This window comes from Uranotaenia lowii, chromosome 2 (assembly GCF_029784155.1).
Source record: "Uranotaenia lowii strain MFRU-FL chromosome 2, ASM2978415v1, whole genome shotgun sequence".
NCBI classification, from domain to species: Eukaryota; Metazoa; Arthropoda; class Insecta; order Diptera; family Culicidae; genus Uranotaenia; species Uranotaenia lowii.
In genome coordinates, this window is record NC_073692.1 from 351,602,329 (window position 1) to 351,671,516 (window position 69,188).

The 69,188-nt window shown below is 36.0% G+C and overlaps 3 protein-coding genes and 2 long non-coding RNA genes across 9 annotated transcripts in view; 3 read left to right on the top strand and 2 right to left on the bottom strand.

The window, feature by feature from the left end:
* Nucleotides 1-4,979: 4,979 nt before the first annotated feature.
* On the top strand, nt 4,980-5,761 carry LOC129743575 (cytochrome b-c1 complex subunit 7). Its single transcript, XM_055735631.1, has 3 exons — nt 4,980-5,120; nt 5,269-5,316; nt 5,415-5,761. Exons 1-3 carry the CDS (start codon nt 5,084-5,086, stop codon nt 5,660-5,662), a joined length of 333 nt encoding a protein of 110 aa, XP_055591606.1. The 5' UTR covers nt 4,980-5,083; the 3' UTR covers nt 5,663-5,761.
* Nucleotides 5,762-6,625: 864 nt separating this feature from the next.
* Nucleotides 6,626-41,439, top strand: LOC129743572 (lysophosphatidylserine lipase ABHD12). 4 transcript variants are annotated; one of them, XM_055735626.1, is made up of 8 exons: nt 6,626-6,784; nt 14,259-15,181; nt 15,315-15,990; nt 29,500-29,618; nt 29,680-29,858; nt 39,790-40,335; nt 40,395-40,556; nt 40,618-41,439. In XM_055735626.1, the coding sequence occupies exons 3-8, from the start codon at nt 15,896-15,898 to the stop codon at nt 40,780-40,782; spliced, it is 1,266 nt and encodes a 421-aa protein (XP_055591601.1). In that variant the 5' UTR covers nt 6,626-6,784; nt 14,259-15,181; nt 15,315-15,895; the 3' UTR covers nt 40,783-41,439. The 4 variants fall into 4 exon arrangements, with proteins under 4 accessions (XP_055591601.1, XP_055591603.1, XP_055591602.1 ...); XM_055735628.1 differs by lacking the exon at nt 15,315-15,990; XM_055735627.1 differs by lacking the exons at nt 6,626-6,784; nt 14,259-15,181; nt 15,315-15,990 and adding an exon at nt 28,890-29,388 and having other exon boundaries at nt 29,473-29,618.
* A 7,464-nt stretch (nt 41,440-48,903) lies between these two features.
* Nucleotides 48,904-50,910, bottom strand: LOC129748234 (uncharacterized). Its single transcript, XR_008737690.1, has 3 exons — nt 50,521-50,910; nt 49,844-50,434; nt 48,904-49,789 (listed from the first exon to the last, which is right to left on the bottom strand). It is a non-coding gene; the product is annotated as an uncharacterized LOC129748234 (long non-coding RNA).
* A 10,139-nt stretch (nt 50,911-61,049) lies between these two features.
* The window catches only part of LOC129746555 (uncharacterized), a 102,829-nt gene continuing 94,690 nt past the window's right edge, over nt 61,050-69,188 (top strand). For both annotated transcript variants that reach the window (XR_008737316.1, XR_008737317.1), the window contains exons 1-3: nt 61,050-61,138; nt 61,415-61,777; nt 62,091-62,463. This is a non-coding gene — a long non-coding RNA (uncharacterized LOC129746555). The remainder of the gene's footprint in view (nt 61,139-61,414; nt 61,778-62,090; nt 62,464-69,188) is intronic.
* LOC129746554 (tyrosine-protein kinase-like otk) overlaps nt 62,837-69,188 on the bottom strand; it is a 215,391-nt gene continuing 209,039 nt past the window's right edge. Inside the window, exon 12 of the mRNA XM_055740249.1 lies at nt 62,837-65,052. Coding sequence (XP_055596224.1) covers nt 64,933-65,052 — 120 coding nt within the window. The 3' untranslated portion in view covers nt 62,837-64,932. The remainder of the gene's footprint in view (nt 65,053-69,188) is intronic.

Consider the following 69,188-nt stretch of genomic DNA (forward strand, 5'->3'; position numbering starts at 1 on the left):
TTCAATATTCCAATACCATGGTTTCTTGTTAAAATTCGATTGGAATTCATAAAATTTGATTCCTTTTTTGTCTTTATTTGCGATGTTTTTGTACCAAGTGTTTGTGTTTTGCAGCGATTCAGATTTAAATTGTCTGTATGCGTCATCAAGTCGTAGTTTATTCTCTATTATGATTGGTCCATCTAATCCTTGCCTAGCTAGAGTATCTGCGTGTTCATTACCATCAATTCCAACGTGTGATGGGATCCATTGAATTGTGGCGTTTTTCGTTGTCGCTATTGTGCATATATCATGGGTGATTTTATCAAATTTCTTATTTTTCAGGTCTCTAGTGAGGATTTTACAGGCTGTTTGGGAGTCGGTAAATATCACCACACCAGTGATTGTGTTGTCTGCTTGTTCTAGGGCTTCTCTAATTGCTATAAGTTCTGCAGTCGCTATACTTACTTCATTAGCTAGACTCATGCTTATCTTGGTGCCGGAAGTTGCGTCATAAATTCCTATTCCACATTTATTTGTTCTAATTGAAGCATCTGTGTACCATTGATCGAGGTGGCTGTAGTGATTATTAATCATTTCTTGGGCAAGCTTTTTCAGAACAATAGGGGACGTTTGTTTCTTTTTCATTCCCGATCCTATCATTTGTTCTTCAATTTTTACTTTAATCTCTATTGTAGGTTTTGTTTCTGTGTAAATCTTCTGGTATTTTTCAGCATTTTTTATGTAAATTTTTTCTATGAATGTGTATTGGGCTTCGTTTTTTATATTTAACAAGTCTATTGAATGAAGTTGTTGCGCGATTAAATCGTTTCGGTGTATGTGAAGGGCAATTCTTTTTTTGGCTAAGTAGTTTCGTTTGATTGTCAGTGGTTCTTCTCCAGCTATAGCAGCTAAGGTATTTATGGGTGTAGTTTTCGTGCATCCTGTAGCAATACGTAGACATTGTCTATTCGTAATTTCCAGCATATCACAATATTTTTTTGGTGTTGATCCATAGATAACAGCTCCGTAGTTTAAAAAGTTTCCATATAAAGCTTTATGGTATAGCATTAATACTCTTGGAGTGCCGCCGTACTTGATACCACTTATTATTTTCAGCATGTTTTGTTTGTCCAGTATACTTTGCTTTAGTGTTTTGATGTGTATGCCGTATTTTAATGTCTGGTCAAGTGTTATTCCTAGATATTTGTAATTTCTGACTGTTTCCAATGTTTCACCTCCCATCGTCAAATGGAGTTGTTTATCACTATCTTTAAATAGCATTGCTTTTGTTTTTGAGCTATTAAGATGTAACCCCAACTCTGTAGCTTTAGTCACAAATTTGTCTATTTCGTATTGCATTTTTTTAGTTGCTTGATAACACAGGTGACATGACATCTCCTTGTGGTACTCCAGAGCAAATTTGTTGACTTACAATTCCTTGCTCTGTGTAGACTAGAGTTTTACGGTATATCAAAAAATTATAAATCCATGTGCAAGTATCCTGTTTGAAACCATTGTACAGCATTATTCTGTAAAGTTGTTCAACATTAACTGTGTTAAAAGCGTTTGAAAAATCAAAAAAGACACCAATTGTTGTGTAGTTTTCTCTTCTTGCTGCTTTTATCGTATTTGTAGCGAACGTCACACAATGTTCTGTGGACATTCCCTTTCTAAATCCAAAAGAGAGGTCTGGAAGAATATTGTTTCTGTTGCACGTTTCTTGGATATCTTCTAGGACTGCTGCATTTAAAATTTTTACTAATGTTGGTAGTAGTGCAATAGGTCGGCTAGAGCGTACGTCATTGGGAGGTTTATTAGGTTTAAGAATGGGTATAATTTTTATTTCTTTTAAATGATTATCTAACGTGGACTTTCTCCACATTTCATTTAAAAGATCAATTATTTTTGTTACCGAGTGGAAATCTAGATTTTTTAGAGCACCGTAATTGAGATTATCAGTGCCTGGTGATGATGATGGTGATTTGTTTTTAAGAAAATTTTTCCAGTTTTGAAATTTTAATATAGTTGGTCTTGTGTTATTTTCAGGTGGTAGTGGTTCTAAGGAATTGGATGGTCCAAAGTTCAGCAATAGGAATTCCGTTGCCATTTCTTTACTATTAACTATCAGGTTATTTTTAGGGTTAACTACCGGTCGTAGTTTCAATCTTTTTACAAGCTTCCAGTTTTCTTGCGTGTTTCTCGGATCAATAGAACCAGAGAGTTCTTCCATTTTGTTTTTAATGTGTTGAAGTTTGGATTTTTGAAATATTGCAGAAGATTTTTTCCACCGTATCAAATTTTCACTGCTACTGTATATGTTGTATTCTCTAAGGGCGTTTTGTTTTTGTTCATATAGTTTTGATAGATCTGAGCTCCAGTAATATTTTGGAGTATGTGTGCTTATTTTTTTGTGTTTTTTGCTAATGTTTTGAGTAAGTTTGGATATATCTTTCAGATTGTCAAATTCCCAATGTTTTATTTGTGCTATTTCTTCGATTATTTTTTTTTTTATCGTAGAAGTATTTTTGTTTGGTTTTGATTCGCAGATCTAAGTTTGTTTCGATCATCAAATGTCCACTTCCACCAAAAGCTTTCTCTATCACATTCCATTGAACTATGTCGAAGAGGTTTGTTGAACATAGTGTCAGATCTATCGCACTTGATCTCTGATTAGCTACTGGAGGTATATAAGTGGAGACTCCAGTGTTGAGTAGCATGAGATTAGAACCTACTATAGCATCATGGACTATTTTTCCTTTGGTATTGGTGTCATTACAACCCCATATCACATTGTGACTGTTGAAATCTCCTCCTACTAAGATTTTTTCAAATTTAGAAAGTTCGTTGAAAAAGATTGTTATTGCTGCTTCTAAATTGTTCGTTGATATTCTTGGATTTACGTAAGTAACCACCAAAGCTAATTTTATCGTAGGTATGTATAATCCTAATGTTTCAAAATCTTCTGATTTTGAAAGATTAATTTCTTCAAATTTCAAATCTTCATTTAAAAATATTCCTACTCCTCCAAATCCGTCTTTACGGGGAGCAAGAATACGATGGTAACCTTGAATGTTCCATCTACCGGTAGATATTTGTTCTGGTTTAACCCAAATTTCAGATAGTAAAGCCGCATCGAATTTTTGTGTATACAACTCATGGCTAAGCTCGTTTTTGTTTCTATATAAACTTTGAATATTCGCTTGTAGAACCTTGAATTTGATAATACAAGACTAACTGTCTCCCGACAGTCCCACCAATTTACTCAATTCACCAATAATGCATGCTGATATATCTCCTCCAGCTTTGCCGTGTGTTTTTGTTATAATTTCTAATTTCGTGTTTACTGTAGCTATTAGTTTTTTCCACTCTTCTTGTGATTGTTTTTTAACCGATTCTTCTATTTCTTTTCTCAACCTTTCTAACTCTTCAGTTTTGTGATTATTATTTAAACCCATTCCTCTAGGTTCCTCTTCCATTTTTCTTTTTTTGGCGAATTCTTGTTGATTCATTCCCAACACGCTTGCCACTCCTGGTACTATTTCTTCATTTTTATTTTCTCTTCTAGACCTATTTCTCTTATCATTATGATTCCAATTATTATTTTTTTGTTGTGTTTGTTGGTTAAATCTTGGGCTCTTTGCTGCTACTCTAGAAAAGGATTCTGCTGGCGTAGGAAATTCTTCGGAAACTCTTAGTACATCGAATATATTTTCTGTAGGTATCTCGTAGTATTGTTTTGCTTCTTGATAAGTCATGCTCTTTTTTGCCATAATTGCCTGTATATTTATTTCTTTTTTCCATCGGGGACATGTTTTATCAGTTGTCTTATGATTACTACTTCCACAATACAAACATTTTAAAATATTACAAGAATTATCAGTAGGATGCTCCGTCTCACAGTTTAAACATTTTTCATTGGACGCTTTACAGTTTTTGGACAAGTGGTTGTAACGTAAACATTTAAAACAAATCACAGGTTTTCGGACAAACGGTTGAACTCGGTGAATTACGGAACAAATACTGATGTCAGAAGGTAAAATATTGCTACGAAAAACTACACCCATTTTGTAAGTTGGTTCTTTTTTCTTATCTTTAAAACGATGCATTCTAAAAACTGATTCCACTTCTACTTTTGCCTTAATGTAATCTTTAATTTCTTCATCTTTCAATTCCAAGGGTATCCCTGAGATCACACCTGTTACTGTAACGAATTGCTTAGGAATATATGCTTTATAGCCCTTTAAGTTTAAATTTTTACAGTTTGCCAATCTGTTTGCGTCTTTTATATTCCCAACATACACCGTTACCTTATTTCTGCCTGTTTTATTTATATCCTCTATCGATTTGTCAAACCCATTTTGGTGTAAAAGAATTCCGACTTGTAGCCTATTTACGACTTTCTGTTTTTCCGTGCTCTCTACTACTACTCGATACGGTCGACAATCACCTGTCTTGTAGTTATAATTTATGTATACTTTTTCAGATTCTGCTTTGTCCTTGTTTACTCCTCCGTTGTTGACCGGTGTTGCTGTGTTGTCATCTTCCATCCGTTCTAAAGATCCGGAACTCTCCAGCGGTTGATTGAGGTTATTGGTTGATGCTACTCCATCTGGAGCAGCATCTTTCTCACTCATTTCGGGACGAATAATAATAATTCGTCACTCCACTTGCGCTCTATCACAGGAAATATCACAGATCTTTATTTCGAATATATCACAGAATCTCTAAGGCTAATAACAATACGACAATTTAAAATTTGGTTTTATAAATAATCCACGTTAAAAAAACACATGTACACCCTATCGATGTAAACACCGCAATCGAGGGGCGCTTTTTTTTTCCTTTGGGGTTGTCTACTTTAGACTGGCTCGAACCAAGTTTGGTCCATCTGGCCACGAGGGGCGCTTAATGATTCCAATTTTCAACTATCAAAGCCAGTCTATTTGAAATTCAAGTTCATTGATGGAAAATCGCGATTCGTGCTGTCAAAAATGTTGACATTTTTGTTGTTGTTCCTTTGTAGAATTTTCTTCCATCCGAAAGTGTGCGGAGCTCGCATCGGTGTAATTCTAATATATTTCGGTGAAAAACCCAAATTAAAATGTCTTACATTGCCCGGAAAGGACCCCAGGTTGCTTGTGAGTATTCCTTTCCCTGCTTTTATATTTAAATTCAAGTATGATACTGTTATAAAGTTTCGTGTATGCAATGCAAAAATTACATAATGCGAGGCGTAATATTCCTACTTGTGGATTTCCAAACAGCTCACATTTTGCTTTATTTTAGCTGCTCTCGGCAAGTGGGCCTACAATCTGTCCGGATTCAATCAGTACGGTAAGAACAATCCTAAATCTGCGATGCCGAATGGCATTGTAAACAAAAAAAATTGAATCAAGTTAACCTCACCTTAACAACATTCTTTCTCCTCCCAGGACTGCACCGTGACGATTGCCTGTACGAGGATGACGACGTAAAGGAAGCGATCCGTCGGCTGCCGGAGAAGCTGAAGGACGATCGTAACTTCCGGATCACCCGGGCCCTGCATCTGTCGATGACCAAGACCATCCTGCCGAAGGAACAGTGGACCAAGTACGAAGAGGATACCAAATATCTGGAACCGTACCTGGAGGAGGTCAAGCGCGAACGGGACGAGCAAACCAAGTGGGAAGCCAACAAGTAAACGATGTAAAATTTTCTATGATAAGGAGAAAGTTTACATTGTTCTGATCAAGAGTTCTATTCGAAATCTAGGAAAAGAAAGTGAAATCGGTTAAGTATACATTTTTTATCTTTTATATTGGTGAAATATCACATACATTTGAAGACAAAAAATCATCCTTCAGGGAATTGTTCGAATTATGTTTAGTTTATTTCAGTCAATCGATTCGAAAACTAATTTTCTTAATTATTTTAATCACATTTTTTACGAATCAGGGGGTTTTCAACGATAAATGTCAAGTGATTTACCTATATTACAAAGAATTAGATTTTCAAATTTACAACTAGCTAAGTTGAATGGTTGAAGTTCCTTCATTCGCATCACGAATGAAAGTAACTTCGATTCAGCTTGCCTGTTTTCAGGAAAAAAAAATTTAAAAATCTACCATTAATTTGGATTGAATGTTCAAATATCATTCAATAAAGTATTTTGTCTGTTTTAATGCTTTAAATCGATTGAATGCATTTTATGCTTGATGCTTGATGATTTAAGCTAAGTTGTAGGTACCTGTGGAGACGAATAAATCCTAAATCGTTGTTTAATGTTGAGTTTTGTTCAATGGTTATGAGAAAAGTTACAATGACAGTACTTGAATGCTCATGTTTTACACTCTGAAATATTGCAAATTATGAATAGATATTAAGGAAATTTTAAAATTTCATTTACAAATATGAACCGAGTTTATTACGTTATGTTATTTTCTAAATTTCTCTAATAATTAAATCAAATTTTGTTGAAAGTTAAAAAAATGTTAAGCAACAAAATCTGTAACTGTTCCGGTCACAATTTCTAGTTCGATCTCTCAAAATCAAATTTGTTCTGCTCGATTTTGTGACCTGGAGCAACTAGAGTCACAATTTAAACTTTCAAAGTCCGATCGTGTACGCTGAATGTCACCGCCTGAAATTTTCCGCCGTATCAAAACAGCTGTGTTTTGTTTTGACGAAGGCGGCTCGTTTGCAACAACGATAGTACAGGTGTTTTTCACGTTTTTCATGCAAAAATAACTTTATAATATAAGTTTTTCTGGTTCGTACGGCTTCTGATTTGTAGGAAAATACAGTTGTATACCTTCCGGGTCTGGTAAGTAAATCAGATAACATAATTTATATCGAACCATTCTAGTTACTGCCATTATGAGCACTCAAAACTTTTATTGATTTTTTTTCAAGGAACCGCTCAACGTGGATAAATTATGCAAAGATAGTGTCTTTAACGATTTGTTAAGAAACAAGCATTTTATTGTTATAAGTAGATATCGAAAAAAATAGAATTAATTTTTTTAATATTCAGGTACTTGCGTCTATATTACATGGAGTTGCAACAGATCATCAAAAATCAAACTGCCTGAAGAAATTGCAATTTTAAACGAGCTTGAACTAAGATTTACTTTCAAGCTTGAGCCTTCGAAATGTAACATTTTACATTTAACGGATAGATTTGATTATGAAGCATTAAAGGTGTTGAAAATGAATCAAGAGCGTGCCATGAAAAAACTTCTTGCCGTACAAGACCATTCGTTCCGCACCGTTTTATTGTCTAGAAAAAGCAAAGTCAATAGGTCGATTTTGCATTGATCTACACAATGATATGGATGGATCGAAGCACGTGTTTTCGTACCCCGATCGGACAAAAGGAAATGTACGGCAGGCCCAAGTGAAGTTTTCTATTGCGAGTACTGGTTCGATCGATGTGTGAACTGTTTTCGGGTTTTCTTTGTTTGCACGGCAGCGCTACTACTGTATCGTAGAACTTTATTGCAGAATCCTTCACAACCATTTCGTTAGTGCCTCAAGGGAGCCATTTAGGACGAATACTATTCTTGATTTATTTTAACCAGTGTTCCGAAAATCAATCAAAATAAACAATCAGGATACGTTTCTTATTTGAAACATTCTGACTGTATAATAGGAAAGCGCCTCTCGCAACTGCTTCACCCGACTGGTATGCAATCTCGATCAGCGCTCTACTGTATTCCGAAGAAAAATCCTTAAAGCTTTAAGTTTAGTGTAGACCATTGTATTTGTAGTGTCTTTAATTTTAATTGTTGATGTACAATAAATTAATATCGTTGAATACTATTTCACGCTGATAAATGTTGTCTTCCATCGCACCCATCTTTGCAAAGAAATCTGCCCTCTCATTGCCTAATATCGAGCAATGTGAAGGGACCCAGACAAAGGTAATGTAAAAGCAACGTATTGATAAAATACTCATCATATCGTGTATCTTCTAGAGAAAGTACGGCGTGTGCAATTTTTTAAGATCTTCCGGATGGGCTCCCCACCAGGTGCCAGTTATTGATCAGAAAAAATTGATTCTTTGTTGGCATTTTTTTTCAGATACTCAATATGGGCTCTCCAGGTAGATTTGGAATCAAATCAAACCCTAAGATACTTAAAACACCTCGATTGAGTGATCGTTCTACCAGGAGTAGAAGCTTTGGTTGAGCTGGTCTATGCTTCTTAGAAAAAAAACACCATCTCAGTTTTCTCTGGACAGAAGTCGATCCCAAGCTCCAAAGCCACTGAGATTCATGTTGTAATTAAGTTTTGTAACGTAACATCTCCTCGCACTAAGTAACTATATTATTAAAGTTCTCAGCATGAGTAAATTTTGGTTCGCGTTTGTGTTTTTCCTTTTGCTGTCAGACATGCTGAGAACAGTTAGCGTCCATTACCAGGGAACTCATATGAGCTTCTTGGTGTGGGGGAGTGTGGCGGGCCGCTAAGAAAAAAAGAAAAAAAAACCCAGGGTGACAGTCTTTTTTTTAATTAGTTGATCACCCAGGTGGTAAATCCTTTTTACGGATTGCTATCCAAGGCACGGCGAGCCACCGCGTCCTCCCAGTTTGCTACTCTGGGTCCATGGGTGCAATTGGTGACTCATGGGCACAGAAGGCTATTTGAAACCTAATTTGTAACTTTTATACTAGATGCATGCGATTGACATGTCAAAAAAGGCTTGCTGAGGAACTTCTTGGCGCTTCAAGTCCACAGAAGGCTATTTGAGACAGAATTTGTAACTTTTCTACTGAATGGATGCGATTGACATGTTACAAAAAAGGCTATTTGAGGAACTTCATGGAACTTCAAGTCCATAGAAGGCTATTTGAGACCCAATTTGTAACTTTTATACTGAATAGATGGGATTAATATGTCACAAAAAGGCTATTTGAGGAACTTTTTGGAACTTCAAGTCCACAGAAGGCTATTTGAGGAACCTTTTGTAACTTTCATGCTCACACCCGAAAAAAATCGGTACCAATTTTCTTTGGAACCTTTGCTCAGCGAAATTCGAACTTTTTAGGCATGAGTTCAAGTAGATATGGGACTTTTGGTTGCTTGGGTTATTGATGGCTTCCATTCAAACTTCTACCCAAATTAATTTCTAATAACAATATAGTGGATAGAATTACGAATTGATGATTCATTGGGAGTCATCATTTTCGAATCAATAATGCCGAACCCTTCATAACTTAATCTTTATCTGTTGAAAATCAAAAACAACAAAAATGGAAATGAATACTGGAATAATACCATCGCAATCGATCATTTTGAAAATTTATTGGGAAATACGATTCTTTTTGTTTCCCGATTTCAACTCGCTCATACGATCTCATCTACTGATTCAATCGTTGAATTCAAGGCAAACGACATGGCAAAAGTACTTGTAAGTTTTACAAATGTATCTACCGTGACCGGCCCTAATTCTGCGCAGTCCCAAACTCTGCGCATTTTCATTTTCAAACAGAAATATTTCAAGATATGATGAACAAAATATCCATGAAAAAAGCTAAAACTCTTCAGTTACTGTTTATCTTCAAAATGATTCCAATTATTTTGAAATCGGATGAGTTGTTCGCGAGAAATGGAAAAAATTAAAATAAATGTAGGAAGCAAACGTTGAAAAATGGCCGCCGTTAGCAGTCCAGCTTAAGTGTTATGAAAACAAAAAGATCAAATGAAACAGTGTTGAACAGAATTTTCTCATTGGAAATGCCTCTACGGGGAAGATAAAATCATTCTAAACATGACTGCTAAAAAATTTGAGAAAAAAATGGTTTTTCAAATCAAAACAATGATTTTACCAATGCGCAGAATTTGACACCATTTGTTTACTTATGTTCCTAATGCGCACAATGAAAAGCACCGGAGTGAACTGATGTTAAAGCTGCAAGGAATTGAATGCAGGGAGTTGGGAGACTTTCAATTACAGTTTTCTAATAAGTTTTATGAAGATTGTGTATCCGTAAAGTTGTTGGGAGTTTCTTAGGAATCTCTTCGAAACTATATCTTTTGTTGACAAAAAAAAAAAAAAGAAAATCTTGATTTGCGTTCTCTTTCGTGTTCGCGTGTTAATCGTTCGGTCCCAACTGTATACAGACTGTTCCGACGTATAGAAGTAGTTCCGGCAAGCCACAAAATCGCCCCAGCTAGGGGAACTACGCGAAGCTTTTCTCGGTTCACCCGCTCACTCGCACTCGTTGACTAACTGATACTGAATGATATTAAACCAAATGAAGCAGCGCGTAGTTCCCCCAGCTGGGGCGATTTTGTGGCCCGCCGGAACTTCTTCTGTATGTCGGAATAGTCTGCACTGCACACCAACGAAACAAGTTAGTTTGACCAGATCCGGCGAAGAACGTGATCGGTCAACAAATATTGGGTAAGCGAGCTGCAGGAAAAAGCATCTGCAAGCAACATATAGCAAGTGTAAGAAAAAGTGAAAGATAGTGTCACATAAGGTTCAAATATCCAAGGCTTGAATTGGCCCTTTTTCGTAATTTGCAATACTTTACTAAGCGTAAAACATGTTTTTAAAACTTTTTAGTTAAATTCAATGTTTGTCTTACAAGTACGGAATGGTATATTGGTTTTATTTGGGTGCGCAGAATATGGGACATATGCGCAGAATTAGGAACAAATAGAAAATAGTGCGCAGAATAAGGGCCACTTGCATTTTTTCCAAATGTTGTAAATAATCCACATTTTTGCTCCGAAATTGAGCTCTCATTATTTTTGCCGTTAAATTTGTTAGTTAACCCAACTGTACACGAAATTTTGAGGAAATTTATTGGAAGGTAAATTTTTTATAACTTAAAACATTCGAAAAATCCTTAACTGCGCAGAATTAGGGCCGTTCACGGTACATCTTCTATTTCTTTTATATTTCAAGTGAGATGGTTCAAACAACGATTAAGCAAGATTTAACTTTCGAAATTCGAAGTAATAGCCTAAACAATGGGTGGCCTAGATTTTCACCAAAATAGTCTTCTTTTGAATCGACGAGCCGACAGAAGAAAATGATTTTTTTCCTAAAAATTTGGCGTTATGTACAGTGTCGGATAAAAATTATTGCATAAATTTGAGGGTCGTTTAAAGTCAATCCCCATTGTAGCAGCGGGCCATAAAGGTTTTGAAACTTAAAGATCCCTGAATGTACGCAAACATTTTTCTTCCAATATACATAAAGAGCCCATAGGCGGATCCATGATGCGAAATTTTTTCAAGGACATTCATTTTTTGCTGTGTGCTAGCTTCAAAATAAGGACATTTTGGTGAAAATACCCTAAACAATCTGGTCATTTGAAAGTATTCAAGTGAAATTGAATTTCAATGTGATATAAATTTGATAAAAATCTACGTATTGTTATTTGTTATTTATTTCTGATCAACGGATCACATGTTGATCCAAATGATTACTTTAAATTAAAGTTAAAAACAAAACATTTAAATCTAACTATGGGGTTCTCAAGGCCCTAATCACTTTTCTTTGGAAAACATCCCTCGAAATGTCGAAGTCAAAATGCTCCGAAAAACGGTTGAACGATTTCATTGCACCGATGAGGGCGCTGTTAGCTCCGTAATTGTTCATTCGAAAGGGAATGTACAATTGAAGATCCTGATTCCTAAATCCACGGGGTCGTACACTAAGCGAAATAACCTCCAGTAGCGTGGGACAGTCGATTCGCGATGTCAGGAGGTCGGCGACAAATGAGGCACGTGTTACTTGTCTGCGGGCTTAAAGGGTGTCGATATCTATGAGGCGGCATCGATTTTCGTAGCTAGGCAAGCGAAAAGGGTCTTGCCAGTTCAGGTGCCTAAGAGCATATCGCAAGAATCGCCGTTGAATGGCCTCGAGCCGATCGACACCGTTCTGGTAGTAGGGACACCAGACAGCTGAAGCGTATTCAAGGATGGAACGAACAATGCTGCAGTATAAGCTTTTCAGGCAATATTTACACGTCCTTGAAGTCCTTCGCCACTCTAAAAATGAAACCGAGACTTCTGGATGCTTTGTCGATCACGTAGTTGGTGTGTGGCTTGAATTCCATGCACTGATCTAAGATTACGTCAAGATCATTAACGTGGTTCACACGTGAGATGGGTTCGTCTCCAAGGAAGTACTCCGCAATTAAAGGCTGCCGCTTACGAGAAAAGCTGATGACTGCACATTTGCTGCGGTTTAATGGCAGGCAGTTAATGTCGCACCACTCAGCGAAGAGGTTGAATTGACATTGCAGAAAATTTATGTCGTCGTTGTCGTTTATGGTTTTAAACAGTTTTAGGTCATCAGCATAGCAAAGTTTGGGGACGTCGAGGAGTGACAACACGTCGTTGAAATAAATTAGGAAAATAATCGGTCCGAGATGGCTGCCTTGAGGCACACCGGAGGTGGCAGGAAACTGCCTGGAAAAAGTGTCACCCGTTCGATCAATCAATTTATGACCAGTTAAGTAACTACGGAACAAGCTGAGTAGATACCACAGCATCCTAAAGCGTTCAAGTTTTCCGACGGCAATCTCATGATTCACCTTGTCGAATGCAGCGGACAGATCGGTATAGATTACATCGGTTTGAGATTTGGCAGCAAAACTTTCATGCACAAAAGAAGTGAACGTTAACAAGTTACTCATCGTTTGGGCATCATTGGATCATTGATCATTGGAGATGTTATTTTTGCAGTACTTGAAGAAAGGATCCTAAACCACCAATTCGAATAGTTTGGCTATCGAACATAAGGCAGAGATTTCACGGTAATTTTTAACATCTCTCCTATCTCCTTTTATATGTACCGGGAACATGTAGGCTTCCTTCCATAGTAGAGGGAAGGTGGCTCTATCTAGCGAAGCTTGAAAAATGAGCCGAATAGGGGTCAGCTAAACAGACATAAAACTTTTTAAAAAAGCAGCTGGTATCCCGTCCAGGCCCGTAGAAAATGAATTCTTAAGCTTCGCTGCTGCTCTAGAAATGACTGCTTCCTCGATATCAACACCATTTATTGAAAAGCCCAATGGCAAAACGTTCCTGACAGCGCTAGCTAAATGTTCTGGGAATGTTGAAGCTGAAGTGAAGATACTGGAAAATTTTTGGGCGAAGAGATCGCAGATTCCACGATCAGAGTTCGCCGTTATGCCGTCCAAAAACATGTTTGAAGGTATACCAGGTTCTTTCCGCTGACTATGTATGCGTTTCCAAAACGATTTTGGGCAAGACTTGAGGTTACGTTGTACGCGACGTAGATAGATAGATATCCCTAGTTTAGGATGATTTTTGCTTCTTGTAGTTTCGAAGAGCACATCTTTTTCCGCCGCTAGGGCGTTTTGGAACGTAACGATCGATGACATAATTCAGAATGTGTGAAAAGGTATCAGCGGCAGCGTTGGGATTTGAAAGATCAAGCTCAGATACCCAGTCAATAGTGCCCAGAACGTGAGAGATGTCGCCGAAGTTAGCGTTCTTGAAGTCGAGATAGAAGCTGATTTCTCTACTGTAGCGTTCAGCATAGTTACTTCAAGTGATGCCAATAGAGCAGAGTGATGTGGGACTACTTTAACGAGCGGTGCAGGAGCGAATTCGATGGTCGGTAAACGAGGTCCATCATTGGCAAAGCAGTCCAGTGTACGAACGTATTCGTTCACCACATCGTTGATCTGGCGCAAGGTCGCTGCACTCAGGGAATCCAATATGATGTTTGAAGATGCCTAAAAAGTAGAGCGGGCTGGGTCCGGGTACAGAAAGCTGCCATGGTTAGAGCACCACTTCAAACCGGGCATATTGAAGTCGCCAATGACAAGTAAGTCATCTTCTGGAGCGTAGAAAGAACTAACTTCGAAGATGCAGCGAGAAAACGACTCAGCGAGGGCAACATCTCTTGAGCGATCGGGTGGCAGATACACTACACATACGTACAATTTCCGGTCTTGTGATTACCATTTTGTCTTATTCCAAGTTCCAACGTTGCCTATGAAAAGGCGTCATACGGCATTACAATGAAAATCTCATATGTTGGAGTGAGTAGTGAAATTTTACAATCAACGTGATAATCAGAATATGCGAATACGGCATATGTATTTTCTTAACAGTGAAGACGATTTATAAACACGAATAATACTTCAACAAGAAAAATATTTTTTTTAACTTGGTTATATATTTGAAATGTTGAGTGTCGATTCTAAACAGTACGTAAGGAAGGTTGTAATTCTGAGCAGTTTAGCTAGCATAACAAAAGCTTCATACTAATAATTGCAATCTATTTTCAATTTCAATTGCAGAACACTTCTAAAGACGTCTTCATACTTCCATTGCGTTCACAAGTAAATCGTGGCGACTTCATCAGAATCTAAAAGCTTGGAGCTTTAAAAAAACAAAAACACTTAACGTGCGAGCCAGCTGCTACTACATGTGCCATAACTTTGCTTGGATGTCGAGAATGACCTTTGGACCTCGTTTGAGCTATTATCATTTATTTACTGAGATTTACGGTATTATTGAGGGGTAAACGAAATACCCAAAGAGGACCGAATTGAACAGCGCAGAGCGCTAAGAATAATTGAGTTGAACTAGTAGTGACTTACAAATTGGGATATAATATCATATCCAATTGGTTGACAATAACCGTGTTGGCGATATCCGCTCAAATTGTTTAGCAAAAGTACAGCTGTAACGGAAGAAAATAATGCGTCATGCAGAATGCTCTCAAGGAGGCAAAAAAGAAAAGAAAAGCATAAAATAAACCCGTATTCGACAATAACAAAACAACTCGTCTGAATTGTTGGCATAAGAACACAGAAAGCTTGAACCGGTTCTTGGGAAGAGAGTATTGCCATGAGAAGAGGACACGATCATTAATGGGGATCGCCATAGTTTCTTTTTATCGTCATCGTCTCTGAAGATTGATGAAAGCACGCAAACGAATAACTGTTGCCCTTAGTAGCTATTTCTGCGAGAAAAAAAAGGCTCCGTTGATTATACTCTCACTCTATTATCAGCACGGTATCAGACAGAAGGAACACAGGAGGGCAACCAAACCGGTGCCAGCTCAACTCAACCCAACCAACCAGCCAGCCAACAATAATAACAAAGAGAGTATACCCTCGAAGTGAACCGCGAGGGAGCGCAGTCTGTCATCAGCTTTCGAACCGGTCGGCGGAATACGCGGAATGTATTTGATCATTCGGAGGCGACTGCTCAAAAGGTGAATTGATTTTTTATAGCTTTTTTTTATCGAAATGGTTCATTAGTTGTTTTTTTTTATCCTATCGCGAACGTTACTCAATTCAATGGTGTTATGAAATTGCTTATCCATATGCAAAAAAACCCATCATCAGCAAACGGTTTTGCTGAGACTTGTTTAGTCTGCTGTTGTCACACTGCACTTGACGATAATCGTTCTTTGTGCTTTCATAGAACCAAGAACATGAGTCATTGGAACAAGAAGAGTTCTATGATAAATATGTTAATTTGAATTAGATTACAAAAGTGCTCTCAAGTCAATCTTAACTATAAAAGAAAAAAGTGGATGGTTCCTTTATTCCTGGGTGTATGAAGTTATAGAAACAAATCATTACGACTCTTAAAATCGGTACCTATAGCCTCTGAGTGGTGAGAATCGTGCAAAAATAAACGAAGCCCAAAAAAGCTTTGCGAAAGTGTACCCGAGCCGAGACAGACCAGTGGTGTGGCGGTCGGTATTTTGATTTGTGCCACCCTCCTCTAATCATAGCAGCAGCAAAGCAGAGCAAAGAAGATTACCGAGGCGCAATTAAAACTACTGGGGCTTTAATTAATCCTCGATCGGGCGATCTCGACTATTTGTGTTAGAAGTAGGTATAAGCAGAAAGGTACAATTCGCTCGATTGTTGGTTTGTTTGGTGAAAGAGAGTGAAAAGTTAATAAAAACAAGTGCAACATGCCCCGGTGGTTCGATATCGACATACTCATAGATGTCTTCTTTCGGACGTTCGTCATTCCTGGCATTGTTGTGGCCCTCTGGCTCACCGATTTGTAAGTATAGTGAACTTTTCTTACTGTGATTATAATTCAAACCAATCTATTTCCTATTACTATTTGTAACAAAAAAACATTTGTCTACATAGATTTGCAAAATATAGTGTCGTCACTCAAGGCACGTGCTCTTGTTACACTATTCGAATCTCTGAAGGTTTGTGTAATTTTGTTTATCCTATACAAAAGTGATGAATAATATTTGTTGGCATCAAGCACTGGCAGAACTAAGCTAATTTATTGTCAATAAATACTCTACCTGTCTTAAGCATATTACTTTTACAAAATGTAGAAATAATAAGATGCATTTTTGTTTTTCTACCATCATCAAGTCCTGATTATAACTACTAGTTTCCTCATCCAGATAGCTAAGTAGACATAATTTTCTTTTTATGGCGGTATTCGACGAATATTAATGATTATTGCTAGTTTTCAGACTCTGAAGTTAAAAGTATGAGTAAATAAATCAATTTTTGACGGTCGCCATATTAGAAAGAATAGCACGGTAAACAGCATTCCAATGCTCTTTGATTTTGTTACGCGATTTCCGTAAGACTGTTCTTGTGTAGAAAGTGTTGCGTGCAATTTCAACTCGTATTTCGGCATAACTAAGATGCTTTTAGTCACGTCCAAGCAAGATTGGCAGTCACTCGAATAGTTTAAAAAAAAAACGACATTTTAGGGCGAATACATTTTTCACATCAGGATTTCCGTGGGCATGGTAAGAGGCTCATTTATATCACTTTGATATAAATGGGTATGCCTTGTCGCGCAAGATCTTAAAGAATCGAATAGTGATAGTATCACACCAGATCTTGCGAACACGAACGGATCACTGATGAACACCAGTGAAACGGAACCTACGTGTTGGCCCCACGGCTTTAAACAAACGTCTTACCAGTGTTCAATATGGTCCGATCAGTATTGATTGTTTGACCTGATATAATTTTTCATACAATTTGTTTAATAAAGTTTTATATTTCAGGTCCGGTATTCTGTAGGTCCAGATGTGTCCCCGTATCCTAGTCTGTAATGGGTCACGGGTTAATAACTGTTCAATGTGTTACTAGGCAAGGTAAAGGTAGTAGTATTCGTCTCCCCAATGCTCTAGTAAGTGTGCATTTGCGGTTTATGAATTTCGAAGGATTATTCTTAAATCAAGCAATTTACAAGAACTAGAGGCTCATTGGATCAGAATGCTTTTTGGACAGTTTCCTGTTAACAATAATTCTTTCTCGTTTCAACGCTTTTTGGTAGATTCGTCTATTGTTCGGTTAGGCTTGAAATTCAATTAAGGTAGTCGAAGAAAGATGTTACGATTTTGAAAAACAATAATATAAAGGCAGTCCAGGAAGATAATATTGGGAATTAAAAATAGAAGTGTTATTTCTTTCAATCGAAACAGATTGAGTAAAGTTGCTCTGAAAAGATGTTCAGCATTGTCATTAGTAGTATGGTCTTGTTTGGTTATTTATCAATTATTTTATTGTTTGTGTAACGTAGATTTTTTTTTTACAATTGCTGCAGTGATAAACACCTTTTAATGGAGATTCTGTTTTATGGTATCCAAGCTGTTAATATAATTACAGAGTAGCCACACATTTGTTTTGAATCTCTAAAGACTTACTCATTTGTAAATATTTTTATACGCCAATCTATGCTAATCTCAAGAGAAAACTATCATGGGCTCAAAGTTTTTGAATCGAGTAAGGTTAGGTGACAGGTAGGGCCCAACATAACACTATTCACTGTGACAACAAACCTCAGTCCTACAAAGGCTACTATTTGTTGCTCACTTCACATGACACAATACTACTCACTGTGACAACAAAACTCGGCCCTATAAAGGATACTATTTGTTGCTCACTTCACATGACACATTATTACTCACCGTGACAACAAAACTCAGCCCTACAAAGGCTACTATTTGTTGCTCACTTCACATGACACAATACTACTCACTGTGACAACAAAATTCAAGCATTGCTCACTTCACATGACACAATATTACTCACTGTGACAACAAAACTCAGCCCTACAAAGGCTATTATTTGTTGCTCACTTCAGACGACACAATACTACTTAATATCACGACGAATCCAGCAAACAAACCAAACCAAAGCTACTATTTGTTGCTCACTTCACATGACACAGTGTTACACATTTACACATTATACAACTGATATAAAATACCCCCGCTCGCATTACGGCTTATTGGCAAGCCCAGCCCTGGTTCGCCAGGGTTTGACTTGTCAGAGAGCAACCGGAGTTTAAATGAGACACATTCTTAATCCGCCCGGTGTATTGCGGTCTCCTCCCAATCCTACCCATTTCATTTACCTAGCTTTCCCCCGCGGTGAGTAATTTTGGCCTCAAAAGGGCCGTGTGATTTCTCATAAAGCTGCCGCATGAAAAAAAAAAAAAAAAAAAAAAAAAAAAAGAATACATTTTTCACATCAGGATTTTGGAAACGCTCCTTAACATTTTTCGGCCTTGCTCCAACAGTCTCTTGTAGGAAGATGTTTTGTACTTGTGCTTTCTTTTACACAAAAAGTTATGCCTGAGCGACTTATAATGTTGTGATTATCAACCAATTTCGAGAGGACGTGACGAAAGTTTTGGAGCCTATTCTTCAGAAAATCGTGTATAAAATTTGTTTTTGATTGCTAACAAAACAAAATGTTGTATCTTTAGAATTCAGAATTAAAAGCGCTTACCTATTTTTGAAAATAAAATGTGTATTTTCTGATGGTTGATGGTATGTGAATGATTGAAGTTGGGACGTCACAACGCGCCACTTTTCAAATTTGTTGTTCTGGAAATGTAACAAATACTAAGCTGATTTTTCTATAAACAAGAAGTCATATTTAATTATGAACAGTAAAAAAATCTTTAAAACAGTGCGATTTTTTTTTTAAATAAGGCCGGAGTAAATAACAAATTCTTCTTATATCACCCCACCCGCTTAGATTTTTCAGAAAATTCTGAAGTTCGAAGTAAAGAAAGTTTAAGATATTTTATTGGATCATTTGATAAATTCTTTGAAAATTCGAACTGCTGAAAGAAAGAAAGTGAAACTTTAACTAAAATACAAAATATATGTTTTGATTTTGTGCAATGTAGCTTGTTTAGCTAGGTTTATTGCATGCAAAATTTTGTCCAATTTGTATACATTTATTGAAAATTTGGATTATTTTTTTGTATGCGTTTTTACAGCATCTTTTAACCGACGCCAACGGCTAATCGTCTTATAACGTCGATACATCCGTCTTATTTTTTTTTCCAAAGTTTAAACTTTATTGAATACATAAGAAAAAGCATTCACACTTAACTCTAACTTAAATTCTACAACTTCTATTTCGTTACTTTAAAAAATATTGATACTTGAATCAAAAACTTTCTTACAGACTTTCCTATTATTCCATCTAAATTCTCTTATATGTTTTTTAAACATAAACAAGCTAGGATTTTTATAATTGATCATATTGTAATTTATAGCTTCTGCAACAAGCCATAGAGCGGTTTTTTCTTCAAAACTATTATCATTTATGTCTTGGTATAAAATCTCTTCTGCCATTTACGATTATTTTTAGTCTTTATCTTATTACTCTTGAGATCCAATTCCATATTATATAAGAATTTGTACATGAGAGTATCCTATGCAAATTAGAATCTATCTGCTGACAAATGTCACAATAATAACTATCTACATTAGCAACATTATGGTTATACAGTTTTACTTTGTTTGGATACACATCATTATAAACTTCAAATAACATAGATTTTGCTTTAGAGGTTAGGTAATTTTTTCCTATGTTTTTCCAAATATTTGTCCATTGCACATTTACAAATTTTTGTTCTATTCTAATTTTTATGTCTTTTTTCTTGAGTAAGAATTTGTATATCAATCTGTTTGTCTTTAAATCATCCTGATTTTGAATTTCAAAGGCATTGCTAATCCATTTTTTACCATTGAATGAATTTTTTTTTAAATTTGTGTTTTTCATGAAATAGTGATGAATCGGTTCTTCATTTTTAAACAAAATATTCCGAATGAATAAAGTTTGACATTGCACTTCAGGGCCTAACATTTGCAATCCTCCTCTATCTCTATCTAAATAAAGTTGATTCCTTTCCACTCTAAACAGTCTATGGTGACTCCAAATTAAGTTGCCAATTATCATTTTGAGTTCAGCTAAATGCTTGTTAGTAGGTGGTAAAATTTGGGCTATATACCACACTTTAGAGAGTAAGAAAGTATTTACTATGAACACTTTTTCAATTAAATTCAATCTCCGCGAATTGTACAAATGTATGGTTGATTTCACATTAGCAATTATCATATTAAAGTTTGTGTCTATCATCTGCTTCATATCACTTGTTATAGTTAATCCTAATACCTTTAATGAATTTTTTTCTGCGATAATCTGAGGACCCAAAGAACAACTGGTTAATCTTAAAAACCCTGATTTCTTGAAATTTAGTTTGATTCCTGCGTCATTGGAATATTTATTGATTACTTCGAGAACTTTAGAAATTTCGTCGTCATTTTTAACAACCATTGTCAAATCATCTGCGTAACCTAGTATTTTTATGATTTTGTTATCTATCAGAATACCCACCAGATTGTCATTTAAATGTCTGATCATTGGTTCAATGTATAACGAAAATAATATCATAGTCAGGGGACAACCTTGGCGAACTGATCTTTTTATTTGAAATGAATTAGTTAAATATCCATTAAATATTACACGTGAGGTTGCCTTGCAATATATGCCTTGTATACATTGTATAACCTGTGCTGGAAATCCGAAATTGCTCATGATTTTCCATAATTTCGAATGCTGAACTGAATCAAATGCTTTTTCTAAATCAACACTTAATAAGGCAAATTTGAATCTTTTTGATTGATTTGCTTTAATGCACAGTGTCCTTATTATGTCAAGATTATCTGTACAGGAACCGCCAAGTTTGCATGCTGTTTGTTCGTTTCCTAAAATTTGTTGCATGCATAAAGAAAACCGTTGAGCTAAAATTTTAGTGAAAATTTTGTAATCGGCGTTCAGTAAGGATATCGGGCGGTAGTTATTAATGTCACTTTTATTTCCTGTTTTGGGTATTAAAATAATAATCCCACTAGAAAAAGATTCAATAGGTACCAAATTTCCAAATAATATCCCATTAAATAATTTTAATAGACCTGCTTTAATTGTTTCGAAAAAAATATCATAAAACTCATATGTGAGTCCATCAGGCCCAGGGGCTTTTTTCTTGGTTGCCATTCTAACAGCAAGTTTCAATTCATCTTCACCAATCTCTTCTAATTATTTCAATTTGCTTTCCACCGAAAGCTTCTTATGAACATGATTTAAAGCCTCAAAAGTACCGCTATCAACACTCTTTTCATTAAATAATTCCTTAAAGTGATCAAAAATGAACGCCTTCACTTTATCGGGTTCCTTAAGAACTACACCTGAATTTTTAATCCCTTGCGACAATTGTGGTTGAAACTTGTTTTTAATCATTCGCGACATGTGACAAATTCCAGCCTTTTCTCCTTCTAGAATTTGTGTATGCATCGTAGCGTTTCATGTAACTTGATAACCGGTCTTCCTCAATTTTAATGAGATTTGATTTGACAATGGTCATCTGATCAAAAACATCTCTTCCTTGTGCAAGTTGTGCATTAAGATCGTACATTTCTTTTATCAAATTATCTTTTTGCTGCCGTATTTGAGAGTTAAATTCATAAGATTTGCGACTAAAAAACTGCTTTATCTTGTTCTTAAAATCGAATGACCACCATTCATTAAAGTTGCTAAGGTATTTACGTCTTTTTTTTAAGCTGTTCATACGCGTCACGGAAATCAGACCTTACAGATTCGTCATTCATACTATGTGTACTAATTTTCCAGTAACCTTTACCTTGTATTGGTAATCTTGATGAAAGATCAACAATGTAGCTCATTATCACAGCGTGATGATCCGAAAAAGCTATCGGGATTGTTTCTAATTTAACAACACGTTTTTTGAATAATTTATCAACGTAAAAACGATCCGTAACCGCGAAGCAGAATGCCCTCTATGAAATGTGAATGCTTTTTTGTTAATTTTGAGTGAATGAGCAACATCATTCAAACCTAATAGCCTAACAAGTGTGTTCAATGCCTTAGAAATATTATTCCCACTCTCATTTTTGTAATCATCAGCTTCAAGAACGCAATTGAAATCCCCAGCGAAAATAGTTGAGAAAGTGTTCATCTTGTTGAAATGTACAGCCGTTGTAGAGCTGAAAAGTTCGTCTCTTTCGCGCAGATTAGAGCCTGAGTGGCCGTAAATATTTACTATATTTATTCCTTCTGCTGAGATTGATAAAAGCCTACCATTGGGATCGAGTAACGGGTTTTTAAACCTAATTGACTTCCTTATTAAAGTTGCGGTACCCTTGTTGTCATGGCTAATATTAACTATAGCAAAGTGTGTGGAAATGAAACCAAAATTATCAAAACTGCAGTGCAATGTCAATGTCATTTTTGATGATAAAATCTTTTAGTAGCAATTTCTTTGATTCAATAGAAATTGAATTAATATTGATAGTTGCAATTTTCCTTAAAATATTCATTCTAAAGAGCTCTGAGTTCTTTCGCATCTACAATATGATCAATGAATTTCTGCAAAAGTTGTACCTGTGTGAGACTACTTACTCCGTGATCGACCGATCTCAGTCGGTGTCACTTTAGGTGTAGTTGCAATCTCAGCGAGTGTACCTTTCTTCGCCCTACGGGTACGCCGAGAAATCTGCTCGCTGAATCCATCCTCATCTGTCGCAGTCTCCGATAGCAGAGATCGGTGCCGTTTGACTGCACTCAGTTTTTTAGCTTCCTCGACCTCCATTTTTTCACTTTCCGCGAACTCTCTGAGTACCTCGGTGAAAGATCTTTCCTCCTCTTCTAAATCAGTTATCCGTTTGTCTGTTGTTGTTGATGATGATGATGTCAAAGTGGTCATCCTCAGCTGTAGCTCCGGTTCCATTTGTTTGGCCACAGGACTCTGTACCACTCCTGAGTAGCTCATTGGAGCCTGCTGTTCAACCCCGGTAAATTTGAATCGGCAGAGAGGTAACTCAAATCGCCAGAGGGATCGTAACGATCTCTCTAGCGATTTTGCTTCATCACATCGTAAGAGAGGAACACACCATACGCGTGCCTTGGGTGAGTGCCACGAATTTAGCTAAGACACGCCCTCCAGAGAAACACACGAACATAATCCGAATCGTGTTTGTATGTTTCCCTCCGAGACGCGTGTTCGCCTGCCTGAGAAGTCGACAGCTACGATTGAAAGCACACACGGGACACGGGGACAAAATGCGACCACACCGTACGAGTGTACGATTCAAACTGATTTCGCATGTACGCATTCGTATTTGTTGCCTCTAGGTATCTCGGCAGGACAAACCAAATGAAAATATTTGCGTTCTTGGAGTGTTGCCGAAGTTAACCGTTTTATTCTAAGTTCGGTGACTCAACTCTCAATTTTTTGCATGCTCTGTCGATTTCTGAGAGGACGCGCTTACTGGGACCCTGCTACCCGGTAAATTTGAATCGGCAGAGAGGTAACTCAAATCGCCAGAGGGATCGTAACGATCTCTCTGGCGATTTTGCATCATCACATCGTTAGAGAGGAACACACCATACGCGTGCCTTGGGTGAGTGCCACGAATTAAGCTAAGACACGCCCTCCAGAGAAACACACGAACACAATCCGAATCGTGTGTGTATGTTTCCCTCCGAGACGCGTGTTCGCCTGCCTGAGAAGTCGACAGCTACGATTGAAAGCACACACGGGACACGGGGACAAAATGCGACCACACCGTGCGAGGGTACGATTCAAACTGATTTCGCATGTACGCATTCGTATTTGTTGCCTATCTCGGCAGGACAAACCGAATGAAAATATTTGCGTTCTTGGAGTGTCGCCGAAGTTAACCGTTTTATTCTAAGTTCGGTGACTCAACTCTCAATTTTTTGCATGCTCTGTCGATTTCTGAGAGGACGCGCTTACTGGGACCCTGCTACCCGGTAAATTTGAATCGGCAGAGAGGTAACTCAAATCGCCAGAGGGATCGTAACGATCTCTCTGGCGATTTTGCATCATCACATCGTTAGAGAGGAACACACCATACGCGTGCCTTGGGTGAGTGCCACGAATTAAGCTAAGACACGCCCTCCAGAGAAACACACGAACACAATCCGAATCGTGTGTGTATGTTTCCCTCCGAGACGCGTGTTCGCCTGCCTGAGAAGTCGACAGCTACGATTGAAAGCACACACGGGACACGGGGACAAAATGCGACCACACCGTGCGAGGGTACGATTCAAACTGATTTCGCATGTACGCATTCGTATTTGTTGCCTATCTCGGCAGGACAAACCGAATGAAAATATTTGCGTTCTTGGAGTGTCGCCGAAGTTAACCGTTTTATTCTAAGTTCGGTGACTCAACTCTCAATTTTTTGCATGCTCTGTCGATTTCTGAGAGGACGCGCTTACTGGGTAGCAGAGCTAGCTGGGAGAGCCGCGTGCGTTCCGTCGATTTGTTGATCGTTCCCTCCCTCTTGAGTGATCCGTTGTTTATTTTGAGAACAGTTGGCTTTAATGTGACCTTCTTTCTTACACAAATAGCACTTTTGCTTGAGTCCCTCATAGTAAATTCTTCCTCTTCGGTTCAAGAAGAACAAATAACCTGGGATCTCCTTTTTCACCTCTCACACCCGTGAAAAGTCCAACTTGAGTTCGGCTGGGAATTTTTCTTTCAACATTCTCTTTATATTTCCAAACTTGCCCATCACAGCCGCGATATTGCCGTCGGATACTTCCGGAGGCAAATCGAAAATACGAACATATTTCGTATAGCAGCCCGCAACTCCCATTGAAACATCCACTGTTTTACCATTAGAATAGCAGAACTTAAGGACTTCCGAGTTCTGAGCGATCGCATCCTTCATTGCCTCGTGCGTCTTAAATTTAATGTACAAAGACTTTTCTTCGGCCACCTTGTAGGATGACTCCATCTTCGCCTTGTCCGCATCGAATTGCTTTACGAACCTGGCCACTTCGACCAACGACGGCCCGGGAGCACCATCAGGAAACCTGAACGCAACGGTATTCTTCACCAAATCATCAGCCATAGCAAAAAAAAACCGTACACAGCACTGCTGCAAATTGTTTTTTATATAAGTAGCGTTAGATCGAAACACGTCTGCCTAATACGAAGTCTGATCGTCAACTGAGGCCGGAACAAAGTTCATCAACAAAACTGTTTTAGAATTCTTTGGCTCGAATGGTGATTTTTGTTGTGCTGACTTAATCATCATTTTGAGGCTCCAGAGAGTTCATTTTTTTGTACTCCTTTCCACAGGACTTTAACTCACTAGGCGACTGTTCAGATACCACGTGGACATAAAAAGTAACCCACCCCAGTCACCCACCGTGGACATTTGGCTAGCCCACATCCAATGGTTGTTTAAAAAAAGCGGTAAAGCTAAAGTTCATTAAGAATTGGGACAGTTATGAATGCGTGTATAACAAAAACCGTTCGTTTAATCGGAATACTTTCTAGTTAATCTTGAAAATTATGAACAAAATTACATTTCCTTTATTTGTGAGAGACACTTCTACTTTATTCTCGGTGTCTGTCTTCGATCGCCGCTACACTTTTCTCAGTCATGATATTTATCAGTTTTTTGTACTAATACTTCCTCTTAAATATACGCTCCCGATTTCAAACTCCAAATTATGTTGTTGTGGTTCAAAACAACGCTTCAGTGGCACCCCTCAACTTTGTGTTCGAGAATTCTATACCCAAAACTTAGTTCGACAGTCGAACTCCAATTTAAACTATTTTCATGCCGCTACTTGAAATACTGTACGGCTGTCGATGTAAATATCTCGAAAATGCGTCAGTTTTGAACTTTGAAAAAAAAAAAATAGAAAAATAGACAAAATATTTGTTTTAACAAGAAATACAATGCTTCAAAATTTCATTATCAATTTTCTTAAAAATTTTTATAATCGATCACAAGGAACTCAGCTATCACCAAGAGAAAGTGTCTCGTTTCTAAATGGGTTATGCTTTGTGTTCCGGAATGAAAACCTTGAGGGCTGAAATCGCTTCTTGGCCCGCCAAAGGCCTCATGCCAAATTTCAGAGCATTTGGTTCACTCTATGCGCAACACATAGCTTCTAACATCAGCTTTTTTGAGCACTAAGTGGAATTTTTTTTTTTGAGCATTTTTTTGCTGGTCTATAGACTTTTTCCGAAGCATGTTTTTTCTTTCAATAGTGGCATATTGACACTCAAGAGTGGATGAGGTTTAAGAAAAAGGGAAAAGCATATAAAGTTTTTTTTTAAATCCTTTGAAAAACTGTCACACTTTGATGAGAAGTATTTTTATCTTTAGTAGGTTGGTTTTTTAATTAGCACGAAATATATTTTTGATCGTTCTCCATAAAATTTATAATTCATCAAAACAATACCATCGAATATACCAACGTTAAAAAAAATGGTTTTGTTCGACCACTTATTTACGTTTTAAAAATTTTCTATGAAATTTAAATATTTGTTTGCTTCGCCATTTAACAAATTTAGGATATCTTTAAGCTTCGGTTTTGATGATTTTGATTCACGTTAATACATACATATATCGAAACTCTCTGGAGCCCCAACTTATTTGCTTTTGAGTTAAACTGCAAACAAACATTAATCAGACATGTGCGGACGAACTGATATCAGGAACTCCCCATAGAAAGGTGGTTCAAAAATAGTGGTATGTTCCTTGACCTATCAGAAGGTTTCATGCACAATTTTAGCTCATTCGGTTAGTTCTAGTGGGACGCTAGATGACCCTCATGGTTGTATGGGAATTTGACTTCGTTTGTTCGAACTAAACTGCGAAATCCACCTTTTGGCTCTAACTTGTGAGCGTGCGAATCCATGGCTCTCTAAATTTGGTTTTCCTAATTCACATGCTTAGGAGTTCGAACCTAAAAAGTGGAATCTGTAGTTTAGCAAGAGAAAATGATGTCGAATTTCCATACAAACTTGAGCCTAGTTGAGCGACCGGTTAGATAAGGATATATCACAGAGAACAGACATACAAGCTAGCCCAAGAAACTTGTGTAAAATTTCCAACGATAGTTTTGAACTTTTTTTTTGTTTTTTGGCTGGGCCTTTCCGAAAACTGGCAACTTGAAAATTTGATTTGTAACTTTTGAACGGCGCGATAGATGGCACTATTTCAAGTCAATTTCTTACGAATTTTTTGAATGTCAGCATTTGAAATTTTACACACTTTTTGGAAGATTTTTTGTTCGAGCTTGTACGTCTGTTCTCTGTGGATATATTATATTGTTTTTTTTTTTAGATTATACCTAATCATCAAAAATGAACTCTTCAAAGTTTTCAATCGATTATCGGTCAAAATTGTTTCAATCGCAGTATTTTTTTCTAAATTGGATTTGAAAGTTGACGCAATTTGACATATTTTTTCATCTTTAGATTCTCAAAATATGAAGCGCAGAGTTTTTTGTGCATTTGGTAGCTGCCCAAGCAGACTTTGTATGTATGTATGTATGTATGTTGGTAATCCACCATGGGTGCACGGATTCACCGCAGTTTCTGCCAAAGTATGTGTTCACATGCATTCTTTAGATTATTAAGTTCAACGAATCTCCAATGCAGCGCGCCACCATACCCGGACCCCATGGCTTCGTATGAACTGTTATGAAGTGAGTGTATTACGTGTGTTGATGTAGGTATATTTTGGAAGAACGAATCAATCAGGTGGGCTAGTTTACTTACAGGTATTCCGGCATCCGTGTATATACCTGGCCAGCTGGCAACTGATTGAACATTCCAATTATATAATCAGTTACAGAATGAAACACATCTTACCTGTCGGCCGCCTCTGGGATTCAAACCCAAAAGTTTTTCTTACCGATACCGGGAATCGAACCCAGTACGCCTGGCGTACCAATACCAGACTCGCGCCAGCCTATCCGCTAGACCACATCGGCGCTATCAGTGTAGCTGCCCAAGCAGACTTTGATGCACAAATTAAATGCAAATTGAAACCAAAATAAACTGTAAATAGCAAAACTGATAGCATCTTTTGGTGTTGAGTTGTTTACGATAGTAAATTTAGCCATAGATAAGATATAAGATGTCAAATTTTGCTATCGATGAAAATTATGTGATGCCTTATATTGGCATCCTTGAGCTCTTCACTCTAGGAAAACGAGGTGTTAGTTATAACAAAATTAGGCATTACTTTGCTAACCATTTATGAAAATTTGTGTTCTCCTTTTTGCTGTGTACCACTTATGTCAAGCAAAATAAGAACACATTAGACTCTCAGGGCGTGGTAGCAAAATTGGCTATAATTTTGCCATAAAAGTCTGCTCGGGTGGTCTATAGTATTTTTCCCAAAGCATGTTTTTTTCGGATTTTTTGTCTTAGACTTAGAATAATTCAAAAACTGTAGCAGAATATAGTATCAGAAACATATTTGAGTTACAAGGCTTTCAGAACTATAAATTTGAATAATGCGTTATAGTCAGGAGTGTCAAATTGACACTCCAAGAACTGTAATGGGTATAAAATTTTTTGAAGGATTAGGGTTAACAACTCTTATAAATATTTATTTAAAAAATATATTGAAAACCTGACACACCTTATTGCTCTGTTAGTTGGCTCAAAGCTTTAAAATGTAGTGCAAAAGTGTGCAATCGAAGATTAGTAGCCAGATGTTGCTCGCTGTTTGCATTTGATATTTACATTAGCGTCGCTTTCGTCGCTGCAAATTCTCTGGACTGCACTTGGATGATAACCATCGGATGCCCACCATAACGGATTTAGTCCTCCGGTACCAGCCACGAGGTACAAACATATGTGTTTTTCTCAGCTCGCGCTAGCAAAAAAAAGCGAAATTTGCGAGTTTTCACACCACAAAATAAAAAAAGAGCTGCTGCACCGGCTCGGAAAAATATATGTGTAGAATTGTGTCATCGGATCTGTTGCTTGAGCTTGAGCACACACGCCCTCAGTCCCGAGAATAGAGCATAATATACCGGACGAGTTTCTAGACAGTTTATTGCAATTGATATTGCGAATATAACCAGAGGCAAACGCGCACACCTTTTTTCACGGTCAAGTTCAAGTAGTTACTAGTGTACTAGTGCGTCTGGCGCACTTTCACGCGCGAGATTAATCTTTCATTTCCGTCTGACGCCGCTTTTCTTGTGCCGCCGGGAAATCGAAGCGATAAGGAATCTTCCGGGATCATCCCTGCTTCTCAGTCAGATAGAAAGAAGCTATGCCCTACTTCGCGAAACGAAACACGTCGGTGAAATTTTTCCCCAGTTTTTGTTTTCCTTCTTCTGTTGCGCTCGTTTGCGAATTTTACGTAATCTTTCTCATACGTAGTTTTCCCCCGTATCCACTTCTTTTCAGAATATGTCTGGCAACGTGCAAGATCGGCATCCTGGTGTTTGTGATCGTGTTCATCATCCTGCCGCTGATATTCAAATATTCCTTCGGCCTACAGAAGGGTATTCTGTTTCTGACCTTTAGTAAGTATCGCGCCTATTGCGTTGAACGGCTTAAATGTCAACCTTCCTGTACTGTTTGCAGTCACCTACCCGCCCAATTTGGATCTGAAACGGCCGGAAAAAAGTGGGCTCTGTGCGACCCGGAACTTCTACGTCACCTACCGGGACCAGGAGGAGGACATCGATGTCGATCTGGCAGTGTGGCACGTGCTGCCGAACGATCTAGTGCGGCGCTATGCGAAACAACTGCAAATTGAGGATGTAAGTACCGTTTTACCGAAACTTTTCCGTTAAGTTACTGAAGAATCATCCGAAGATTAGCTCCGAAGTTCGGCTCTGTGCTCTAATTGAGTTACGAAATCGAAATCGTTATCAGAATACATATGTTTGGAATCAAGATTCTCAACCGCTTGCGCAGAGCTGAAATCAACGGTTTTTAGCAAGTTTGTGCTACATAACCGAGTGCTTACATTGTTATACATTCTGATGAATAACCCTTATCTGTCCGATGTTCGTTTCTCATCAATAGATTTAAAAAAAATACATAAAATAAGTTTTGAGGGTTATTTTCCGTACGTAAAGAAAAAAAAAACAAACAAACCTATTCAGTACATCTGAACTTGATTGACCTACATTTCCAGGAAGCGCAGCATTAGAAGATTCTATTTCTGTTGTGGCGATTCGCATGTGCCGAAAATTGTACTGCCTAGCTTTGTATGTATACATATGTGCAAAGAATGTGTGTTTATGGATTTTTTCATGACTTGAAAAATTGTCGGCTTTCGCGCAACTTGTTTACATTTTTTTTAAACAGAAAAGACGAATTTCATAAGTTTCTTCTACATTTTCATAGCACAGTCCTCTTCCAAGAGGTTCTAAGATAAGCATTTCCGGACATTCCATGCAAAATTTGATCAGTTCAATTGAAATTTGAATGATCATGGAAAAATCGATTCTTTAAGGAATATATTTCCTTTTGTTTGCAAAATAAAGTAGAGGAGATAAGGGCATAACGAGCACCATTTCCAAAAATAATTTTTAATGCGGAACACATCTTTAATTCACAGAGTATCTATCTCTTTACAAAAAATTAATCTCCCCTTCAAATACACCGAAACATCTTCAAAAAAACTACTTTTTCCAAAGTGAAGAAAATATTATAATTTTTTAGCACAATGACATAAGCTTTTAGATAGATGTATTTTCTTGATCAATAATAACATGATGTACACATAAATCCTCAAGTTTAACTCTCATTAAAATTTATGTTTTTCAATGTCAGAAAATAAAGTCCAGGAACATATTGCAAAAGTTAAGTAATGGAAAAATTACAGTTAAGAAATGTTGTTAAATTTATTGTGTAATAATTTATCTGAAGTGGACGGTTTGAATGACCTACACCAAAAGGCAGTGTCTTTTAAATGTTTAAAAAAATGTATGTTTAGAATATGTGAAATTGAAAGAGTCCTCGAAATTGTTAGATGCGGAGCTAGTTGAATTTAAATCGCGATGGGACAAAGCGTACAAAAGATTCAAAGTTTTTAACGCCGCACAAACATGGTCGAAAAACAAAGTGCTAAGGATTCATTTGCCTTACAAAAAGCGAAACTTCATACAACGCCAAATTGAAGAAAATAAAAATGACCCCAAAGCCCTCTGGATAGTTCTAAAACGAATGATCAAGCCCAGTACTTTTGCTCCCCGGTCCATATCATTTGGTGAATCTGAAATTCAGTGCGAGATGGAAATTGCCAACAAGTTTAATGAGTATTTTATGACCAGTGTGGAAGAAATAAGCAGTGCCACCAAAGTGTACAGGGTCCGGCAATTAAAGTGCTACATTGGAACTAACAAATAATTTGAACAAAACAAAAACGTTTTCTTTCAAATTTAATACGATTTACATCAAAACAGATCATATTTTTGAAATCCATTGATGCCTTTCGATTTTTTTTGTCCTTGAGCTTAATCACAGAAGCTCAAGGCACATATTCTAAAAAGCCCGCAGGTGGTTTTTGTGTTATATTTCATCCCAGAATTCAACTAGATGGCGCTTCAGAACTTCCAACCCGTCATGTTTTGTAGAGTAGACTTCGGGCTTCTGTTTACCCTAGACAGCCACGTCCATAGGGTTAGGGTCCGGCGAACTTCCCGACCACTCCATACTCGAAATTAACCCTCGACAAAAATTCGCACACAAAAATTGGGACCTCTTACCTCTTTCCTTCGTTAGCCAATGCGAAGTTCTGCTGAAAAACCACCAACCAAGACCAGAATAAGGATGTGTCCATAGTTCGAGGACATGACATTGAACTATTTTCGATACTTAAATTGATTGATCTACACCTCTTCAGGGTGTTCGGTTGATCTTCACCAAGAAAGTAAGGGCGATTCCGACCCAGACCTTTAATAAGACAGATTTCTGTCGTCTTGTGGCCTTTAATACGTTTGCATAGGTTCGTGATTTTTCTGGCAACCATTACCTGTAGTTCTGTTTTTTCACGAACCGCTGTACTGCCGTTCTAAGCAAGAATGTCCCATGTGACTTTTGGGTCATATTCACTTTTTTTGCTGGAAACGGTCTCTTTTAGTGTTAACTTTCGAATAAAAACACAAACAAGTAAACTTTGTTCTGAAATTATACGAAATTTTCATCAAGGTGGTTGTCTCTATGTTGATAGTTCTACGCAAGAATGTCACACTAGAGAAAATTCTATGAAAAATGCAAATTTCATCGAAAAATTGTCTTAAGATGAGTTCAAACTGTTGAATTTAATGTTATTCACTGAAAAGAACACTATAATAGAGGTCAGAGGAGGAGCGAGAAGCCTTGAATGTTTTATTCAGAGAAATTTTCACTAAACACTTTTCGGTAGGCACTACTTACAGGATCCATACTCAACTATACATTTTTATAAACAAAGAGGAACGTATTTCTCAAATTACGGTTTAGCATGAGTTTTTGGGAAAAACATAAATAAGGCAAGCTTTTAAAATGATAGAAAAATTGTAGCCGTGTGACAGTTTTTCGTTCTAATTCTACGCAAAAGTGTCACACGGAGCATTTTTGGCTCTAATTTGCTGTTTTTTTTTTATAGGAAATGTAATTTTCTTGGCAGAAAACATTGTAAAATGATTAACTTGAACTGTTCACTACGAAAAAACTGCCGGTGAATTTTTAGTTTGAGAGAAAAATTGGAAATATAGCTGATATATATGGTCGTGATTTGACCAGACCGAACTGAACGCCATCAGCATTTTTCTCGAGAAACTTCAACTTTGTGTGCAAATATTTTTATCTAGAGAAAGAATCATTCATGTTTATGCACAAACATCGATATTTTATAATCCAAGGATTGCATTTTAGCCAAACATATATGTTTTTTTCGAAAGTGAACATGATTTATATGAGATTCAATTTTTTTTGTTTATAAATTTTCTCATGGCGCTCAGTTCGGTCTGGTCGAAGCCCGGCCATATTTCAATCGCGTTTTTCTCGTTTGCACGTTTTTCCACATGGGACAATCTTGCTTCGAACGGCAGTGTACGGCGACGAATTCATCGGTAGAAAACACGATATTCTCCAAATTTTTAATGCGCGGGCCGCGTAAGCTGCGCTTCGCCCTTTCTACCCGGTTTTGCTTCTGTTCAAACGAGAGGTCTTGAAATCTTTGGTACTTGTAAGGCTGGGCCTAAAGATCATCTTCCAAGATCCGACGGCGATTTTGATCCGGTGTATTAAAATCTATCGCCAATTTAGTGTTACTACGTCAAGAAATTCTCTCAGGGTGCATCTTGATGATCTTCACCAAGGTAGGTGTCGCCACTGTAGCTTGACGATCCCCACCATACTATACTTGGGTACTTCTGATCTCCAGGTATCTTCCAAGTGCGAGCCAAATTAAAAAAAAATACATGCACTCATTGGACAACTCACGAAATATGTCTTTCTACCGTTTCACAGCCTGGAACTAGGCAATCAAAGCACTACGTTAAGGTTCGAGGACTATTTTTACAAAAAAAAAAAACACTTGATTACAAAATTAACAAAAATATCCTCTGACGTCTTAGATATAATGTTAACAAGGTAACAAGGTGTCATCTAACTCAGTTTTGTATTCTTCGAAATAATCACTCCTAAAATTTTGTAGCAGTCAATTGCCGGACCCTGTAATTAACAAGTAATTACTCTGCCTTAACACTAGAAAGACCGCACCAGTCCAAATGATTGGTTTGACACTTTGTTTGTTGAATATCTTATAAATACTCCGTTTTAAAAGTTCTCAAAAAATACGACTTTTCATGAATTTTGAATCTCTACAAATCTGTTTTTTTTTATTTCTCTAGCTCTTTTAACCCTCATCCGCATTAGAGTGTCATTTTGACACTATTGCAAGTTTGAAGGCTTGTAATTTTTTTCAGAAGCTTCAAAAAACAAAAATTTCTTCGGGTACCCTAAATCTTTACTTTATTTATGGACGAACCCTAGAAGTCTGGACAAAAAAACTCCCTTTTCCGACTTAGAGTGTCATTTTGACACTCCAAAAGTAAAATCTATTAAAGCCGTTTGAATTATTATGAATCTATATATATAAAACAGGGAGAGAGACAGACCATACAGAAATGTGCGAACACGCAAAACTCTTCACTGGCTCATCCGATTTGCATGCGATTTTTTTTGTTGTGTTCGTCTTCACGCGAAGAATAACACAACGGAGAGATAATTTCGAAAATGTTTTTGTGGAATTTTAAAATTTATTTTTAGTTTTTATTCGTATCAAATAAAAGTCATGGCACCCAATTTCCATTTTTTTTTATTCGAATCACCCAGAGTAGGAAGGCGCCAAAAGCAATCAAGGCTTACTGATGTGCATTCATCTCTCTATAGGAAGTTTTGGCGCCCATTTTCGTTGCAAGTGTACTTTTCACGTGGCTCCAGTAAAATGGATACTTGGATGTGATTTTCCCTATGGGGTTCCGCAACTACGAAGCATAGCGAAAAGCCTGTACGAAGAATATTGACAAAATTTGTAATTTTTTGCATCAGAATCAAGGCAATTCTAAGATTTATTTTAGATGTTTGTTCGTTCACCGTTAATTTTTTTGAAATGTCAAATTTTTTTAGCAACTCAAGCAATATGGCTGTAAAATTTCCAATAGACTCAAAACAACTTAATGAGATTGAATTGAAACATTTCATAATCAAATAGTTCTGATGAGTTTTGGTTACACCAATAGAAAGTCATATAACTGGTAAAAGATCACCTTAATTTATTTTTTGTTGATTTTATCCAGTTAGTTTGAGAATTGAAGGTTATTAATTTTGTGATTCCAAGTAAATTGAATCATTATCATAAAAACGGATTGAAGGATCAGGAAACATTGGAAAATGCACACTACCTTTCATGCTTAGTGTTTAAACTGAACTTTTGAAAATTTTAGCTATATAGGACTTTATCCTGATATTAGATCCAACTCCCAGTTTCGAAAGTCAGTAAAAAGGATCGTAATCAATAATATCATCAAGTACCAAAAACTTGAAAGATTATAAAAATTAAAGTTTAAGTAAAAAGCATGCCACCTAAAATTTCGAACATTTAAGTATGGAGAAAAATCTAAACCAATAAACAAAAATACAAAATAAGTTTCGTATCAGATATAAGATCTAAATAAACAATCTGTCAAGCATAAGTAAATTAAAGAATATAAACACTTAAATTTGATCAAAAAAATAAAATCAAGATCAACGAAAATCTAGCTTTCAAATTAATGTTTTAGTATAAATGAAAATCTAGATTCATAAAGCCAAATTTAGAATATTGATTCAAATTAATAATAAAATTCAGAATTAAATTTAACTGTCTGGATTACAGTTTCTTATCTTACGATCATAAACTATAAATTCAGGTAATTTGTTAATATTTTGAATTTCTATTCCAAATACTCAAAATAGATTTGTTTTCATTCAGGGTTTGCCTGTTAAGAGAAAAATAATCTATATACAAGAAAGTTTAAATTCGTTTTTTTTTCTAAATTCTTCAATTCTTAGTGCAATTTGCCAATCTCTAACAGAAAATTGGAAAAAAAAGATAATGATGACACAAATTTCGAAGACATTTTCAAACATTATATTGATTAGAAAAGTGTTGCTGTAAAATGAAATGAATAGTAACTTTTTCTGAATTGTTAAATATTTGTCAAACCCAGCTCTGTAAATTCACAATAAGATTAAATTAGTGCATTTAGTACAAAGTCCAAAAAAAAAGACATTTGAAATAATAAATAAAAAAAGAAATTTTATATTCATTATTCTTTAAATGTTCCGGGTTCATTTTTTAATTTTTCTATTCTGACGACCATGTTTAAAGAAAACTGTAATGTATTTAAATACAGAGGTTAACACAAATCCAAAATACAACTTTGACGACTCCAGCAAAATAGACCCATTTTCTATTGACATCAATCTTCAACATTTTTAAAATACTTTATCAGATAGAAGTATTTGAATAGGAATGATGACTAAACTAAATTGAAACTTGATAGATTAAGCGTTCTTAAGTTACCACAACTGATCATAAGCAGAACTTCATTATACGCTACCTCAACAAGAAAATAAGTTCGCTAAACAAAAGTTAGCGAACTTATTAGAGCAAACCGTATGAGAGTTTTTGTGTCACGAACTGCCGGTTTTGAATGTAAATTTATGTATGATATTTCCATTCGATAAGCAGTTTTTTAATGAACTTAAAATAATGAAATTCGAATAACGAACCATAATTCTGGATTTTTTTTCTGATACAAAGGTATCCACTAGCTTTTATACACTTAAAAGGAAGGCTGACTAAGGAACAGCGCTAAAATATAAAAAAAATACTCAAAAATTACAGGCTTAACAAAGTTTGCCGGGTCAGCTAGTTTCATATAAAACTTATATCAATAGAAACCTTGTAATGTCAGTAAAATATGTATAGAACATAATATATAGCTAAAGCTTCTAGTTTTCTCGTTATTCAGCATGAAAGAAAAAAAAATCCGAAAAAACCTTATGCATATGAAAGCTGAAGTTAATGTCTACATCATGAAGCCAAGAAATATTTTTTCAAATTTTTTTTAATGAAATGGTCACAAAAAGTTAAAAAAAAGTGGTCTGAAAAACCTACTTTTCATTAGATTGCTAGTAAAAACTGTTTGAGCGGTAGTAGAGCTTCTGTAAAAATATCATTACAAATTCTATTCTAATTCTGACATTTTGTTGTCTTTAGATTTCTGATGCAACAAAAATTGAATTTACTGGAATTTTGCAAAGTTGATTACTTTGCGCGATTTTTTCACAAGTTGAAATTTCATCTGTTTTTGTGGTCCACCGTCAGGTTGTACCCGGATTTTCCAATCAAAAGTATATTCATTGGAAAGCAAATTTAATCTACATTCTAGTGAGGTGCAACAATTCACGCTGTGAGATTTCACAATAATATGAAAATTATAAACGTAAAATAATTTCTGAATTTCTAGAACCATAAGCAGCACGTCCAGCAAAACGTGTTTGTTTGCTCTCCGAGTAGGTACGGTGGGTGGTGATTTGGGCAGAGAGCGAAGCCGACAGACGAAAAAATGATGTAAAGTTCGAAAAATGATTCGAAGTAGCAACTTCAAAGCTTAATTTTAATGCGCAATCTTGACTGAATTACAATTTGATTTTCCTAGTTTTCCTAAACCTTAAATTAGGACAAACGTTTCAACTCCAGATCGCTTCTCGATAAGCGTTTTCACAAAAAAGTTAAAGTGGTTCAAGTTTTAATTGACTTTCTTAATCTTTAATCTAGTTTATTCAAAATTTCACCAATGTTTTCTCAATCAGAAAATTAAAAGACAATGGACTCAAATGGATTCATTTAGAGATTCATATAAGTACAGATAATTTTTTTATGATTTCAGATAATTCAACCCTCCAAGACTGCTTACAAGATTTGCCAGCCGATTTTGAAATTCTATGATTACGAGATATTTTTTTAAGGAATATTCTTTGTTTTAATTGCGTGTTTTTTGCAACAAGTTTAAAATAATTTTAATTTTTATTTATGGATTTTGAAGTCAATGTTGAGTCAACCAGTTCAATTAATTTTGTTGGTATTACATGTTTGGTATTGTTGGTATTTCTAGCTAAATTTGAATTTCGAAACCCCCCCATGCACGAGTCCTTCGCCGGGGCCTGGACGGTACTATTGTTATCGATGTTTACTCCTGGCCTTGAACTCACGGACATCGGCTTAGAAAGCAACAGACATGCCAACTGAGCTATATCAGAAGCCCGACATACAATACTGATCTGTGTAAAGAATCAGCTCAATCGGACTTGCGGGGTGCGCTCAAAGTTTGGATTTTTTGACTCTCAAAAGTCCTAAGAGCATCTGTATTCGTGGTCTATTCTTGGGTCTAATTTATACAAGAATTGAACCAAAGAAATTAGATCCGATCCAATGAAAAAACTGGCAACTGCACTCGTGTTTCATTAACTGTCAAACGGTTTAGAACTGCGTCAAATTGGATCCAAATCTCATCAGTTTTGGATCAATCCTTATACCAGCTCTAAAAAAAGTTGAGTTGAAACTGGTATAATGGATTACCAGTGCGGTTGCTCGGGTCGGAATTTGGGTCTAAACCGGCTGTTTGGACCACGAATACAGATGCTCTAAGGTATAGGAAGTGCTTGAATTTGGTGAAATCGAAAAGAACAACAATTCATGCTCAAAACTTTAGAATACATGAAATGAAATACCTAAATATTGTCTTATTACTTCGAAATGGTTGTTTATGCAAAAAGTTGCAAAAAGAAGATTTATTCAACAGTCGTACATGTGTGTAACGAAACTTTTCGCTACTTCCATCGGCTATGGTTTCTCTTACAAATAAATGTAGAAAAATTGAATTAAAAAGGTGTATTAACCCTTCTTTTCATTAAGTAACAAATTTACAACAATTTTGTATGAAAAAAGTGAAAATTCATTTTTTTAATCAAACAATAATTGCAACTGTTTAAATTATTTCGAAGAAAAAATGAAAAATCTTAAAATTAAGAGTTATGTATGTAAAATATTTATCATTTTAAGATTCCGTGACGTGACTTGTGTTCAAAAACTTTTGATATTTTTAGAACTTTTATGTCCATACCTACCTAATTTTTCTTCTTTTCGGTCATAAGCTCTAATAATATAATTATTAATAATAACATAGAATTTTGATACTATTTGTTGTAGCGAAAGGGCAAAAAACAAAGAGTGATTGCGTACAAGTCATTTGAGGGCGAGGCTATAAAAAGATACGCGTTAAATTAGACAAACAAATTATTGAAGTTACTTTGATAGTCCGTTCAAATATCTGTATACTGTTTCTGTTAAACCTAATAAAACTAATATTGTTTTATTTACACACGATTCACATACGGTGTGCGCCCTTTGCTGTTTTATGGTTCCGAAATCACCGTGTCTGATCGAGCTAAATATTCGAGTGTCATTCCATATTAAACTGGTCAGCATGGCCTTCGGACAATGCCGACGTGCAATCGGGAAAAACTAGGGACTCAAACCCAAACATATTCACTGGATTTATTCCACAATAGTGAGACCAATTTTGGCCTATGGGTGTCTAAAGTGTGGTGGCAGAAAGGAGAAGTTACAACAGTTCAACAAAACTAAATCACCTTCAAAGAATGTGTCTTTTAGGGATGTCCGGATGGTTCACATCAATAGAGGCATCGTTTTCTATAAAACATCTACACTTGTTCCTAAACAGGAAACCTTTTCGTGTGGTTTTCGTCTACAGGTTTCTGGCTGTCAGAAAATATCGAAAAATTATCGAATCATAAAAATGTGTGGCCTGAAAGAGTTAGATTAATTGAGTTCAATTTAGCGCCAAACGATTTACTAACACTCTCGAAAAGTTACCCTCCATGGGCTTCAAAGTCAAATTTCCTTCTCCTCAAGAATGTTTATCAGGATTCGTAGAGGACCAAATGTCCTCTCATGTTGTATTCTATATTGACGTTTCATTATCATTATCATTATCTGCCGTGCAGGTGCAGGAATTTACTGTCACGAGTTGAACATAGAACATACTCAACCTCTAAGTAGATATTGTACAGTCTTTCAGGCTGATATATATGCTATTAATTATGATCTGATTCCATTGATTCTAGACTACGCTTGCCAACTTGACGGCACCAGAAGAAGTGAAAGACCAAATAGATGAGTTGGCCAACAAAGACACCGGCAAGTATCGGGAGATCGAGAAAATCCTCCATCGTGACGGGCTGGATCTGAACGATGAGGCGACCCAGAAGGATCTCTTCGAAGCAACGCTACGAGCCGGAACCAATGACGTTGTGCTCTATCTGCACGGAAACACTGCTTCCCGGGGGGCTTCTCATCGGGTGGAGCTGTATCAACTTTTGCGCAGCCTGAACTACCATGTGGTGACCATGGATTACAGAGGTTACGGAGATTCGTCTCCGATTTCGCCTACCGAGCGCGGAGTTGTGTTTGATGCGTTAGCTGTGTATCAGTACATTACCAGTATTAGTCCGAACCCTGTTTATCTTTGGGGTCATTCGTTGGGTACCGGAGTGGCTACCCATTTACTGTCGCTGCTCACCGATATGAGCTTACCTGGGCCAAAGGCGTTGGTTTTAGAGAGTCCCTTCAACAATATTCGGGAAGAGATTTGTGCCCATCCGTTTTCAAGAGTATGTTTCTTAATTTGAAAGTGAAGAATCTTCAACTAAAACCTACTTTTCTTTTATAGCTCTACCGCCATTTGCCCTGGTTCGATTATATGATCTCAAAACCAATGTACGCGAACCAACTGAGGTTCGAATCGGATCAGCATATTGCAGAGTTCCGACAGCCGGTTCTGATTTTACATGCTGAAGACGATGCGGTGGTGCCATTTGATTTGGGCTACAAGGTATTAAGAATTCAAAACTATTCCAAACATTCACTTATGATTTTTTGTATCCGGATTTTAGCTCTACCGCACAGCCTTGGACACACGTGGCAAATCGTGGGGTCCCGTCGAGTTTCGTCGTTTCGAAAAAACTAGCCATTATGGACATCGGTACATCTGTCGAGCTCCAAATCTTCCAGAAATCGTAATTAAATTCTTCCGCACTTATCGCAACGAACAGTACTGAAGTGAGTTGTTGCAAGACAACAACCCTGTAACCAAAAATCGAGAGGGACTAAACTCTTCGAGGAATGACTATATTAGGACGAAACCGGGACTAAACAGGTTAGTGTGCCAATATTGACAACATAAAAAAAAATCTAGCGTGATCGGGTGAGAATGAGCTCGAAACCTCACTGGCAATCGTTGTATGCAGAGGGCGAGGAATTAGCGCGTGAATATTTTTGTGATGCTATCAAACGTAAAAATGCTAACTATTCATAATACTTAGTGATAACGTACACAGTCGATAACAACAACCACTGCTAGTGTTTAGCTAGAAACTACCAATAAAAGAAAGAAAAAAACGACAAGACTAGAAGCAAAACCTTGAATTTTTAAGGATCCATATTATTGATACAGTTAGACTGTAAGTAAGGCAATATGCAATTACCGATTAACAACAACTACCTATTTCTGCTAGAGTAGGATAACGTGTTTGAATCCATTCGTTTATTCGTTTCGAGAAAAGGACGAAGTGCAAAAACAGAAATACCTACAATAATTTTTTAAAAATTTCTTCACAAATTAGGGGTTGCTATGTAGGATTAGGTTGTTTTCTTTTAGAGATGTAAACGCATTAGAAATCGTTACTGATTATAGATTATTTTTTCTCAAAATTGAATTCCGGTTTGGTTTTTTGTTCCGATGACATGCCTTGAGGGAATTGCTCATTCGAAAACATCGTCAGGTAATGTGTTATCATTTTAGAGTTCAGTGGGAGAATTAAGTTTTACACGTACCTATAATAAAATCACCCATCTGGTTTTGAGTCTGTCCCAACAATATTGCTCCCCCAGAAATATGATGGGCTCATGGTTCGCACGCAGTTGTTCTTCAAGAAATCATGATTTTGCTAGAGGTTCTTCAGTCACGTTGTTCTAGCCAGTCTGAACAATCGTCCTGTTCCTGAGTCCGTTAACAGTAAGAGGCTATCCTACGAAAAGAACTTTTTTTTAAATAAATTATATTTGATAGCTAGCAAAGACCAAAATTAGCTTTCAGCCTAATGCTCTTAGCTTAAATTGGTACAGAATTTAATACGGGAGCTTAACTAAACAGGCCTAAGGTTTCATTATTTTCTAAAATAGAATACAAAACTAAGATGATGCCATGACATGACACCTGATGTTGAGTTTACCCGATGATAGCAAAATCAGGCATTAGGGTGTCATATAAGTGACATAACAAAGCATAATTTCGTGTCCTTACTTTTATTTTATTTACATTGACGGATACGGCAATTAGGAAAATTCTCCAAGAGAAAATCGTCGAAAGACATCTGTTGGTTACAGATATTAGATTTTCAGGTCGTTTAAAGATTCGAAACCCTGTTTTTCTTTCCAAAATCCACTTCTTTTTGACTTTTTGATATTGAATTGGTTTATTTTGAAAAACAAATAAGCATTTCCTGGTATAAGGTACACCGGGGCAAGTGCAAACGGTTTTCACCATAGTTCAACTTTCACATGTCCTAGATAAATATGTAAATCTTCAAAAATTATCAATTATCGTTCGTTGCATCATTAAAATGGTTCTCAACAAATTCCCGTTGAAAGTGAAAAATTAAAAAATGTTGGTAAAAAGTAACGGCACTTTTGTGAAAAAATTTCTAAGTTTGCACTTGCCCCGTTTATGGGGGCAAGTGCAAACGCAATGCTTTTTCCAAACTTATTCAAAGATGCGTCAGTGTATCGTTACTAAAACGAATTTAATACATGTTCCGGTATGTTTTATCAACTTTTTTTGATGTATTTGCTGTTTTTCTGCTATATTAATTACTTTTTGGAACTTCAGTTTTGCTGACTGTTGTTTGAAGCAAAAGACCTTCATTTGCCAAGGCATTACGGAATTTTGAATATCCGCTTCAGATACAACACTTTGGATACCCTTTCTGACCACTCTAATATAATGCTGAACCATTTTTGAGATGATTTTTTTTTAATGTCTGATGTTACATGGCTTAAAGGTGCGTTTGCACTTACCCCGGTAGTGTCGTTTGCACTTGCCCCGCAGTGTGGGTTGACAGGAGTGAATATGATTTTCACAATTTTAGGGTCTACTGGAAATTTATCATAAATTTTCTGCTTTCACCTGAATATCAGTCCCAAACACTCACCTTTCGACGAAAAATCGGATTTGAATGCCCTTTTTTGTAGCCAAAAAAAGCAAAACCAAAACACACTTTTCATGTCTAGTACGTACTTGAATTCGTGTGTAATCAAAAAGTGCCGTGTTTTTAGTGAATAATTGAAAAAAAGTTTAGTTTATCTATGTCAGATTGTTGGTTTGGACAACAACAACAACTTCTAGAAGAAGAAATATTTTTTAATTTTTTTGTAACAGAGGAAATTTGATCGTTTGCACTTGCCCCGAGTTTGCACTTGCCCCGGTGTACCTTATAATAATTTTAGAAATATTGAAATCTTTAAATTATCTTATTTATTACTTGCTTGTAAGAATATATGTATGGTAGCCACCTTGAGTGCACGGTCGTTCCGCAGTTATGGCTAAGGCTTCAGCAACAAGTCTCCATAGGTTATATCCGGTTTTTTTTTTTTTTAAATATGTCTTTATTTGTACCAATTCATCATTACATTTATATTACATTATTACATTAAATTAGGTGTTCAGTTCAATGATGAACTGTCCAGAGCCCTATAGTTTATTAATCACTATAATTTATTTATTTGCATTAATTTTGCTGAGTGCAATCAAGTATTTTTATGTAGGAGAACATCCTGTAATGTCAAAAAATATTTTAAACTTACTACTAAAAACTAAGACTATCCTATATTAAAACTAATTATAGAGAGAACGAATCTCTGCGATGGAAGACTGCATCGATTTGCCTCTGAAGTTGGAGATGATTTTGTTGGCCATCTCTTCGATCGATTCAATGCCCGCAATCCGATGAAGATCTTCGGTGCTGTGCCAAGGTGGAAGCCGCAAAATCATTTTCAGAACCTTGTTCTGAATCCTCTGGATGGCTTTTTTCCTCGTCGCGCAGCAGCTAGACCAAATCGGAACTGCATACATTATCGCTGGTCGGAATACCTGTTTGTAGATTAACATCTTATTTCGCAGACACAACCTGGATTTCCTGTTGATGAGAGAATAAAGAGATTTAGTATATTTATTACACTTAGATTGAATATCTTCAATGTGATTTTTAAAAGTAAGATTCCGATCAAGTGTAAGTCCCAGGTACTTCACGTGATCAGACCATTCTAATGAAACCCCATTAAAAGTTATGGAATGATTTTCATTAGGTTTTAAAAATTGAGCTCTTGGCTTATGGGGAAATAAAATAAGTTGAGTTTTGGAAGCGTTAGGAGAAATTTTCCACATTTTCAAGTAATTCAAAAAGGAATTTAAATTTTGTTGCAATCTACTGCGTACCACCCGTAAATTTCGACCTTTGGCTGAAAGCAAAGTATCATCAGCAAATAATCTTCTACCTTTTCCTTCTGGTACATCAGGAAGATCAGAAGTAAAAATATTGTATAAGATTGGCCCAAGTATACTACCCTGAGGGACACCAGCTCTAATGGGTGTCCTTTCAGAGCATGAATTTTGATAGCTTACTTGTAAGGTTCGGCTAGTCAAATAATTTTGAATAATTTTGGTGAGATATACAGGAAAATCAAATCGAGCTAATTTAGCTACTAAACCTTTGTGCCAAACACTGTCAAAAGCTTTTTCAATATCAAGAAGAGCAACACCAGTTGAATATCCTTCAGATTTGCTAGCGTTAATCATATTAGTTACACTCAAAAGTTGATGTGTAGTAGAATGTCCATGACGAAAACCAAATTGTTCATCAGGGAAAATAGATTTCTGATTAATGTGAATCATCATTCTATTCAAAATAACTCTCTCAAATAGTTTACTTAAAGAAGGGAGCAAACTAATTGGTCGATAACTCGAAGGCTCTGAAGCATTTTTTCCAGGTTTTAAAATTGGAGTTACTTTGGCATTTTTCCATTTATTTGGAAAATAAGCCAAGTGAAAACATTTATTGAAGATTTTAACTAAAAAATTTAAAGTGCTTTCAGGCAACTTTTTAATAAGAATATAGAAAATCCCATCTTCCCCTGGGGCTTTCATATTTTTTAATTTTTTGCAAATCAATTTAAGTTCATCAATATTTGTCTCATGAGAACTTTCAAATACATTTTGTTTAGAAAGAATATCATCAAATTCAAGGGAAATTTGAGCATCAATTGGACTTACAACGTTTAAATTAAAATCATGAGCAGACTCAAATTGTTGGGCTAATTTTTGAGCTTTTTCTGCATTCGTTAAAAGAAGTTTATCCCCGTCTTTCAAAGTAGGAATTGGCTTCTGGGGCTTTTTTAGAATTTTAGTTAATTTCCAAAAAGGCTTTGAGTAGGGTTTTATGTCCTCTACTGCTTTGGCAAAGTGTTCATTACGAATGAAATTTAAACGACGTTTGATCTCTTTTTGAAGGTCGCAATAAATAAATTTCAAATAAGGATCCCTAGTACGTTGATATTGGCGTCGACGAATGTTTTTCAGTCGTATCAAAAACTGAAGATCATCATCAATTAAAGGTTGATTAAATTTATGTTTAACTTTAGGTATTGAAGCGGCTTTAGCATTGACTATTGAAATTGTCAAATTTTCTACAGCCAAATCAATATCTTCTATTGAATGAAGTGGAACGTTTACATTCAAATTACGTTCAATAAAATTCATATATCGCTCCCAGTTAGCCTTTTGAAAGTTAAAAGCTGATTTTGAAGGGTTTTCAATGGGACTTTGGGATAAAGAAAATGTTACTGGAAGGTGGTCTGAATCGAGGTCCGCATGAGTAACTAATTGACTACAATGCTCGCCTAAATCCGTTAGAACCAAATCAATTGTGGAGGGATTTCTAATTGAAGAAAAACAAGTATGCCCATTAGGATATTCAACAGTATAATAACCTGCAGAGCAGTCGTTAAATAAAATATTCCCATTTGAATTTGATGAAATATTATTCCAAGATCGGTGTTTTGCATTAAAGTCACCAATAATAAAAAATTTAGATTTATTTCTGGTGAGTTTTTGTAAATCTCCCTTCAAAAAATTTTTCTGTTCACCGCTGCATTGGAAAGGCAAATATGCGGCAACAATTATAATTTTCCCCATAGAAGTTTCTAATTCAATTCCAATTGTTTCTAAGACTTTTGTATTGAAAGAAGGAAGAAGTCTAAATTTGAGACGACTATTGATGACAATAGCTACACCCCCACCTTGTCGATCAAGTCGATCATTTCGTAAAATTTTAAAGAAAGCATTGCTTTTCAAGTTATTGTCTGGCTTTAAAAAAGTTTCAGTGATGGCAGCAATATGTATGTTTTGAGTTTTCAAAAATAAAAAGAATTCATCTTGGTTAGCCAGCAAAGATCTAGCGTTCCAATTCATAATATTTAAACATCTATTTGGATCCATGAGGGAATCGCAAAATCATAATAATTTTGTTAGCATAATTAAAAGAAGTTTGGAAAGCTTCAAACATTGAATTTGCTTTCAACATAAGTTGCATCATTTCCATTAAATTTTGATGCAAAAATTTTAATTTTTCCTCAGTAATCTCACCCAAATCAACAAAATTGTTAGGATCAGAAAAGGAAGGAGAAGTACAAGTATTTGAATTTCGGGGATTTTCCCAAGCCTTCGCATGAACGTTGAGACTTGGTTTTTTCCCATTTTTATTAGTTATCCCGAGCAGACTTTTATGGCAAACTTATACCTCATTTTGCTATCATGCCTTGAAAGTAAAATGAGGTATCATTATGCCCGAATAAAGGTGGTACAATGCCAAAATTTGGGTCTCACTTTCCATATATGGATACCTCAATTATTCCAAGTGTAGGTTTCACTGAAACCTTAATGATGCCTCGTTTAGCCAACGTTTTAAAACGAATGTTGAGGGCATAATGATACCAATTTTTGGTTTTAACTAGAACCAGAATTTGGCATTGTTATGCTATCATTTTTTTTTGAAAGGGATGGCTAAACGAGGTATCAAAAAAAGTTCAGTGATACCAAAATTTGGCAGAACTGTGCTATCCATGTATACAAAATTAGAGATAAATTTTGTCATTAAACCTCTTTTATTCAGTCAAAATGATTCCAAATTTCGCTAACAAGGCATGATAGCGAAATTTCCAATGATTTTATTCTTAAATTCTGCTCAGGAATGATCACCGATACAAAAAAAAATCTAACAAGAATCTCATAACGTTAACGCCTTTGTGTAGGCAACGAATTGATCATAGAGTAGGGTTACCATTTGCTGTCATATAAAACAGAGTACATTGAGATAATTTTTCCCAAAAAAAAGTAAGGAGAAACTTCTTATAGTCGAAACACAGAATAGTTAAAAGTTATTTAAATGTATTTATTTAGTTATGAAATATGTGAATAACATGAGAATTATATTTTTTTCTTGAATTTGATCTTAAACCAGTGATTAGCAATATAAGTATTTATAACCTTTCTTGTAAATATTATGACAAAATTCAAAGGCTGAGTTTTGCTAGATGTATTCAAATTATTCAAAGGGATTGTAGAATTTAATATTATGTTGACAAACTACACCAAACATGCCAATATAAAGCATCATTTATTTTTCACTTACAGCAAAATTTGACATCATTATGCTCTCAAATCTTTCGAAAATGGAGGTCTAGTTAATGTCTAAATTGTTAGCTAAATTTGGCATCATGATGCTAACCAAGCACGAAATTTTTTCTTTAATTTTTGCTGTGTACCACATTATATCAAGCAAAATAAGAGCGAGTTTCACTTAAAGGCGTGATAGCAATTTTTTCTGAATAGGTTTTTTATCGTCTTGTAAATCGCCCTAATGTATGCAATCAATTTGGTGATGAATTTTGTTTTGGCATAAAATAAAAATTGCATTTTTGTGCAACCAGTAATTCGCATGAATTTTCAAGTGTGATTCAGTAAATTCAATGAAAAAAAGACCATATTTGTCTATGACCGGACACCAGATTGATGCCTGAGCGCACAAGAAAATATTCTAAATTAAACTTGATTTCAACTTCAAAATGTCATTTTGTCATCTCTTTAGCACCCTGAAATCACCAGCAAGATAAAGATTGAAAAACGAAAATATTTTGGTCTTCTAGAAGAAACTTGAAATTTTGCTGTCCGGTGATAGACAATTTTTCTCTAGTTTTTTTTTCGAAACAAATGTTTCACTCTAGTCTTTAAAAAAACATATACATACATATATATTTGAAAGGCTTCATCAAATGTTCATTATTGAAAAACACATACTCACAAGACCTGTGCAAGTTAAGTTATTTGAGTCATTTTGCTACGTTTTTGTGTCATTGGTGACAACTTTGGTGAAGTAATTCGTAGTGTCCGGCCATAGACAACACTTTGCGAAGTGAGTGAAAACTAACATAAAAAGATTTCTCTTACCACTTTAATATATTGTAAATTTATTATTTTCTAATATAGTTAAGTAATCATAATATTGATACTTTTCAAATCAGTTTATTTATAAACTAACATTTTCAAAAATATATTTTTGAAGCTATTGCTTAAAACCCTTAACTGTTCGATAGTAGACAAGTTCCCCCTATAATCAAAATCCCCTTTAATTATACAACATGAGAGAAGTTCATGGTTCAGACAAATAACGAACAGGGTTCTACTGTATACATTTTGACGTTTTAATTTTCGTTATATGTCTTAACCATGAATATTATATCCCCTTTTTTGTTGCATATGATTTATGTGTATGTTTAATTAAATTAAATACCCCCAACGACGCTTCGTTTTTTTTTCAAATTATTTATAATAATAAAAAAAAATGGAAGTTACTAGGTATATGATTCAATAGAGTTTAAAACAATTCAATGATATTAATACGATGTATTAATCATAACATAATTCAATACATACATTGACTATAAACTTATATTTCATGATAGTTATTCAATTCATATACTCTTAAAAATGTAATAAGGTACGTTTTCTTAATGAACAGTTTTCATTAATCCGTTGTATTTTTACAATGCTTCTAAATTGTTTGCAATGTGTCTCTGTATTCACGCCTTTTCTAAGTTGTTGATTAAACTTTCATACGATATGAAAAATAAAGAAACCAAAATTCTTGGAAATTCCATAAACATAGGATATTTGTGATGAAAAATTATTCGGATAATCTTGATAAAAAAAAAAAGATCAATTAAGATTCTCAAAATCAGAGGGGGTTAAGTGCGCGAACGATAGCTTCGAGGATATGCGCTTTGAAGTAGTCACGGCGCTCTAATTTTCATATCTATATTTGTTGAATTCGAGTAGTTTTAATTCAATCGAAAAATCTTAGAAATAATTTAGAAAAAAGTGAGATTGGCACCAGATGTAGATTGATATTAGAAGAAACTTAACTTAAAATCGACTATTTTGGCAAATATTGCCCATTAATTCTGTGGTCCTCAATTTTAACATTCTGTAAATTATCCTACCAGGTAAAAAGAAAATAGTTGCCGACCTTAAGGCGTTTTCGATTGAATGTATTGATTCATCGATCGAAATTTCACTTTAAAATTTCCTAATTCCAATCTTCTATTGTACGATAGTCCAGCAATCAACAAAAACTTCTAAAATTTCGTAATTTTAACGTTATTTAAAAATTCCTACATTTCGTGGTAAGTAAAAGTTTTAAGTGTTATAATCTATCTTTTGAATAGCATAATCTGTTTTCATTTATAAGCCAACCTTTTTTCGCACAAAGTTTGACCGGTTCTTGGTAGACCATGCATTACAAAAATTTGATAAAGGTCTTTTTCGTGGCCATAGCTTATGTTAGGAAACAGTTTATCAAGGATTTTAAATGCTGTGCCAATTTAGAATTCATCAAAAAGTTTTTCTCGGAATTCACTTATCGACACTAAATGTCATGATGTGACGACAGATTGCTTCTAAAACAAAAAAAAGGTTAGATGTGAATTTTAAAGGCTAATCTTCATCCATACTCATGTCTACGGATCGTTCAACCTTTTCCGAAATGAAATTCCGAGTTCAATAGCGATCTCCAGTGTTGGTACAAGCTTACATCACCCAACCTAATCACCATCAATCAGCTAATTAGAAGTAGGACTTGCTTTGAAATTAAGCCAATTCCCACTAGTAATCTGCAGACTGAATCTCCTCCTAATACAGCTTCATTTTTTCTGTTGTATGTGGCTACAGGTTCATTTAGCTGGTTTATCGAACAATAGCAATAGTTGAGATTTTTGTTGTAGTAATTTTTTCATTTGGTGAGCGTTAATTTTCAGATGCATTTATTCAATCTTACGATCCAACCGTGAAAGATTCCTCATGTCGATTTACGCATCAAAAATCTTGATATGGGCATTAGGATTCATGAGATCCAGATAATTCAAACTCTCATAAAGTTGCCAAAACTTCACAAAACCGGATTTTTTCCGAATCAAGCCGTTTCAAACCTGCTGACGCTTTCTCAGCAATGACGAATGCAATCTGCGCTACCTACATCAACTGGATTCGGGCCAACTTCAAAACCGCCAGAACAGCGTGAATTGGACAGATCGGTTTTCCGGTTCCTAAAAAACAATTACCAAATATTAAAGTAAAATAAACAGAGTTACTTCAACTTAATCACCGGGCACACACACATAATTTTCAATACCTGCAATGCAGAAATATTGTTCGGTCGGATGACCGTACAATTAGCGCCGTTGCATTCACTTCCCGGTGCATCAGGAATATTTCCCACTCTCTTCGAAAAGCTTTTCCCGGGTCTATTAAAAAAAATTCCAAATAACTCAAGCTGGGATCGTTTACTGGTGATTGAATTCCACATTCTTGCTGCAATATCAGCAAAACAGTCGCCGATCAAAAGGTGCGCCGTCGACTGGTTTTTCCTCATTTTTCGGGTGGTTTTTGTAATCCGCTTCCTTTATTCTTTTCGCGTTGTGGCCAACACTATCTTCTTAATTGTTCTTGCCCGAAAACGATTCACAACACTCCAAACTTCGGATAGGAAATCAAATTTTTCGCGGACCAAGCAAATAACAAAACAAACACAGTACCAAAACAAACTAATGTTGGATCCAGGGTGCCTACAGCTACGGGCGGATGTATATTGAGGAAAAGTAGGCAAGGGGTACCAAAAGTTTCTCATTGGTGGGGGGTGGAGACGGAGCGCTTTTTGACAGCCAATTGTTCGCATACCATGCATGTCTACGATTACGATTGCCTGTCACAAGATAGACGATTCCGTGCATTGGTATAAGAACACACCCGAAGCTTTACACGCCCTGGTTGGATCGGTAACTAATACCATAAACCCATTGGGCTAGTAGCTTCTAACGAAGACTAACTTTAAATAAGCTTGTTTTTTTTTATTGATATTAGGATTTTCTAAATTATAGTGTTACAACCGTTCAACAAGTGTGAAAATTCTTTTACAAACAACATTTTTGGATGTTTTTTTCAAGACTAAATTTAATAATATCAGTTAAATAAAAAAAAGTACAGTTGGAATTTCCTTTCAGAAGTGAACATGTTTTCGAAAAATATTTTAACTATTCATTTTTTTTTTATACTTTAAGATTAGGAAAAATAACATTGGAATAAAATAATACATCTAATCACATGTGTTACTCCTCGTATTGATAGAATATGAAAAAAAAAAAACATTATAGCATAAATTTAATTGTAGTTTTTGAGGGTAAATTTTAAAATACTTTACTCAACGGATACCACAAAAATTGTTTTTAATAGTTTTAAAATAAGTATGTTTAAGGTTTTTATGGCTACATCTCAAGACCTCAGCTGGATGTACCTACAATGCTATAGTTTCGATTGTTGCCCTTTGAACAAACTTATCACAAAATTATCCGTATTATTAGATTTTGTTATGTTAGTTATGGTTGTTACGATTAAAAAATTGGCCGATCTGCTAGAAATTTTTATTGACTAGTTTTAATTGTATTTTAGATTTAGAGACAAGGCTTTTTCGTTAAAAATATATTAGCTTTTCCTTGAAAATATCTATGTTACCTTGATACTACGATGACGACCCCCTCCCCCTCCCCTCCCCTGTTAATTTGGTTTATACTGGACTAAAAAGTTAAAGATATTGGGTAGAGTCTCCTAAAGAGAAAATTTCTTTTGTTATGTTAAAATTTTAAATGATACCTAGTTTTGGTTTTATTGAAAAATCAACACAAATCAACCCGCGTCACGACTAAATTGTTTGTCTTTTTTCAATTACATCAAATTTTTGACTCTTTGATCAACTTTTTTTTTATTGCAGAAAATAGAACACCAAATCATGCTATCATTTTGATCTCACTTTTCTGCTAAATCGTAATAAATGAGACCTAAATGATGCCTTGTTTTGTTATCTTAAAAAAATTAAACCAAATTGTGCTTTCGTTTTGGTCTCTATGCCTTATTTAGGTATTGGTTTGGCATCATCTTTCGACATATTGATGCTTCAATGAAACCTAATTTTGACATCGGGAAAAATGCGATACAAAATTATGCTATCAATTTGCCATTGATAGCTCATTTTGGTTACTGTTTGCTATCGATTCAGGCTTCAAAGTCTGCTCGGGTAAACCTGAAGAAGGCAACCCATTTTCAACCACCTCTGAGAACGATAAACAACGAGTCTGTGGCGCAGAATCAGCCCAGGTAACATTAAAATCACTTCGGGTATTACCCAGCCGTGATTCCAATGTAGGCCGAGGCTGACCGCGAACAGGCAGGTTGTTTGCCGGCCCGACGTGTGAAGACGAAAAAGAGGAAGGAGGAGAAGAAACTTTTCTGGAAACTTTGGGATTTTTCCTAGAAGCAATAATTTTTGCCCTGATGGGACAGTCTAGCGAATTCGAGGAATGATTACCTGCGCAATTTGCACACTTAAAAAATTCTGTTTTTAGCTTATCACCACCAAAAAGGCATTTAGATTTTTCATGATCGAATGAGCCGCAAAACATGCATCTGGCATTCATTCTACAATTTTTAGTGCCATGACAAAAAGCTTGACAACGACGACATTGCGTAATATTTTGAAGAAAATTGGTAGAAGATTTACGAAAAGGTTCGAATTTGACTCGACAATGAAACATAAGACGAGCCTTTTCAAGAATTTGCAAATTATTAACCTGATCCTTTTTAAAATGGATCAAATAAAGTTCAGGAGCAAAACCAACACTACTGGTATTATTCGTGTTGGTTCTTTTCCTCATTTGAATTACTTGAATTGGAGAAAAACCTAACAAAGAATTTAATTCAGCTGTCCCGAGCAGACTTTTATGGCAAAATTATACCTAATTTTGCTATCATGCCATGAAAGTAAAATGAGGTATCATTATGCCCGAATAAAGGTGGTACAATGCCAAAATTTGGGTCTCACTTTTCATATATGGATACCCCGATTATCCCAAGTGTAGGTTTCACTGAAACCTTAATGATGCCTCGTTTGGCCAACGTTTTAAAACGAATTTTGAGGGCATAATGATGCCAATTTTTGCTTTTATCTAGAACCATAATTTGGCATCGTTGTGCCCTCAAAATTCTATTGAAAAGGATGGCTAAACGAGGTATCAAAAAACGTTCAGTGAAACCAAAATTTGGCAGAACTGTGCTATCCATGTATAGAAAATGAGAGATAAATTTTTGGCATTAAACCCCTTTTATTCAGTCAAAATGATTTCAAATTTTGCTAACAAGGCATGATAGCAAAATTTCCAATAATTTTATCCTTAAATTCTGCTCAGGTATGACAACTGATACAAAAAAAATCTAATAAGAATCTCATAGCGTTAACGCCTTTGGGTAGGCATCGAATTGATCAAAGAGTATAACAGTTCGACCAAATCATAAAATCTAAAGTTCAGTATAATTTGTTTTCAACATTAGTATAACATTATTATCAAATTTAAATTTATTTTTTGGCAGTCTGTTATAAGTTACGGAATTTCTATTTTTTTAGTTTTCTAACTCACTTAAGCTTTTGTATTGACATTTTAAATAATGAATAACTAATTTACAAACATACTTTCATAATATTCCTTCCATTGAAATATTTTTTCTCTTGTAAAACTTTGTGAATTGTTTTCCTGTTAAAATACTTCCAATTTTTGTTCAGCGTAACGGATCCAATCGAAATCGAGTAGTTCATGTTTGATGAATACCAAAAATGATATTTAATTTTAAAGAGTATCTATGTATTTTAGATTGCAAATAATATGTTAAAAATCGTTCTTGAAAATATAATAAAATATAATATTTAAATATTTTTTTCTTTGAGCTATCATATTATTCAGTCTGTTTGGGCATTTATGCTGATTAATAATATTGCAAAAACCTATGAATCCGTAAAAACGGCTTTGAAAACTTGCTATGCATATGTTTCAAATGGAAACGCATAACAATACAAAAATATTTTGGTATTTTTCTTACATTTCACAAATTGACCTTAAAATTTTAATCAAATCCAAATGTATAAATTATGTAAAATTAAAGCTAGCTAAATAAGAAATTTGAAAATCTTTTGTATATATTTCGCATCGTACAATCATAAATTGGCTTTTATGAAGTTATTTTTTTGGAATTTTGATAATAGTTTTGACAGAGGTTTATATTTTTGAATTGTTCATATTTTGCCAATAAGTTATTAAAGACTTCTTGATAAGTATTTGAGATGTTATTTAGACAATGTGCAATATTAACGTATTGCATAGGGATGAATCATCCCAGAGGTTGAAAATCCCTTATAAAAATATGAAAAACGTAGTTTAAAAATCGCCTTTAATTATACAACTCATTTTACATATTTTATTCAATTCATACAAACTATGAAAAAAAATGTGAACGCATAGACGAAACCGCCTTTTCTTTTGCAACATAAATGTACACAGCAAAAAAATATTAAATTTACAGGGAACATGGAATCTAGTTCCCAATACGATGTAAAATTCTGAAACAGAAGTTGAAATCAATCTAAATTCATATGTTAAAACATACCAATTCATAGACATTGCCATGGATTTATATTTTAGTGTTGTAGAACTGAGTTTCATGACTCGCGATGTAAAATTATTAGTCAGATACAAAAAATTCACATCGTGGCGATGTAACCTGAGCTTGCCCAAATTTAAAAAAAAACCTTCGAATGTTTATTCTGATTTTACGGTTCTAAGCTCAAATTGAAAGCAACATCATAAGAACAACCAAAATGTCGAAATTCCGAGATGGACTTTTTAGAAATCACCAAAATTCAAACGGACGTTAATATTTTCTGATGAAATCTTCATTCAGTGAATCAAAGGTGAAAATTTAACGATCATTTGCAGAGCTGTATTTCTCCCAATCGAGCACTAAATTCAAATTCTCAGAAATGTATCATAATAAGAATTCTTGCGCAAGCTCAAAATATGCAAAAGAAGCAGTTTTGGAACTAGAATAGTGCCCGGAAATGAAGATCTTGCTTCAGCAGGGTAAGTGTTTTAATGATTCCGTTTTGCCTTAAATAGATATCTATTTTATCTCTTTTTATAGCATTGGCATGAATAGAATACTTTACGTGTTTTTAAAGTAAGATTATGGAATGCAATTTATGGAATGCAATTTATTTATGAAATGCAATTTATACAGAAACTGGTTTCATGAAAAATATCAGCATCAACTACGGTAAGTTCGGGTTACATCGCTTGTGTAAAAATAATTGACATAAGATTATTTAGAAAAAAAGAACAGTCTGACAGCAATTGATGATTTACATTTGTAAAGAATTGAGGACATACCTGAATGAAAAATCAGTAGACCAATAAGTGGTAGTTGGATATTGTGCAGGTCTGTCCAATGCCCTTGGAGAAAGGAGATCAGCGCACTTCACCTTAACATTCGCTGACCGCCGTGACTTGCCGGCCCGAACACACTGACAGGAGAACTCCGTGCTTCTCGCATATTATGAACCAGTCACACAAATGTGGTTGGAGTTAATGCAGCCAAAACTGCAATTTTGCACACAATTCTTCTTCTCCTTCTTCAAAACAGGTTGAATAAACGAGGAAATGCAGCTCAAATCCAACATGAATCCAATGAAAACAAAGAAATCATGCGTGAAATCCAAAACCTCCACCAGTAGCAGGAGTCGTAACAGGTTGCCTCAAAATGTCCGCCCTTCATGAATGAGCTGCAAGCCCTAAGGCGACGGAAGGGCCAACTGGAAGGTAATGTAGGAGCTCTGCAGGACTCTCGGCGGCAGCTGATGGGCCAACTTGATTGTCTAATGCGGGTGCTAAAGAATTACCAAACCGAGGGCTTTGGGCTCTACGCTGGCTCCACGCTAAATTCTAGTACTCGGTCCGGTAAAAGTCCGCCATTTCCACAAGGTCCGCAAATTCCCAATCAACTACGGGAGCCCGCATTACCTCAAAATGTGCCACGCCATCCTCAGCAGAGCATTCTCCAACAATCTCCAGCAGGACCTTTTTATGAGCAGCCATCGACAAGAAATAGGAAACAGGAATCTCCGGGTATGGGCCACCCGCATCCGATGGACATGCGGGGATCTATTCCATCCAGCCGTTAAATATTCGCGAAAACAATGAGAAAAAGGCACATATACAACTAACTAACGAAATCAGGAGTTTTAAAAACCGCGGATGGTATATTACGGGAAAAAACTGATGACTGGCTAAAACTACCAGAACATTTGTGGCCAATCCCAAACGAAAACTGCCTGAACCGTGTGTAGTTTTTACTGGTTTTGTTTTGATGCGTTATCCGAGTTTTTTGTCGTTTCTCTATTTCTGCTGTTTCTCTACTACGCTCAGTGGTGCCAATATTTTTCTTGTTTAAAAAAAATAGTACCGCTTCGATAAGAGTTTTAACTGATGTTTATTTGTGAAAACTAATTATTAAGTTCATATGCAGAAGTTAGTTAAATTTAAATCACATATAGAATAAATCGATTCACTTTAATTTTAATCAGTTCACTCATTTTGGTTACATGACTGACACTCTAACAAATTTTACTTTATCTTGAATTCCTAACAAACTTTATTCTTAAGCAACATTTTTAAAATATGGTATTTTTTTGATATTACTGTTGGTTTCTATATAAATCAGGTTGGGTTCCTAAACATAAAACAAATACTGTATATTTAAATCATTTGGCACCACTGTTCGTTGGACATCAGAATTCAACTAAAAACAAAACAGACAAAACATCGATTTCGTGATCTTTGGTCGTTGCAATTGCAGTTTTTGCGAAACTTGTGAAAACTGGAATCCTTCTTTATCGTGAACAAATCTTCAATCCAGGGGAATTGGCAGCTGTGGGAAGAAGATTAATGAAAACTGAGGATGTCTTTGAAGCTGTTTTTTATAGTTCATGTGCTAGTGCTTACAACTGCAATGTACGATTTTCAATGATTTGCATCGGTCTTGTTGGATAGGGCTTAAAATGATTAACAGTTGAATATGGTTCTATCGAGCTCGGTCCATTGCGGAGTTTTTTATGGTCATCTTCAATAATTGAAGTTGAAATTAATCCTCAATTTAACTAATTTTTTTTTTTAATTTTTAATTGACGTTTGGGTTGCTAATATTTTTATTTTATTATTTTCATGGAAGTTTGATATTTCTGTTGAATGAATTCAACACCAAAAAAAACAAAGTTTAAGCGTTCGCTGGTTTGTAAAAATACTAAATATCTTTGATTTTTATCTTTTTACGTGATATTTCCAAATAAATTACGTTATACAATAAGTGAAATACGACTTTCTAATTCAATGAATAAAAAGGATCATCAAGCATCAATACAAATCAAGTATTTACACAGGAAGATAACACAAAACTATAAATTTAACAATTAAATTGTAGATATTGCACAAAACGTAACACGACACGTTATCAAACAGAAATATAATAAATTTGTTGAATTTCCAATTTCGGTATTTACAGTTTTAATTGTTCGTGGTCCTAGATGTGTTTATTAGGAATGTATATTTTATTATTCATTTCAATGTACGTGCTTTCCCGAATACATGTGATGAGCGCCAAGTTTGGGATTTTTATCGTTTTCCTAGGTTAGTAGGGGAGAGGGCCAAAACAGTCACAGCGAAGAGAGGAGGTTTCTAAATGTGGGTGCAATTTCCTATTTCAAAAAAATGATACCTTAATGATGCCTAATTTTGGAATGACACAAAAATCAGCAATCAAATGTGCTCACAATACGCCTAATTTTATGTTTGCTTTAGGTTCGATTTAATTTTGAATATCAAAGTAAATATGATTTTTCATCACACAAAATTTAGTATCGAATCATGCTATCATTTTGATCTAACTTTTCTGTTCTATCGTAATAAACGAAACCTTAATGATGCCATTTTTTGTTATCTTGGAAAAAACAAAACCAAAAAGTGCTTTCATTTGGGTCTCAATGCCTTATTTAGGTATAGGTTTGGCATCAAATTTCGACATGTTGATGCTTCAATGAAACCTAATTTTGGCATATGGAAAAACAGGATACTTAATTATGCTATCATTTTGGCATTGATAGCTCATTTTGGTTACTGTTTGCTATCGATTTAGGCATCAAAGTCTGCTCGGGGTGATCTCATCCGGTGTCTGATCGCCAGTGAGACCACGAAGTACAACTTTAAATGGACGATCACTTCTAGTGTCGTACGTAAAAAATTGGTGTTTTTTATTATTCAAATAATTTAAAACCTTTTGAAAATCATTAAAAGATTCCGCCAATATACGAGCAGTTCCCCTTCGACCGATCTGAAAAGAAATCTTCACATCCTTGACGGAAGTGACGATTTCTTTTCGAAAGGCATTGAAGTCGGGAATCGTGACCGTTATTGGTGGAATCTTTTCGTTTTTAAGAGTATAAGAAGAAGAAGGTTTCTTAGTACTCTTATCAGAATTAAATATGAATATTTCCTCATCACCGATGTTATGAAGGACATCGAATGAATTGGAAATTTCAACTTTTTTGGGCGATGGACCTGAATTAGGTTCGGCAATCCGTTTTCTACCGGCCCTTGAGCCGGCCGATGACTTCCCCATGCTGGAAAGAAAAGAGAAAATATGAATAAAAGAAAATGAAAATAATTTTAGCACTGAAAAGTGCTGATTGAAAAACAGGTAAGCAAAAAATAAATAATGTAAAAATGTTCCTGCAGGTACACAGCAACGATACGATGCTCCGGCGTACGTGTTGACGGCTCAAGGTACAGATGGAAGTGAGTTATATCCGGTTAATAACTGCTGGATGAGACGTTCATGGCAGTGGATTCGCCAGCAGAGTCACTTAAGATTATTACGATTAGGATACTTTGTTCTCGAGAAGTTATTACTGAACATACAAATAATCCATTATGCTTTCAAGGCCCCACCGCCAAAGGTTTGTTTTTAGAAGAGCGCGCCAAGCAGCAAAAAAAAACCTAAAGACAGGTATCATGGCAATAGCTACGTAAATAGATACCCGTCCGTTCAATTCCCTGTTTGATTCCCTAAAGCATCTCCCCGACGCCATGTTGGCAGACTATTTTCCAGTTGTTTCCAAATGTCCTGAAATCAATATTTTTGAGTAAAGTATGACCTTCATTTTGTCATACTCCTAACGTTCAAAATAGAGGGAGTTGCTCAACTGCACTTCAGTTTGTGAGGAATTATGAGTGAGTGCAAACATGCAAATGCATGGATTTACGGTTCCGTGCGATTGTTCGGTATTGGTGGTATAAAAATGTTGGTTTATTTCCAAAGAGAACAAAAAATCTTATCTGGGTTTTGTTGATATGCAAGTTGGTTTCAAATATTTTTATAGTAAAGGATAATAAATGTTGTAAGCGGAATTTTTAACACTTATTCTTCCGTAGTAGCACTTGAGAATGGCTTTTCAAAGACTGTTTCAATAAATTTTCGACGGTCGCCATATTAGAAAAAAACAGCAGTGTAAACACAGCATTCCACTGCTCTTTGATTTAGTTACGCGATTTCCGATTAGCTGTTCTTGTGTAGAAAGTGTAGAGTGCAGTTTCAACTCGTATTTCGGCGTAATTAAGATGCTTTTAGTCACGTGCAAGCTCATGTAATATCATTAGAAGTAGAACCGACCCATTGACCTCAACTTGCGTTATTCACATAGATTGGCAATCACTCGCATAGAGGTTGGCTCATGGTATGTGCATACTAGTTTAAGCGACTTTTTATGGCCGATACATTTTTGATCATAATTTCGAAAACGCTCTTGACCATCTGTTTTAAAAAAGTTCTTTGGCCTTGCTGCAACAGTCTTTTTAGCAAAAAGTTGTGCCTGAGCGACTTAATGTTATGTTTATTAACCCATTTAAAGAGTCCGTGATTGCGAACACAAATAAAAAGTTGTATCTATAGATTGAGAATTCAAAGCGCTATATTTTTATATAAAAAATAGTTTTTTATGGTGGAATTGTGATTAATATGGTATAATTGAAGTTGTGTAGTCACAACGCGCCACTTTTTTTTTGTTCTGGAAATGTGATTGTTTCGTAGCTAACGTTTTCTATAAACAAGAAAACAAGACTTCACTTTTAATTATAATCAGTAAAAAATATTTGTAAAACAGTGTAAACTTTTTGTAAATAAGGCCGGAAAAATGTCAAATTCTTCTTTTGTCACCCCACCCTCTTCGTTTTTTTTCAATAATCCTGAAAGAGGAAATATAAAGTTTGAGGTATTTTATTGAAACATTTGATGAATTCTCTGAAAATTCAAACAGTTTAAAGATAGAAAGTCAAACTGTAGAGGATGGGAATTGAATCACCTAATGTATTCGATTTTTTTTTCAGATTTTCTATCTAAAATACAAATTCTATTCTTTTTTTTGTGCAATGTAGCTTGTATTCAAGTTTATTGTACGCAAGATTTTGTCCAATTTTTTCATATTTATTAAAAATTATTTTTATTATCCCCTTGAACCCCCTCCCCCTCGTGATCATTCAACTCCAAGTGACAAAAAATGATTTGAAATGGTGTGGTCGCCTGGAATGGTTGAGAATACATTTATGGGCTTTTAGTTTAAAGCCCACTTACGAAATGATCTAGTGACCCTGCATATAAGAGAAGCGACATCTGATGCCTTGTAAAATAAAATTTCTGGCCACATCATTGAAAGCTTGGACAAAAACATTCTCTGCACTGTTTTCTGGCTTAATGTTCAAGCTCTAAAGTCAACGCTCAATAAATCAAACAAAACAACATTGAATTTGATGCCCGGTTGATCGCGATAAACGGTATGTATAACTTCAATTTTGTTAGAAATCAGATCGTTTTCTAACAACGAACCACCAGAGCAGTGAAAAAAATTGCTCCTTTTCATAAATTCATATGACGAGCTTTAAAATTTTTTGCTTGAACTACAACAGCAATCACAATACTCTGCTTGGTTGAGATTTCAATTAGAAGCTAAAAACTCTACGACAAAGCTCAGATCGATTGGAATTGACTTTGACAGTACTTTTGTATCGATTGGAATTTTGTGTTTCAGACGTCGCTTCTCTCCCATGTAGGTTAACTGAATGATCTGGAAATTGTCGAAGCTGCTGCAAAAAAACTGGAAAGCTCGTTTGCGCCAGGACCTGACGGAATCCCATCAGCTATTTATTGTCGATGCATCGAAGCAGTATCATCACCTCTGGCTCGAATTTTTAACCGGTCTTTCCAGCAACGGAAATTTCCAGAGATGTGGAAAACTTTGTTTATGTTTCCGATTTTCTAAAATTGGCGAACGTCGGAACGTTAAACAATACCGAGGAATCACTAGCTTGTCCGCAGGTTCCAAGCTGTTCGAGATAATAGTTAGTCAAGCCTTACTACAGGCTTCATTGCAATATATTGCTTCGGAACAACATGGGTTTATGCCTGGAAGATCGGTATGTATGAATCTTGTAGAATACACTTCGTTCTGTTTGAAACAGCTTGAGAATAAGAAGCAAGTTGATGCCATATACACCGACATCAAGGCTGCATTCGATGCCATTGATCATCGAATTCTTCTTGCTAAGCTTGGCATTCATAATAATATGATTGATTGGCTCAAGTCATTTTTAACTGAAAGGTGCATAAGAATTAAAATTGACGATAGCATCTCCTTGCCTTTTATAAACCGATCTGGCGTCCCTCAGGGTAGTAACTTGGAGCCTTTGTTATTTGCATTATTTTTCAACGATTTGATAACCAATTTAGACGATGGAACCAAGTCAATCGAGTGCCAGGTCGACCAAGTCAATCAAGTCAACACAGTAAATCCTTCCAATTTCGTGGTAGCTCTGGGCAACAAGTTGAGAAAGTGGAGTGCTTCCAGTATCTTGGTAGCCAGATAACGCCTGATGATGACCAGAAAAGACATCGAAACCCGGATCAGAAAGGCCCGATTTGCGTTTGCGAGTGACCGGAACATCTGGTAGTCACGCAAGATCTCACTACGAACGAAAATCCGAATCTCCAACTCAAATGTCAAATCCGTATTGTTGTATGAGTTTGAAACTTGGTGCACATATGCGGTAACGACGCGAAAACTACAGCCCTATGCACCGGAGGATCGGCGCGGGAACATTAAGTAAGTAACTGGTATGTGAACGGCTCCTTCTAATGTCAAAGCATATATGTGAACAAATTTTTATGGAAATCAACTGGATTTTTTTTCGAATTTTGACATATTATATGTTGATTTTGTGTGGGGCACTCTTCCACAAAGTAGGAAGATCTTCAAACTTTCATACAAACCATGTTAGACCTTAAAAAACTCTCAGGTACAAAATTTCACGTATTCAGACCACCTGTTTATAAATGAAGGACTCACAAAATAGATTAACGGCACTATACAGCAGGGTTCGAATATGTTACCATCATACTAGTGACACCTACTACAGAAGTGATAACCGATTCGAGAAATATTCGGATTTTTCGGATTAGCAACAGAACCATCTAAATTTTCAATGGAAGCTTTATATTTGTCAATGAAGTTATTTCCATGTAAAGGAGTACATGTCTAATGATTTGTTTTTTTTTTCAATTTCTTCTTAATCATATTCCTCATGGATTGTTTAACTCTTCATGATTCAGTTCACGGGCTCTTCGAACGACATTTTGTGCTGACCTTTCTTCTTTTTTGGTGAAACAAATCCTACCATTTGTTTTCCTAAGCCTTAGTTTTCAGGATAAATGGATTATATTTTTTTCAAGATAAAAAAAATTGCTCGCAAATCATCCGTACGTTTCATTGAAATCAGCTTACAATAATTTGGCGAGACTCAATGGTTCGTTCACGGGTTTGATGGAAGCTATCTCTCCAAGAACTGAATTGTTTTCTCGATGACTAGACAACAAATGTTATGTTTGTGTGTGTGGCTGTTGTGTTAAATTATGTTCCATATGATTCGATGTCAATTTAGAAGAAGTAGAAACCTTTCAGAATTTCATTGTTCTTGCTTATTTGCTATAATGGAAATAAACTGATATGTTACAAGTATGTACACAGGCGATGCTACTTTGTGTGCGTACGCGCAACTGAACTAAACAAAGTTGAAGAAGTTAAAAAAAAACTTCAATGCATATCGCGTCGCGTTAAAGTTAAACTTTTTTTTCATGTAGCGACCCACTACATTCCCCACACCAAAAAGCTCATATGAGCCCCCTGGTAAACTTTACCGCACGAGATTCTTGACTTCTCAGATATGCGCTAACTAATTGTTTATTTTTTCGTCTTACTATTAATGATGTAATGGTTGATTTTAATGAATCTTTTAAATGCAACGTTTCTGGTATGTCGTTTTTCGATCGATTTTTACATTTACAAATTTCTGATACTGATGACATGTTTAATTTGTTTAGAGCTAACAGTACGGTTGATTGGATTATGCTCTAGTTAGATGTAAAGTTGATAGCACTTTGTAAGAATATAGTAGCATTTTGAGAATGTGGTTTGTTTGTGTGAGTTATTAAATTTATCCTTTTGCTTTTTTATGTTCAAGTTTTTTGAGAGAATCTAGAACATGAACTTATAATAAACGTTTCATCAACGATGCATGATCTTCCTGTTTTGATTAGAAGTTAATTTTTGAATGTAACCTTATCTCGAGATAGCACAGAAAGCTTAAGGCAAAATACGGAGTTGATGAGCTGTAGATTGTATAGATTGATAATGTAGATTCATAACTATGATCAATTTGACATAGCCATTTAAGCCATTAGAATGATTGAGTAATAAGGTAAACATATCCTGCAGCATCTTGGCAGTAAATTATCTTGGCTCAGTTTGTGGTACTGATATCAATACGCGTGGATATTACTAGTACTAATGTTTATCAATGAAATGGTGAGTGTATGATAATTGTGATTTGTCAGATTTTATAAGATGTTTTTTCCTTATCTTTCTAACATCTTACTCTAAAGTAGATAAATGCAGATATCGGCAACACTTTCCTTCAGAAAGGAGTAATACTTAATGTTCTGTTGGAAGCAAAAAGCTTTGTATAAATTTCGTTAATATTACGATATCTATTTTGTAAAATTACACTTTAAGAACATGACCATTATCAATATAGTAAGTCTTTAATCGAAATGCTTCCGAAGTTCAGAACTAGTTGATGTGCTTTCATTTAGTACATGTAAATGTACAGCTGGCTCATTTTAGTTCCATGAGCAGATTCTAGCTCTACCAATAAATTCTAATCCTTCCTCTCTAAACACAAACTTATCTGTTTGACTCGATCTTTTCTAATGAATACACAAAAAAAAAATCATCAAAACCTCGTTTCTTGTTTAATACCTCCCCACAACTCTCGTGTAAAACCTCAATAAATACAAGCCTTTCTCAATACATGATCATACATAATGTACACTAAAATACGTTTTCAAAAAATTGAAAAATTAAAAACATGAAAAACACATGTTCGTTGTTTTTTTCTATTCTAGACCTCCGCTATGCTTCTTCGATGCTTTGTAAAATTCTAACTTAACGCTCTGCTACCAATCATATAATTTAAGTGGTACTGTTTTTAGAAGATTTGATTGTTGGGTGTTGGTTTTAAACCGTGGCCAGCTCGATTGGTTCCTTGGGGTACTCGCTCTGCAGACAGTTGCCGATGGCAACCACCAGCTGGCTGAACGAGGGACGTTCCTTTGGGTTCTGGGACCAGCAGGATGCCTGTGGATGAATAAAAACAAATTTGTGTTATTAGACTCGAGTATGAAATTTATCTCACAATCTTCGAAGAATAAATTTATTATAGAATTCAAGTCGAATGGATGTTTGGCCTAATGGTCATTAAGCCGAGTAGACGCTTGGCCAAATGAAATATCGAACCGAATGGATTATGCCAAACGGCCGTTGGTACGAATGGTTGTCAATGGCAGTTTTTGCTTTACTACTTGTTGTATTCTAAGAATACTATTCTTCGATGAATAAAACAAGGAAAATACTGACTAAACGTATTTATTACGTCCTGCTTCTTTCATAGCTATAATACGTTTGATCAAATTTTCATGTTTATTACTGCGCATAACCATGACACCAAGTCATGGCTTTCTCGACTTTTTCTTGATATCTTCCCTATATGGGCACTTTAAGAGCCAGAAAATTTGACTCTTTTATTATCTCTTTCATTGAAAATTGGATTTCGTGCAATGTTTTGCAGTCGCAGTTATCCGTACGAAGGTTGACTGAAAAGAGATTAGCGTGTAGAACTCCGACAGATTTTACACTGATTTGAATGCACGAATGTACAAGTTCGCACAAATGTCGCAGTCATGAGTGCGCAGTCCAATTTAGTGCGCTGCGATTAATAGCACATCAACAAATTGTGACTGTGAAAAGTTCCTCAACCTTCAGTCAAATGAAGCGTCGGAAAAATCATAGTCGCCTTCAGTCCGTCGTCGTCTTTTTGACTGTGACGGGATATTGTTTAGATAAAAAAAACATCCTTAGACGACGCCGAAAAGGGCAAGTTCGTCATTGGTCTTGGCTGAAACAAAATCCGAAATCAACGAACAACGTTTCCGTTTTTGGAGATCAGTCCAGGATAGTACGATGCCGGGACAAAGTCCAATGAAACATCATCTATCACAACCGAAGAGAATTCCCAAGGGACTAGAAGGACACTATCGACCTCGCGGCTTTTCGATCCTTCTTTTATTTGTGCAAAAAATTTGCCTAACATATATAAAAAAATCATAAAATATTTAAAATTTTCAATTGGTAGTATTATTAAAATCCGAATTTTATTTATTTACAACACTGACAAATTGCCCACCAAATAACCCAAATAACCCAAAATTTGCCTAACATATATAAAAACATCATAAAATATTTAAAATTTTCAATTGGTAGTATTATTAAAATCCGAATTTTATTTATTTACAACACTGACAAATTGCCAACCAAATAACCCAAACCAAATACTCAAAGTTTTTCGAATCATACATAAATGCTTTGAGCCGACGCCGTCAACTTGCTTTGACGACCTTTGAAATAACATCCGTCACGTGAACAGATTTTTTTGATAACGTGAACAGAAATCCATGACGATAGTCAAGCTTTTCCAGTCCCTTGAAGCTTGACTAGTAGTCGAATGAGATTTGAAACGTGATAATGAAGAAAAATCAGCAACCATGTCAACTGTGATGTTTGAAAAATGTATGCTCTGCTAAAAAACTATTTTATAAATATTTTGCAACTGGAGAGAGTTATGAAGAGCTTGAAGATTATCGTAAAAGGCTCGGTTGGCTCCGCGCGAATGACAGTGCGATTGGTTCCCGTCATTCTCTTTGCCAGACTATATAAAATTATAGTGTCTATAATCTCCACCTTTGAAAGAGAGCACTCGAAAAGTTATTTTTTCTTTTCTTAAGGAAAACTCGCAAGATCTGTCAAAAATTGGGTGAAATTTTAGCTGCATCCCACTTGCACTGCAGTGCACTGGTGCTAAACCATCACCCAAGCTCGGGAGCGCTTCCATCGCCTATTGGAAAGCCTACGGTTTTGGACTGTACGGTCAGGAGACTGGGAATGGATAGTGGCAGGCAGGATGAATCTACCATCATGGAGTTGCTTCGGGTTCGTCTTCAGTTTTGCTCAGAATTTGGAGCAAGATCCAGAGTTGTTCAAACAGTCTTCTCAAGAAAAGTTCAGCAGGTGTCTTTTCTTCAGGAGCGTTTCGATTCGGTGTTGAATGGTACGTAGACAACTGAATTTGCTTTCCCCCTTAATGAGCTACTTAAGATCCTTTTTCAGTGTGTCAATGAACCTATCAGACTGTTCGTTTGACAGCGGGTGGTGCGGGGCCGTGGTCAAGTGGCAGACTTCGTTTAATTCGCAGAACTGCTTGAACGTTGAGCTTACGATCTGAGAACTGTTGTTTCTTGAAGGATATCCAGTGTTGCGGTGGTTGTTGTACTGCGGGTACGGAATAAATACTTCGGGTCACTTGGAATATGCCTCAACGATAGGTAGGTAGTAGTAGTCACCCACAGGACCAGCGTAGTCACCATGGATGTGTTCCCAGGGCTTCGTTGGAACCGGCCGTGAATCCAGATTGGTTTTCCTTGGGTATTTTTCGGCACAGAAACTGCAACGTCGAACATTGGATTTCTGCTGTACGGACTGGAACAGTGTGTTGAATGGGACTGACCAGAGGTTGAACTGCTCGATCGTTTCGATGTCAAAGACGTTGAGATCCGAGTTGGTTGAAATGAAACTCGGCCCTGCTTAGGGGTGATGTTTGCAAGGAACTCACCGATGATACCGCAATCTCGTCTCTTGATGCGCTTACAGCTACTACTTCCGGCTCATGAGTTGCTGGTTAAGGCTATTTTTTATTGTTTATTGTTTATAAAAAAGACCGTCTGACAAAAGTGTCTTAAGAGTTTACTTAAATCTAGGTCTACCTAAACTTACATTCTGAGTTTTCTAATTAGTGTTTCTTAACTGGTCACTATTATGTTAGATTCGACCAAGCGTTTAAATGTTGCAGTTGAGACATTAAGGTCAAAGAGAGCATAATGGCGTAAGAAGCTTATTTCTTAGCTTCGAAGCTAATTTAGTCGTTGCTGCCAAAGTGTGTATTTCTCGATTCCAGTGAAAGCCAGTCACGATTTCACAGTGCTCTTTCTGGGGCATGAATATTACAGCGGGAGAGAATCCAAGAACAGTCGATTTCGTTTCTGAGAATTTTCGCCACAAATAGTGATTGACCGATGGAATGGCGATACGACAGCTTTGTGCAAAGCGCAACGTTGTGCATAAGGTGGCAGGTTTCGAGGATTATCCCACGGTTACCCCTCCATCACGCAGAGCATAACGAACGAATTTCCGTTGAACCGCTTCAAAACGCGCTATCCATGTAGCTTCAAAAGGCCATCACCAGATTTGCAGTTTCTAATAATGAACGGACCAGGCAGCAGTACAGAGCTCGCAAGCAAACAGGATCTGTAAATTCTTTACTTAGACGTATGATAAATCCCAGCATTCGGTTAGCCTTTTCAAGTGTAGCACAGTAGTGACGCTTAAATGTCATATGACTAACCAAAACTACACCAAGGTCCTTTATTTGATCAACACGATGTAGAAATTCGCCCTGGATATTGTAGTCGTACAAATCGTTTCCCGAACAAACTTGGAGATGATTGTAATGTCCGACGCACAGTCTAGTAGTAACTGGACCGGGAAGTTGTTAATATCCACCTTGATGTATTTCCGTTTCGAGGAGAGGTTCAATTGATTAACCAAAGTGCTATTGAACTTGACGGTGTCCTTGGGGTTTTGGTTGGTCGACCGGCTTGAACGGTTTCTGCCCAGCGGAGAAACAATAACCTTCTCTGTTCCCCTTCTTCTTTCACTTGCTGCAATAACGATGTTGATAAGGACACTCCTTGACGTAGTGTTGGTTTTTACACAACCAGCAGAGTTTTTCGGGACCTTCTTGCTAGCAGGCTTCGAATTGTGGGCGATGCTGTTGACGTACTTGTCGTCTGCACTCCTGCACCAGGTTTTCAGTGTCAGAGTGGTTCCATCACCGGTGTCCGGATGTCTGCATCGCGTGGAGAGAGGAGGCCGTCAAATTGAACGCTTCACAATTTTTGTTGATCGTTCATCACGAACATGATGATTAATACGTCCAAGACGAAGTATATGCTGGCCTGTGGATCCGAGACCGACCGAACCAGCTTGTCCAGTAATAACAAGGTCACGATCGACGGCGACGAGCTGGAGATAGTTGAAGACTTTGTCTATCTCGGCTCACTGGTGACCGCAGACAATGACACCAGCCGTGAGATCCGGCGACG

What these genes read in the sequence shown, in the direction of transcription:
- LOC129743575 (XM_055735631.1), top strand. Translation starts at nt 5,084, where the DNA reads ATGTCTTACATTGCCCGGAAAGGACCCCAGGTTGCTT. An exon ending in GAAAGGACCCCAGGTTGCTT is followed by an intron (nt 5,121 to 5,268) that starts GTGAGTATTCCT and finishes GCTTTATTTTAG; the next exon opens with CTGCTCTCGGCAAGTGGGCC. An exon ending in GTCCGGATTCAATCAGTACG is followed by an intron (nt 5,317 to 5,414) that starts GTAAGAACAATC and finishes TTCTCCTCCCAG; the next exon opens with GACTGCACCGTGACGATTGC.
- LOC129743572 (XM_055735626.1), top strand. Translation starts at nt 15,896, where the DNA reads ATGCCCCGGTGGTTCGATATCGACATACTCATAGATGTCTTCTTTCGG. An exon ending in AACAACTGCAAATTGAGGAT is followed by an intron (nt 29,859 to 39,789) that starts GTAAGTACCGTT and finishes CATTGATTCTAG; the next exon opens with ACTACGCTTGCCAACTTGAC. An exon ending in CATTTGATTTGGGCTACAAG is followed by an intron (nt 40,557 to 40,617) that starts GTATTAAGAATT and finishes TCCGGATTTTAG; the next exon opens with CTCTACCGCACAGCCTTGGA.